General features: G+C 38.5%; 1 protein-coding gene across 2 annotated transcripts; it reads right to left on the bottom strand.

The window, feature by feature from the left end:
• Positions 1-10,232: 10,232 nt before the first annotated feature.
• Positions 10,233-53,812, bottom strand: nup210 (nucleoporin 210). 2 transcript variants are annotated; one of them, XM_047372557.1, is made up of 40 exons: positions 53,205-53,812; positions 50,609-50,748; positions 49,669-49,800; positions 48,941-49,037; positions 48,588-48,738; positions 47,732-47,864; positions 47,346-47,504; positions 47,043-47,111; positions 46,852-46,958; positions 46,612-46,752; positions 46,353-46,487; positions 46,004-46,159; positions 44,664-44,862; positions 43,874-44,019; positions 42,065-42,283; positions 41,768-41,941; positions 41,146-41,338; positions 40,930-41,036; positions 39,091-39,195; positions 37,562-37,663; positions 37,237-37,365; positions 36,887-37,014; positions 36,682-36,817; positions 36,535-36,597; positions 36,037-36,216; positions 35,878-35,958; positions 35,585-35,716; positions 32,905-33,063; positions 32,466-32,557; positions 32,173-32,347; positions 31,112-31,287; positions 23,169-23,389; positions 22,766-22,902; positions 21,586-21,700; positions 21,159-21,305; positions 18,686-18,936; positions 18,399-18,600; positions 15,857-15,976; positions 14,555-14,632; positions 10,233-11,368 (listed from the first exon to the last, which is right to left on the bottom strand). In XM_047372557.1, exons 1-40 carry the CDS (start codon positions 53,354-53,356, stop codon positions 11,265-11,267), a joined length of 5,643 nt encoding a protein of 1,880 aa, XP_047228513.1. In that variant the 5' UTR covers positions 53,357-53,812; the 3' UTR covers positions 10,233-11,264. The 2 variants fall into 2 exon arrangements, with proteins under 2 accessions (XP_047228513.1, XP_047228504.1); XM_047372548.1 differs by having other exon boundaries at positions 15,857-15,979; positions 53,205-53,811.
• Between the last annotated feature and the right edge of the window lie 535 nt (positions 53,813-54,347).

The following is a 54,347-nucleotide window of genomic DNA, read 5'->3' as shown; positions in this document are numbered from 1 at the left end:
AGTGCAACTCACAGGATGTATTATGGGATCTTTAAAATTTGCAACCCCCTGATTTATGCCATAGTTATGGTATTACTGAGTAAATAAAAAATAAAAATAAATACAAGGTGTTTTGTCCCATTTTTGTTTGCTGGACTTACAAAATCAAACTAACCTTTTCTCTTTCTCTTCTACTGCCTCCTCCTAACACTGAGGTTTCCAAACATAAGTTTATCATAATCCTAATTTTCATTTAACTTAGTTGTTATCCAAAGTGAATTCACACAGAAAAACTGCAATATATACTCTTGTCATATACTAAACTGTAAACTGTTGACACTATTTGCATTAATTACCAGTCTAGATTCATGGTAAAAAGAGAGTGGACCTACTTTTAAATCTAGGGTTTTACACATCAGGACATTAAGAGATTTTTTAAAAATCTCACCTCAAGTGAACAAAAGTACACGGCAGACTCCACATTGCCATTATTTATGAAACAAAGATCAAGCCAAAATGAAAAGATCAAGCCAAAAAAAAAAAGCATGACTACGAGTTTGTAATCGTCTTGTACAATATGTTTTTGAAGTATAACAGTCTGTATTATTTCAGTATCACATCTCAAATCTTCCTCTTCATTTCCATCTGTCTTAACTTTTCTTGCTCCTCCTCTTCCCTTTTTATCTACCCAGTTTTGCTTTGAAAAACAAAGACGCAATCACAAAGCAACAGAAGTTTAAGTAGATTTCTTCTGTTTTTAGTCTGACAATTAGGTTTAAAACTGATGCTATAAGTTTATTTTATATGGAATCAGACTTAACCAAATAGGTCATTTAAACACAAATTTGATGTAATTATGCTCCTTTATTTAGTTGTTTTCTGTTTTTGCTTCTTCCATGCTCACTGTGTGTTCATAACTAGTTTAAGTATTTTTTATTACTGTAATCTGAGCTATTGTTATGTTTTCAGTTTCTTTTTATTTGCTCTAACCTGAGAAATCCGCAGTCTGAGATGACTGGGGAAGATTTCTCACTGCCAAATCTAAGAAAAACAAAATGTATCTTACATAGTTACCAATGTTTCTAAAGGTGTGTCTTAGAAAGTGATTTTTATAAATATTGTGTCTTGCTGAGTCAGTGACTCTCTGATTCAACTTCTCAGGAACCTGAGATTACAGACGATGAAGTAGGATTTAGTAACAGATGCGCAGCTATTTCTGCAACTCCTCTGGCCTCACCATATCAACCCGGAAAAAAAGATAACAAATTAGAATATATCATCATCACCACTGCATATCTGTGAAAGCCAAAAATGATTTGCCAGGTGGCTTTTTTTTTTCTTTATCATACAGTATACAGCTGTTGTCAAATATTCACATACATTCACCATGGGCAAGAATTTTATCTGATTTTAAGTTTTTTAATAATTAATTTGCCAAAATGTTTTTGGGTGGAATGATTATAAAACAAACAACTTCAATTATAAAAAAGCTTGGTTCACTAGTTTGAATTTATTTTGGCTCAAAGATACACATACAAGCTAAAATATTTAAATATGACATCATTAATAGTTGGTTAAATATCCCTTAGCAAGTTGGATGCTGAGCACAAGCTTTTTTTTTAACCATCAACAAGCTTTTAATATTAGCCTGCTCTGGCTGGATTTTTGACCATTTTCTTGGGAAAACTGGTAGAGTTTCTTTGAATCGATTGGTTTTCTGGCACAGGCTATAATCCTTTAAGCCTATTTACAAATTTTGAAAGGGGTTCCTCAAGTGTTTATTCTCAGGTCAAGTGTTATTCAACAAACATAGCTCAGAGAAATGGAGTATTACAACACCTCTTATCATAAGCAGATGACACAAAACTTTCTATTTCTGTGATTCCACATGAACCTTGCACCTTACAGTCCACAAGCGTGTGTATCCGAAATCTCAGCTAGTGAATCGAAAAAAAGGTATTGTTTTTGGGCCAGTAAAAGAAAGGTTAGAGTTCAGTGCTCAACTAGACTGTATGAAGCTAAAAACCTCAAAGCATGCAAGAAGTCTTCATCATGGAATCAGATCTAAATTTTACAATTCACATAAAGTGTATTACCAAATCAGTTGACTGTCATCTTAAACATGTTGTCAGAAGACAGCGTTTCATGGATCAACATCACACCAGTCCTTAAATCACTCACCAACACCCTGTTTGTAAAAGTACACATGTCAAAACCTTGCTATTGGTCTGTAAAGCACGGAACATTTCAGATAAGGGATGTATCCTCAGGTCATCAGAGACCTGTTACTGAGAGTTTCCAGAACCAGAACAAAGGGATGCAGTAAGAGCTTCCTGTGGTGCATGCAGAGTGAAGCACATAGCTTAAAACAAATAATAAAAATAAAAAAACTACCTGCCTGAGTTTTTGATCCAACATTTCTTTGAGTGTTTCATGCATGAATTAGGCAGTGTTCACGGCTGCAGCCTCAGATGCTCAGGGTTAATGATGCTTGCACTGTAGCATGTGCCCAAACCTCCCATCACTGGGCTTATTTTATCAAAGCAACATAGACCCGCTCCTAAGAGTAGTAATAAAAAACTTTGCTGCTCCAGTTCTCTCTGCTCTCATTTTCTTTTGATTCATTTTTCAAGGCCCGTTTGAAATGCTGCAGTTCCTGCATTGGGCTGAAGTGAAAGTGGGAACGATGAGTGCTTTGTCCGTGAAACTAGATTCTTTGTCTTCAAGCTGTTCCACCTGAAGGCCATTTTTATATGATCTGAGAAGACTGAGCTTTATTGTAAAGGGAGAGGAGCAGCAACAAAATTGGAACATAGCATGCAGATGAAGTAGGGAAAGCTATTAACAGCCAATATGAAGTGGTCCTGGTGGTAAAAATGCCAGCAAAAATTGAAAAATGGAATCAAATTTTTAGGATATGGAGAGCAAAATGTGGATTTTCATGCACAACACCAGAAATGATTCATTACATTAGTCATAAAAAGAAGAAGTAAAAAAACATATTTAAATGTACAAAACTGAATCACAAACTGTTGTTTTACAAAATAGCAATGCAGTTTTTTACGGATGGATGGATAAAAACAGAAAAAAGGATCAAAGGAACACCAATAAAATCACATATAAAAATAATCTTGACATATTTTTGATCTATGATCACTAGACCACATCTTTTACCATCACCTCTGTGCTAAACCAGTCAAACAGCCATTTTTAAGTTTTGGTACAGATTCTTAATTGGATTTAGGTCTGGAATTTTGCTGGACCTTTCAAAAACATGAATATGCTTTGATCTAAACCCATCTGTTGTAGATCTAACATTCACTGAAGAAGAAAAGCACACCCACAGCATGATGCTGCCACTACCATGTTTCAGAGAGTGGATGGTGTCCTCAGAGTAACTGCACTGCTAGCTTTCCACAACAGAGTATTTGGCATGTAGGCTACAAAGTGCAAAGCAAACAGACATATACTGGCTTTCTTTCACCAATGGCTTTCTTCATGCCACTCTTCCATAAAGGCCAGATTTGTGAACTGCATGACTAATTGTTGTCCTGTCAACAGAGTCTCCCTCCAAAGCTGTGGATCTCCACAGCTCCTCCAGAGTTTTAATGGTAATTTTGTCTGCTTTTCTGCCTGCCTGGCCTATTAGTTTAGGTGGGTAGTCATGTCTTGGTAGATTTGCAGTTGTGCGATAATCGTCCCCGTTTCGGATGATAGAACAATGCTCCAAAGGTTGTTCATAACTTGATATTTTATAACCTAACCCCGCTTTAATCTTCTCCACGCTCACCCTGACCTGTCTGGTGTGTGTTTTCGGTCTTTCGGCAGCAATTTGCTCCCCACTGTTTACTTTTAAAAGTGGTGGAGCTTGATTCATTTGCGAGGAATGCTAGCACCTACTAAACATAAATCACGTTAAAACAATTATTCATTATTAATATGCTTCTGGGCATGCCCCTTTCCTCTTTTGGCTTACTGCTGATTCGCCCAAGTGAGAGCAGGTTTTAGTCGGTGAAAACTTTCACCAACGCCTGTAAGCTAACCAGATGTAAATGTGCTTCTGTGTGTTGGATCTGCATCACCAAAAAATGTTCAGCAGTGTACTCTGTTTCCTTTTATTTCATTAAATCCATAATGCTGTCCAGTTTCCTCTGTTGTGTCACAGGTGTATTTCTGAACAGCAATAATTCATTCATGAAACTTGATTAAGTTTAAATTGTCAGTCAGTCAGTCATTTTCTACCGCTTAGTCCATAGTGGGTCGCGGGGGAGCTGGTGCCTATCTCCAGCAATCTATGGGCGAGAGGCAGGGTACACCCTGGATAGGTCGCCAGTCCGTCACAGGTTTAAATTGATTTGTGTAAAATGTATGTGAAAAGTTTCGCTTCATTCATTCATTTTTCTCCTCAACCTGGCACCCCTTTTTACTCTGGGAAAACATTTTCCCATTTAAATCTGATTCCAAACTTTTTGCGGTGCTGTGAAAAAGTACTTGCCGCATTACAGATTTATTCTGTTTTGATGTTTTAGTGACACCAACACTTTTTACATCATCAGACAATTTTTATATTACAGAAAAATAAAATAATTAAATACAAAATGCTAATTTCAAACGATTTCATTCATTAAGTGAAAAAGCTATCTATACCAACCTGTGTGAAAAAGTAATCACTCCCTTGGCAAATCATGTGTGAGTAACCACAAGGTAAGCCGAGATAAAAAATGACTACCCACAACTAGCCCTCATAACTAAATCAGGAATAAAGAAATCATTTATATAGAACATGTATGACAGGATGAAGTAGGCTAAATTATCTCAAAAAAGCAACCCCTTATCCCCAATTTAACGACATTTTTTGGGACTCAAGCTCTTGTGGTTAACAAGAGCCATTTTCCACATATGGAGAAAACATGCAACGGTGGTGAACCGAGTGGCCAGCTAGCAAAATTACTCCAAGAGCACACTGACGGGCCCATCCATCATGTCACAAAAAACCCACAACATCTGAAACACTGCATGACTCACTTGTCTCAGTTAAGGTCAGTGTTCATGATTCAATTTTAGCAACGAGGAAGGGCAAAAATAGTATCCATGGGAGAGTTCCAACACCGAAACCATTTTGATGGTCTCAAAGACTTTTGGGAAAATATTCTGTGGACTGATCAAACACAACCTTTCAGTAAAAGCAAATAATACAACAATCAAACGTGGTGGAAGTATCATGGATTAAGGCTACTTCCCTCCTTCAGGAATTGCCGTAGTTGATGTAAATGTGAATTCTGCTCTCTAACTCAAGCGCACTTGGATTATACGGCAGAACAATGATCCAAAGCACACCTGAAATTCCACTTCTGAAAAGCAGAAAAGGTTTTGTCGTGGTTTAGTCAAAGTCTGATGCTATAGTATGATCTTAACAGGCAGCCAAGGCTCCACAAATCCAATAGGCTGAATTAAAGCTATTCTGCAAAGAAGAGTGGAGAAAATTCCCTCAGGGATTCTGCAGGAAAGTGAAAGACTCATTGCCAGTGATTGATGGCAGTTGTTGCCACCAGAGGTTGGACAATCAGTAAATAGGTTTAGGGGAGAATAACTTTAACATAGGGTCAGGTTAATTATTATTATATCTGATTGCTGATCTGAAGTATTCAGGTGTGATTAAAAAAAAGCAATTACAGAAGAAATCTGTAAAGGCAGCAAATAGTTTTTCAGAGCACTTTAAGCTAAGAGAAGTAACCAATGTCTTCCTTTAAAAGGATACTGTTTGGAAGGCAGACCTGTAGTTCAGCAGAAGCAGCCTAACTATTTTGGTCAGGTTCACTCAGTTAGTCCCTCATTGATCACCTCCACTGACAGCACAGTAAGCCATGTGGAACAGCTTCCCTTCACTCAGGACACTGTAGGATCAGCTCGACACGCTGACATCAGGGACTGGAGCGGTCTGCATGCTTTAATGGGAAGAATAAATTGAGTGCCATTTAAGCCCCAGTAACTGCTTTAATTATTTATAAAGTGCAGTCACACTGAAAACCTACATGCCACTATCTATTGATGGGGAAGAAAAAAAAGAATAATCATCAGTTTCACTTTTGCATTTCATCCCATTTTAACTGAATCAGACATTTAATTAAAACGGGTTTGCAACAAATGTCCGCGATAACCATCTTCTGAATTAGCCTGCCAGCCAGTGAGCTGGTTGGTTTGCTCCTTTGCACAAATAAAGTTTACATGCTTTCTTTCTTCATGGCCAACTGATATCTACAGCAAATCCACAGTGTGAGCTACACAGAGGCCCTCTGGAGCTTTATGAACCTATAAACAGTTTTCAGGCATGAATTGGGGATCTGTCTGCCTTACACTCCTTCTATGAATAAAAGATCCTGTGGGAGTAAATGCAAACGCTATATTCCAGGCTGTGTATGTCCAACTTTGGATTAGTTTAAGGTGGTAGTATTGTCTGTGTTTTTTAACCACATGCCATGTGATACAGTTAAAGCTTTAAGTAATAAATTGAATTAGACAAATAAATATAAAACATCAAGTGAGGATATATACACTCACCGGCCACTTTATTAGGTACACATGTCCAACTGCTTGTTAACGCAAATTTCTAATCAGCCAATCACATGGCAGCAACTCAATGCATTTAGGCATGTAGACATGGTCAAGACGATCTGCTGCAGGTCAAACCGAGCATCAGAATGGGTAAGAAAGGTGATTTAAGTGACTTTGAACGTGGCATGGTTGTTGGTGCCAGACGGGCTGGTCTGAGTATTTCAGAAACTGCTGATCTACTGGGAGCGGAAGTTCTGTGGGCGCAAATGCCTTGTTGATGCCAGAGATCAGAGGAGAATGGCCAGACTGGTTTGAGCTGATAGAAAGGCAACAGTAACTCAAATAACCACTCATTACAACCAAGGCATGCAGAAGAGCATCTCTGAATGCACAACACGTCGAACCTTGAGGCGGATGGACTACAGCAGCAGAAGACCACACCAGGTGCCACTCCTGTCAGCTAAGAACAGGAAACTGAGGCTACAATTCACACAGGCTCACCAAAATTGGACAATAGAAGTTTGGAAAAACGTTTCCTGGTCTGATGAGTCTCAATTTCGGTTGTGATATTCGGATGGTAAGGTCAGAATTTGGCGTCAACAACATGAAAGCATGGATCCATCCTGCCTTGTATCAACAGTTCAGGCTGCTGGTGGTGGTGTAATAGTGTGGGGATATTTTCTTGGCACACATTGGGCCCCTTAGTACCAACTGAGCATCGTGTCAAGGCCAAAGTCTACCTGAGTATTGTTGCTGACCATGTCCATCCATTTATGACCACAGTGTACCCATTTTCTGATGGTTACTTCCAGCAGGATAACGCGCCATGTCATAATGCACGAATCATCTCAGACTGGTTTCTTGAACATGACAATGAGTTCACTGGACTCAAATGACCTCCTCAGTCACCAGATCTCAATCCAATAGAGCACCTTTGGGATGTGGTGGAACGGAAGATTCACATCATGGATGCAGCTGACAAATCTGCAGCATCTGTGTGATGCTGTCATGTCAATATGGACCAAACTCTCTGAGGAATGTTTCCAGTACCTTGTTGAATCTATGCCACGAAGGAATAAGGCGGTTCTGAAGGCAAAAGGGGGTCCAACCCGGTACTAGCAAGATGTACTTAATAAAGTGGCCGGTGAGTGTAGACAGTATAAAGCTTTGGCAGTAAAACCGCTTCGCATTTTTATATATTTCTTTGATATATTAAGGATTAATGACCTTTTATAAAAATAAAAAAAAAATTACATCAAACTTTTCCGAGCCAGTATATACTGTGCTGACCTACTTGCTTCATATCAGCTTCTGGGACAAATCCTGATGGATATTGATCCAGTCTCATCCTATTAGTGCCCGGAGTTGATCAATTTCCTTCTCTTCTGTTTATGCTCCTAAATTTTCAGAACTGGCCACAGGTTCCTAATGGGTTTAAGATCTGTGGAGCATTCTGGCCATGTGTCAATTTCCACATTCTGATCTTGAGTCCCTTTTGCAATCACTTCTGCCTTGTGACACATTGTTCCATAATGGTGGAAAATACAGATTACCATCAGATTATTTTTTTAACTAAATATAAGAAGTGACTCAAAGGAAATTTTGATCCCATTAAGGTATATTGGAGCAAAATTGTACGTGTGCCCACTGTCTTGAATAAGCACAAATGGTTTGTTTCACAATGCTTCTATTTGTTCCTCCCCAGACATGTTCCAGATGCGTTATGCAATTAGAAGGAATGATTAAATATAATAAAACTAGACCAGCTTTCTGTTGTCCCTTCTTGTACTTCCTGCAGAATTTCAGTCTGTCCTTAATATTTTCTTAGGACAGATGTTCACAAACCCACCTGCCGTTGAGGTTGAGCAAGCTCTGCACTGGTGGAAACAATTATATACAGCACTTTTCAACAGGAAACTCAACTGGCATTTGGTCGACACTGAAGCATTTATGCACCACAACAGAACCTCTTAACTTGATGATCAGGAAAAGTGTCATTTGTGGCACTCTATTCTAAGCAGCAGTTTAATTAGTCTAATGTAAAGCCTTTTTCATGCAAAGCCAACTGCATTCTTTATCTTTAAATGTTATAATTTCAAACACAAGAAAATTAATATTTAACTTCTGTCCCATTTTGGCAATCAGTTTGCAAATTTATTTGATAGAGCAATTTCAGCTTCAAGTCTGCTTGTAACTGTACTAAAATAGGCTTTTCTGAGTACACAGGGTGGTGCTGATAAAATTATCAGGAAATAGGAAAAGGGTTCAAATATTTTTTATAAAACATTTTTCTCACAATAACTCATCCAGCCAAATATCAACAAGTCATCCTTCTGATACATTTTGTTTTATTTAGACGTCTTTGAGCATTCAGCTGAAATTCAAACCCATTCAGCTCCTCAAGCAACTAAAATGTATAAAATGTGTAAATATGCATGAAGGAAAAGATCAAAATAAGCCACTTTGACGGCTGCACAGCTTAAGTGAACCCAATTTGATGTTATGCTGCCTTCTATATCATCTCGTAGTGTACGGTGTGCTCCCCTACATGAGATTGTGAGGCAGTTTTTGACATTGGCTGCTGCTGCGGGCATACAAATGAGCTCGGTGACTAACAACACCTCAGCAGCTCAGGGGAAAGTCACAGAAAAACCGGAGACAGACTGGATCAGTGGTCGAAGGGTTTCACAGAACCTGGGCGATCTAGTGCCTTCCTCTTCTTGATGTTTGCAAGTTATTATTTTAAAAGCGTGCTAGCAACAAATGTCATCTCAAGACACTTTTCAAAACAAACTGATTTAGTTTATATACAGTAATAGTATGTAGGTAATTCAACTCAGTCATATAGATGGATCCAAACTCGCTTATATTCATTTCAACTCAGAAAATTATGCTGTCAACTTCAGTGTATTATGCCAGTTGGTCAAACGTTTTCTATGTAAGGAAATGGAGCTGATTACATCAAATTACTGAATTTGCAGCAATCCCTCCTGAAGGTCCTGAATGAACATGCGGCAACAGAGGAGTTGATTGCCACAACTGAAGAGAAGTTTGAGAAGCCAGAGCAGACACACAAAAACAAACACAGAAGCACCGGTGCCGTTAATGGCAGCAACAGCTCCTTTAGGAAAGAAACAGCTAAACAAGACTTGACCCAGTGAAAGAGTACATACAGTTAGATGCAGCAATAGTTCCTTAAATTGCAAGAGACAGGGTTAAACAGAAAACATCTTCAGAAAGAAAACATGAAGGTATAATTTAAGTTCTGTTTACCTCAACTAAATTTCTTTACTTTTTCCTAAAGCTAGATAGGACTAAAGAGGAAACTGTAAACAAACTGAGCAAATACATATGCATTGCATTGAATCTGTAACTCTCCACACTTCCTCCAGACTCTGGGACCTTGATTTGTAAACATTTCCTTTAATTTGAAAAGGACTTTTTTCCCTTCACTCAACTCTCTTAATATGCTGGGATACAACAATCTACAGCCAGCTTATTTAGCAAGAACCTTTGGAGGATGTCAGTGATCAGCTGCTGGATAACTGTCAAGTCAGAACCTTCCTAATATTGTTTATACCAGAACATAACATTGCTCAACTCAACATCCTTTTTATCGGCATAACGTAATACTAGAACTTTGCATTTTCATTAAATGTGAGCTATAATCATAAAAGAATAAGCACATAGATGAGACAAACTCAACATAAACAGTAAAATCTGTAATTAGCAAATACAAGCATCTTCTCACACAAGCAAATAAACTTCTCTCAATCATGTGCCGAAATTTGTTCAGAGTTGAATGAAAGCATAACTGCCAATCATAGACATTAGATAAGCAACATAAAGACACTCCTGTCAATAAGCATCCAATACCAGAATTTCACTTAAAACCAAGTCACACTTTGATGAATCTGCATTTCAACACTGCTATAAGTTATCTTTCTAGAAATGCCGAGAAACAGTCAGTCACATTTTTCAAAATGAGCCCAAGTCACATTTGAGTGCGTTTGTAAAGACAGATACAATCTGAATGATGGTTCACATTTGAAACTGTTTCACATTAACAAACCAAACAAGAGCTGCATACAATGTGGCTCAAACATCAGAACGTTTAAATAATAATTAAAAAATGCCCGAGACGGAAATTAGACCAACTTAGTTGGAGTTTGACACATTTGGAGGGTTCAGCGTCTTTTAAGGACGGATTCAGTGAACGACAGTTATAGCTACGACCAACTGAGGTCAAAAAATTAAATCAACTTAGCTTGTTGCTTGACAATGGATATGGTTTTTCCTGAGTTACAGACCTTCACATGTCAAATATAAGCGGCACACAAGTTAATATCAAACACCAAGTAGAACTTTTCAAGCTCAAGCAAATGATTTGGTTTTCAAACACTTTGTAAATATTTCAGTCATTAATGGGGCAGCAAAACAGAACAAAACAGCAGAGTTTGTATAGTTCCACACACGTCATATTCTTCATATTCAAACAGCACATCACACTTAAACATAAAACACAAAGAAAAAAACAAGGCAAAGAGCCCTGCAATTATTCTGCATCAATTTTAACTGATATATTCAATTTTTGTTATATTTTACATTTCTGTACCAACATCTGAAAGCAGATGACCTGCGACATCACACAGCTTTCCTCCTGCGACTCAGAGGCACATTATTCATATATTAATGGCCTGAGTTGTTGACATGTCGAAGAACAGAGGGCCCAATCAGGACTTGTAGTCTGGAGAATAGAGCTGCGACCTATAAGAGCTGTTTGGACTAAATCTTGGTGTGATGCGGTTGAAAGAATTCGATACGGGCGAGTCCTGACCTGAAAGAGTTGGATAAAAAAAAAAAAACTGTTAATAAAGAACACAAAACACAATGGAGCATTGTTGGTTTGCGAAATCTGATCAGCTACCAGTGCTGCCAGATCTCACGAGAGAAACAAGCCACCAGCTCTATGGAAATAGGCCCAAAAAAGGCTTTTTGAGCAACCCAGCGCATTGTGTAAAACAGAGGCCACTTGTAAACAGTGTAATAGTATAGATTTATTGTGGTATTATGCATAAGAAACAGCAACATTATGCTAATCACTTTCACCAAACAAATTTTGAATAACTTAACTTTTTGAATACTTTTAACCTCTGATCAAAAGAAAAGTAAATTGTTTTTGTTCGGCTGAAAATTGGAACAAATACAAAATCGCAAAAACATGGATGGAATGCACACAAAAGATTATAAGCATGATTAGAAAAAGTATCAGAAAAAGTATCAAAGCTCCTCAACCTATATCCAGAGCCATGAAAATTTTGGATAAAATAGATTTTTTACTGGGGCAGAACAATTCAGGGTTTCGAGTCTGGCAAAATAAGAATTTAATCTTTATTGATGACTTGTTTGAAGGGGAGATTCTGAAATCATTTGGTCAGATTCAAGAGAAATATGGGTTGATGTCAACATACTTTTATAGATTGTTGCAGTTGAGAAGTTACCTGATGTCCCATACAGAATGGTCTCTTCTTAAGTCGTGACCAACTGATTTAGAAATGTTCTTCATAAAAGGTCACAAAAGAAAACAAATGTGATAAAACAGTGTCAAATCTATAGAAATGTTTACAGTCATGTATGTCAGAATAAGGGAAAGGAGGGAACTAGTACTGATTGTTGTGACTGAGGATCAAGAATGGGAGCTAGTGTGTGAAAATGGACATAGACTGACTAACAGAACCAGCAACGTGCCAGTAAACAGATTTAAAAAGCTTTCTTTAAACACTGTTAAAAAGAAAAGGCACACATTTTATATTTTACTCATATTTTCCCCACATACTGCAACTCATTCCCACGCTGTCTCATCACTCATTTCTGTAACTCTGCGCTCTGGCGCAAGTGTGTTTGGGCTGTGCCGAGTCGACTCGTTTGGGCAGGATAACCAGGAAACGATGGCGTGGAAAGGACAAACTACCTACCACTCGTGTTTTGCTTCATTGTGGAGAGCTGGGAAATAATCAAGGGGTTTCACTTGGAAAGAAAGCCAAGACCAAACAAGCAACTTGACGTTCAAGAACAAGACCAAAGGCCCGCAATTCGTGACTCACGAGATTTGCAAGTGACTTTAGAGAAATACAAGCTCAAAGTTGCTTATAACAGACAACAGCAGTAAGAAGGGGAAGATGGACCGATCAAATACAGGCAGATCTCAGAGACTTAGAATTTTAAGAAGTGATTTGGGTATTTTTTATCAATTCAAATATTTATATTCATTCATTACACATGATCATTTATTTAAAGTGTTTATTTTTGATGATTATGGTTTACTGGGGATGCACCGATATCAAAATTCATGCCGATATTGATATTAATGTCAGTGTTATCGCAGATAACCGATATTTAATGATATTACATATCATTATTTGGTGTTGTAGTGAGATATGATATTATATATCATATCTCACTACAACACCCTAAAAAAATGACCACACTGCTGACATCGCTTCTCTGCTCCAGTTAAAACACCCTTCAGTCCTGCACTGCATCACTTTCATCATCACATGCCCAACAAAATACGGCAAATATGGCCAACCCTTCCCCCTCCAAAAAACACATAGAGCAACAAGATGGTAATAAATATAGGCCATTTATATCTGCCCAGTTTTACTTATTGGGCCGATACCAATGTCAATGCAGATATATCGTGCATCCCTATGATTTACAGCTAATGAAATCCAAAAATTATATTTCTCAGAAAACTAGATTAAACAAGACTAATAAAAAAATTATGCTTTAAACCGAAAGGTTATATTATGGCCTACACAACTACAGGGAAGACTGCTGACTTGATAGTTGTCCAGCAGACAGTCATTGACACCCTGGACAAGGATGGGAAGCCACCAAAGGTAATGGCTAAAGAAACACGGGTGGCTCCCACAGTGCTGTACTAAAGCATTTTAATGGAAAGTTGACTGGAAGAAACAACTGGGGTTCGATTTATTTTCAAAGAGTTGTTGAGGACCAAATACAGTAGGGTAGCCTGAAAGATAAAGAGCAAACCTTTTTTTCCACCTGAGGGATAGTCAACCACAGCAGCAGCCACATGTGTGTTTTGTGGGTTTTCAAGCCATCAGCCAGCAATTCAAAGTTTATCTGAAGGTCACAATAGCCAAAACACCTATTTGGAGCCGTAATATTCGGAGAATAAACCTGATAAAACTTTGTGCAGTGACTATTTTACACTTAGAAGGATTAAAACAGATTTAAATAGATACACCACCGCCTTCATCCTATTCCACAGCTAGAAAGAGAGCTTCATCACTGGCCATCAACTAACAGTTTCCATGATTCCACCACTAGGGCGTCAGTTTGGCTGAAAAAAACTCCTCTTATTTACCTTGTTACTGCAGAGCATCCGAACGAACGACTAAAGTACCAATCAATTGGTCAGTGATCAAAATTGGCCAATTTCCCCTTGATCGGCTATGCCTAGCGATCAGCAGGCCGAATAAAAGAGGAAAAAGAATTAGATTCTTGTTCCTGTTCGTTAAATGTATCAAATGGAAAATTTCCACTTTCATTTTAAACTGTAAACACACCGAGTCAGTTTGTTTTTGTTAAAAATTCAATAAAGGTTAGAGGGTTTATTCTTGATAAGGAAGCTACAGCTGATTTTCTTTTTTATGGCCAATGTTTGTTTACTTTAAATGCAGGATTAAAACAAAGTTTCCACAAATGAAGGATGGATGTCTTTTAGCTCTTCAGCTGCTTTCAGAGAAAATCCATTTTCACTGCTTTACTTCTCCGGATGAAAAGTGATTTCTTTCACGAATCTACTGACTGCCAGTGTTCTTGATGTCAAATCTCTTCTAATGAAAATGTGGGAGAGCTTCAAAGTAACATCATGCATTCAAATTTATCTTCACTGAATCGAGACAAATGAACTGCTGTTTCATGGCGTATTCATCAGAATCCATCAATCTTTAAGTACATTTGTGGACAAAGCTTGAACATATTTGTGTCCTACCATTGACGGGTGGAGGTGTCCTGTGGATGAAAGCTGGGTGATATGATTGTTCCTTTGGAGACAGCAAAGAGTGCAGGACTGCAGGGGAAAGAAATGCATCAATTTTGCCACTTTTTTCAAATACAGGAAAAAAAAAAAAGGTTTAAAGACCTGAGGCAGGTGTGTGGTCTAAGGGGTTCTTTAAGCAGAACCGTTCGCTCTCTCATCAATTATACTAACTTATCCTTACCTTTAATCTGCAGGTGCTGATGGGAAACTAGAGCTGCAAAATATATTGACTCACAGTTGTCATCGTATCAGTGTGTCCAAAACACTAAAAACTACGTGAATGCAGTATTTGGTTCAGGGACAGCTGGATGGACTTTAACTAGCTTTCTTGGTTACACCTGATAAAAATCTTAGTGACTGCAATGTTAAAGGAGATTATTAGGCTCATTGTGGTGAAGGAAGACAGAGACAAATATGAGTTCATTCTAACTACATCCTTAAACAGATGTACTGTGGAAGGATGTACATCCCTCCTCTTTACATGTGTAGTATAAAGAGGAGGGGTTCTGGAATATTTAACAAAAACATCTCAATTTCCTTACACAAATATTGCATAAAAAGTCTAAATCTAGCTCTCTGGACAACTTAAGCAAGTTTCTAATAAAATAATAGATTAAAGGACCCTGAGCAGCACCTCTTGGGTATCACTGAGGTACTTCTATTACAGCTATTGTTTTTGCATGTAGAACTGGTGCATTTTAATGATTCTCTGCCAACAAAGGAGCATGAATAAATGCTGGCTCATGGGGGAGCACCTTGTACCCACATTCAGATACATGCATCAACACTTTCACAGACATCTAATCCTTTAGAGGCAAAATGATCTGAAACATTGTGCGAAGCAGCCGCATTGCTTTTCAAGATGAAGAGGTGAGATGTCTCTGTCTGAATTAACAGTCCGTTATAGATCCAATGAATCAGCCAACCAGCTACTGAAGACCTGACTGATAGAGATATCCCACAGATAGCTGGCAGCATAAAAGGATTGTGCACACCTTTAACTTGATTTTCCCCAGAGGCAACCCTTTGAAGCAGCCATTTTCTTTTGATTTAAGTCGTTTCCAATGAAATTTAATTTTTTTTCCCTTTCCTGCAGCAAAGGTCTAGATTAGACACATTTAACACATCATCGTGTCTCTTTTTCTAGAATCCTTTGCCTGTAGAGTAAACCAAGAATAGAAAACTAAACTTTTTAACTCCTTCAAAAGTTCTTCTACCTACAAAATGAAAGCGTTGCAAATTGAGGTGACCCACCAATGATGACGATAGCTGTGCCCGCCAGCAGAGCGAACAACGTGCAGAACATCATCTGGTAGGAGTTTATGAAGCTGTGGAAGGAGTGGCCGTCCTCCATGAAGCCACCTAGAGGGGCCGCTGCTGAGAGGAAGCAGAGAACAAGAGAGCAGACTGTCAAAGCTTCTTAGAAGAGAGGAGAACGTAGCACACAAACATTTACTTATTCTAGGAAATCACACTGAAGTTTGTTAAATCCCAAAGTCCTGCACGTTTTCTCACTGACCTGCTTTTCTACAGGTTACGTCCATATGTGCTTGTTTAATCGTAGGTCTATTCAAAACAACTTCCTAACCCCAAGAGTGGCCGATCTCCAAAATATATCTCCAAGAAGCATATGACCTTGCTAGGTTGTTAAGGTCAACTTCTGTATTAGCCGAAACTTTAAATAGGGATTGTTAGTGTGTCTGTTTTTATTCCATGGAATGAATGCATGAATAATTAATACAATACGCATAAAAATTGGTGAAATGTGAAAGCAGTTGTGAGACAGGTTACGGAAAGAAGTTTGATTTTTAAATCGGGGTTTAAGTTTCAGACAGTTAGATTCAAGACTTTCTAAGATAATGCCATTTAAATTTCAGACCAAAACAGGCCAAACATAGACCACCTTGAATTATGATTAACTTACCTAAAAGTAAAATAAATAAAACTTTTTGAGGCATTTTTGAGCTCTGGTATGAGACTTTAGCATTTTTACACTTTGGTTAACCAACCTCAACTTCTTCTTTCAGAATACAGTAAAGATTCATAACAGTTATTGACAATAGGTCTCAGCCAGCTATTTAAATCTCTGTTTTAAAGCAAAGTCTGGTTTTAATATATACTCTTCCAGGATGAAAGAGTTGGCAGTGGATATCCCAACATAAAAGTTTGGATCTGGATTGCCCACACAAACAATAATCCAGTTTAGGACAAAGAAAGGAAAGGCTGAATGTGTGATAATAGTTTCTGTGGACAGGGCTTATTGCTTCCCTCCATCATGGAGTTTGTAGATGTAATAAATAATATTTGATAAGAATCTGATGGAAGACAAAATAAATGAACAAATGCACTAATTTAAAACGTAACAAAATGATGTAATTTAACACCTGCAGTTAGGAGAAAGTTGAAGAAAAGCTGTTTTAAACAAACAGTTGAATGCATTCATAATGGGCTGCATACCAAGACTTCGTACGGTCTCTCTCAGGTTAGCCCATGTCTGCTTTTGGTTGATTGGTCGATCAGTCTCTGGTGAGACCGGAAGCATTTGCTGTGAGAGAGCAGAGCTGAGCTCAAGGTCTCAGACCAAATCTTAGAATCCACCAAGAAAGTTTTACCTGGACTGATCAATCTTTTGAGATCTGGTTGCATTAAATATCTTTTGGTTTGCAACGTACACAACAGTTTGTCTATTTTTGTGCAAAGTTGTGCATCACCCAATGTTTTCTTTCATACACCCAGGACATGCACTCAGTCACTTAATAATCTTAATTTGTATCTGCATTTTGATTCTGTAAGATATCCAAAGATGAAGAAAAAAAAAACCTCTGCCCGACCAGCACAGTACCGTTTGCCGATCTCAGACGGAACTTAGATCAATAGAAACGGAGGCAAGAACCACATGAAAAGAGATGTGCCCATGTCTGACCCGCTAAGATACTCTTCAGTTCTATGGTGGCAGTTTTGGTGCTGAAAGCCGGTAGACGTGGTTTTTACGTTCCCCTGCCTGGTCTCCTATGATTAAAGTAAGTAATAAAACTTAAAACCTTTCAGTGGTCATCTGGGAGAAACTCTAGATAAACTCTTGAATTTTTATCAGTTTAATTAGCATTTTGAATGTTCATTATCTTTTTCCATAAAACGTACCTTTTTAACTGTAATTGAATTAGTTAAGTAGAATTAGCGTGTTTGTTAGATTTAATATTCATTTGTTATTAGTGAGCAGATTAATATCAGCTCTTGATTCTAGTAGTGATTCACACCAATTGATTCTAATAGCTTTAGATGAAGTGTAATTGTCTTTGATTTTGAAAAAAAATATTTAATGTGGAGAATTACAGAAATTTCCTGATTTTGCAAATGAGTTATAGGGTAATTTATTTGATAGTTTATGAGACTGGTTATGGGTCATGCACATAAATACAGGGCAATGTGGCTTAATATCAATACTTTGTAACAATACAAGAAGTTGCTTTATACAATTGTTTTATATAATTATATGAATAATTTTTTATATATAATATCTATCTAGCCATCTATAGAACAGAAAAACAGTGCAATAAGTGAGTGTAGCTGCCCCCTTTCCCAAGACTTCAACTTCAGTATATGGCAATTATTTAGTATAATTACATATTAATAACAACCTACAGCAAATTAAATAGCTACACTAGGTCATGGTGTGATAATTGCTTTTATACAGCTTCAAATTAGCTGGAAAAAAATTGAGTTTTGGAAAGATGTTGGCTCTGCTACATTTCCTGAGATCTGAGGCAAAAAAGAAAACACAGAAACAGGGTCTGACCTTGTTTGGCAGCGTTGGGATCAGCAACATGAATGAAACTGACTGGGATGACCAAACTCTGGCCAGAAGAGCTGCTTAAGGAGACAGAAGCTGAAACTGCTGAATGAAGGTCCACAGCGTTAACAGTGTACTTTGTATAGCTGGGGAATCCTTGATGGACCTCTTTCTCATGGACGGTAACACTGGGAGAAGTAGAGACCACCTACAGACAAAAAGTGTGTTCACAACCCCTACCCATTTCCTTAGAAACATATTTTGTGTTACATATTTCCCAAACAATTCTTCACCTCCATGTTGGACAGAACAGTGGGAGGCCCATAAACTGTGAACTCAGCAGATGGGTGCAGGTTGGAGAGCAGCAGCTCCGTCTGGTCCGAGTAAAGGCCCGGCTCTATGGGCAGCCGGGTGCCAACTTGTTCTCCAGTGAAAACGGTGCCAACCAGGTCTGCTTTCACCAGCAGGTTGGTCATGGACACGCTAAGCACACGGGTCTGTTGTTCAGTCATGGGCTGCAAGGTGATAGAACATGTATAGAGACCTGGAGCAAACACAGAGATTTCAGAAGGGGTGGTCATGTCAGTCATGGGCTCTCTAATATCAGTTTAATATCAGAGAAGCTTAAAGATACAGCGCCCTGCAAAAAGTGTTTGCACGAGATGAAATGTTTCGCATTTTGTCACATTACAACCATAAACTTCAGTTTACTTTACAGGGATTTTATGTGACAGACCGACAGAGTACCACATCGTTGTAAAGTAGAAGGACAATTTTTTACAAGTTGACGCCAACTTTAATTTGAGACCCATAAATACAATCCAGAGCAACCTATGCTTTCAGACTTAGTAAACAAAGTCTACCTGTTTGCAATTTAATTTCAGTATATTTTAGCTGCTCAGCGAAGGCCTCAGAGGTTTGTTTCAGAACATTAGTATCCAAACAGCATCATGAAAACCAAGAAACACAGCAGACAGGTCAGGAAGACAGTAGAGTGGAAGTTAAAGCAATGTTCCCAAATCTGATGGAGTTCTGTTCAGTCAATCATCTGAATACATAGAGTATGGCACACCTGCAAACATAGCTGTCAACCTAAACTAACAGGGCAGGCACAAAAAGCATTAATCGGAAGAGCAGCCAAGAGGCTAAAACGTAACACTGGGAGGGCTGCAGATGTCCATAGCTCAGGTGGGAGAATCTAATAACAGGACAACTATTGGTCATGTTCTCCACAAATCTGATCTCTATGGAAAAGTGGCAAAATGAAGTCCGTTGCCAAAAGAAAGCCGTGAGAAGTCCTGTTTGAAGTTATAAACCAGGCAGGGCATGCAACGATCACGTGGAAGAAGGCGTTCTTGTTAAATGAGGCCAATATTAAACACTGCAAATCCCCCTGAAAACACAACCTTCCTGGTATAGTATGGTGGAGGCACCATCATGCTGTGGGAATATTGTTCTTTAGAGTCAGGCAAGATGGTTAGAGTTTATAAGAGAAACAGAGCTACATATAGGGCAGCTTGGAAGAATTAAAAGTGCTAGTGGGTGCAAAAGACTTGAGAATGAGGTGGAGGTTCACCTTCCAGCACGACAAAGACCACACGCTTAGACGTATAATGGAATGGTTCAGCTTAAAGAATGATTATGTGTTAAAATGGCCCAGTCAAAGACCCAATCTAATTGAGAATATGTGGAAAGGCTTAAAAATTGATGTTCACAGACACTCTCCATTCAGTTAGACAGAGCTTTGCTGCAAAGAAAAATGGGAATAAATGTAGTCTCTGGGCAGCAAAAGGTGTTTTTAAACAGCACTGATCCAGTGGGGTCAGTGGGGGTCAACATGAAACTACATGAAAGTTTAAGGTTGTGAGGTTAAAAACATTCACTGTAATGTAGACTGTATTTTGCTCTACAGTTTTAACCTCTGACCTAAGTTTCACAATCAAATGGTGCAATTAGAAAGTCCATAAGAAGCCGTGGAAGCGTGTGATGGTAAACAACCAGTGGATCCCAAATGTGATAAACAAGCAAGTAGGGCGAGTCCAAAACCCCAAACACAATTACATCAGTGCTTTCAAGCAACATGGACTCTCCACAGTTCAATGCATCACTTGGACACCTTTTATGGCCTCTATTAAATTTATTCCTTGGGCAATGCAGGTATTGATTAGGCCCTTGTAAACGGTATTTTCCTGCTCTCATGAAGAGCACAGACATAAACACCATTTCTAAGTTAGATTTAAACATACCATTTCTATTTTTTTTTAGAACAGAACACTAAAAAACACAGGAAAGAATGTAAACTGCCCACAAGAGACAATCAGCAGAGGAAAACTAAAGCTGCATGAGTCATAATTTAAGCAATGTTATGGTCTTATGAACAGTATTTCTCCATCCTTTGCAAAACTGAGTGATGAGGTTAGATTTGAAGATAGTTTCTAAAAACAAGGAAATGCTGTAAACGCCAAATAATGGACAAACACAGGGGCATCAACATTTAAAAGCAATCTTGAGCTACAGCTTGAAACCACAGAAAAACAAATGCTTCACCAACATTCAAACCATAGATCTGGGCCTTCTGTGACTTTATCCAACAAAGACTATTAACCTTGAAACAAGTAACAATGGCTTCATACATAAAATGTGTTCAACACATCAGAACATTTGATTTTTGTTCAATAATTCAATAGAGTAAAATGCTCCCAATGTGTTTACAAGCTTTTCTGGTATTGAACCGACTTTCTGACTGGAATTCAGATGAAGTCTTACCAATGCTGGAGTCAAAGCCTGTGTGTGTTTTGAAGACATCGTTGGCAGAGAAGTCAATAGTGTCGCTGTTAAAGCTGAGATGGCAACTTACAGATTTCTCTGGCTGAAGCTTTGCAACAGCTTCTATCTGGGTAGGTGAACAAGCTCCTGGAGAGTAAAGCACAATACAAAGCTGAAAGATCATTTTTATCCAAATACATAAAAATTTAAAAGGCTTTAAACTAGCTTTTTTCATTTATTACTTGTTTATTACTTAAGAGGTGATTCTAATTTGGCCATCATATTTTAACTTTGTTGCTCTTCACACTGCTTACCTTTTATCTAAACCCCTAGATTTACTTGCAGCTAAACAGACAAGTTACAACCAGAAATATTTCAGTAGCAAACCGCTCATTATAAAGCAGATGTTTGTTTGAAAGATCCTCACCGATGAGGTTGGTTCCTCTCTCTCTGGTCGTAAGTAGGACTTTTGTCTCCTTTCCAGACCTGACAGGGGAAGATTGGGCCATAGCTGCTGTTCTAGAAGGCGCTTCCACAATCACCTACAGAGTAACAATCAAACACATGTAATACAGTCGATAAGCTGGAAGTATTTCAATGTGTGCGTTTGAAAGGGACCTGGTCATTTCACGCCGTTCCCATGTCACACCTCTGCAGCTTTGATTGTTTCGTACCTTAAACTTCCAGACGAGAAAAGGCACCGTGCAACAGGGGACCATATATCTGCCTTGGGGAAGGTTTGTACCCTCTTTAAGTGGCCACCTGGCTGGTAATTTTAAATTTTCTCTAATCTGCTGTGTTAAAATTTGATTACCCAACTCCTACAATTATATTTTGGTCAAGGGGTCATTGTCATGTCGCCTAGCGAAATAAACGGGGTTCTGAATGAGCATCAGCGGACATAAAGGGGGCAAAATAAAGTCTTCCAACAAATTATCTAAAATTAAATTATAAGCAGGATTTTCAGAAAAGAAACAAACAAGAATTGACATTTCATATCTCCAGCACTGAAAAAACTGCAATAATGGCCAGAGAATGAACAAAAAAGGCAAGAAGAGAAACAAATTCTCAGCAGAAATATTTAAGACATTATTTACAAAACAGTCAGTTAATTGAGGTTTTATTCATTTCTTTATTTGAAGTGTGTCAATTCTCAATCCATGTTTTAACCTATCTGTTTGACCAAGCAAACTGTGATGAAAGACGCTCACAAAGCCAAATTCATCGGTAAGTAAGTTAGTTTGTTTCATTGTGAACACGCTCTCACCCTCTTCAGTCTCTCTCTCCACTGCTCAAAGGTGGGTTTAGCCATAACAGTAAGGGTCATTTTTCTAACGTAACGTAACGTAAGCATTTTTGTTCTTGATCAATGATAATGCATGTACTACAGCTCTTAAAAAATGTTTCCTTTTTTAATTATATTGCTGAAAGTAAACAAAAAAAAGCCAGGAAGTTTTGCAGTTTGGAGAATTACAAAAAAAAAAAAAAAAGAAGTCTTTTGCATGTCATTTATCATGCTGGTAAATACAATATAAACGAGACATAAGAGTGCATTAAATCTGCTTTATCAAAGCGTGGTAATAAAAGAGAATAAACACATAACTAACCTCTCTGTACGTTTTCAGAACACCAGGTATTTCATAGTACACAGTAATTGTCCCAGAGTCTCTGGCTACAGCTGCCCCGCTTTTAGGGTCCACCTGGAGAACGCCACTTTCAGAGGAACTCCATGTTCCATAAGCACCTAAAAAGAAGGCAGGAAAATTACCTGTGGTACAAATATTGGGTAGTAAATAAAAATTCTTTATAGCAAGCATCAGGGGAAAAAGTTACCAAGCTAGAAACAAACTGATTTTGTAGGGGAAAACTGCAAGAGTTAAACTGGAAAAAGGATTTTGCCACATACAGAAGCAAATAATAGTAATATACTGACAGAAATATCTAAACTTTCTAAATGTTATCTTGGTACTATTTGCACAAATGTTTTTGTGTAATTTGTGCACCACTCACCATCTGGGTTTGTTAACTTTGCTTGGAAGCAGACCACATCACCCACAACCAGTTTGTTGGCTTCATCCATATCAATAGCATGCTCAACAGGAAGTGGAACATAGTCTGCCACACCCATGTTTTCATTATCCCACACAGCAAGAAGTGTGAGACCTACGTTGACAGTTCTCACTGTCAGTGAGTGGTTAGTGGGGCCGACTCCCACCTGTACCAGATCATCTCTGGGAGAAAGCAAAGAGCCACAGGTCAATGGCAGCAAAGACAGTAGGTGATACAGTCGGTTCACAGTAAAATGAAAATGAGTAAACTATAAGAGCATGCAATTGTGTTTGTAGTTCAAGCTACTTGTTAAAAAACAGACTATAACATTTGTTTTGTTTAACATGTGGGGATGCTCTGAAAATATTAAATGAAATTTGTCCATCAGGATCATACTGTAAAGTGTATGTTTTAAAGAGTGTTGGGACTAAGTAAACAGGCTTTTGTTCAGTAAATATCTGATGTACAGCAAACACTGTATAGATATGTATTTAATACATTTTTTAGGACCCCATTCCGTTTGCCCTCCACTTAAATATGCATCTATGATTTGTTCTCTCTCTTTTCTCTTCCTAGAAGCAACACCTGGCCTGGCTCTGTGTCTACCTATGACACCTTTCTGGAGAGGGGAATCGTCCGAACTTCTGCTGGCAACAACTTAATGCTCACCTTCTACAGATGATCCACATGGCCCTGTCTTTTAGTGTTGAACCCTTTCTCTGTCCTAGATATAGCTACTGACTGAGCTTTTACTGTAACTAACTCTATGTGCTCTTTTTCAGACTCTAACCTTGAAAACTGGCTCAGAGTTTATCTGTTCTTTCTTTCTAGGTGAAACGACTAAAGAAGCTACATCCATTAACATTTAATTTTCCTTCCCATAGAAAGTACTCCTGGATCAGTGGTTCTGTGTTCTTTTTGTGTCTCTGCTCTGTTCTCTCAAACCCCGAGTCGGTCGTGGCAGATGGCCGCTCACACTGAGCCTGGTTCTGCTGGAGGTTTCTTCCTGTTAAAAGGGAGTTTTTCCTCTCCGCTGTCGCTACATGCATGCTCAGTATGAGGGATTGCTGCAAAGTCAACACCAGTGACTGTCCACTGTCTCTACATGTTCATCCAGGAGGAGTGAATGCTGCAAGTCACTGACTGGATGCAATCTGCTGGGTTTCCTTAGACAGAAAAACGTTTTATCCAATTTGAATAAATAACTAACTCTGACTGCACTGTTCAATGGTTAGGATTAACTGGAAGGTATGTAGCTGACTTTTGTGAAGTGCCTTGAGACAACATGTGTTGGGAATTGGCGCTATATAAATAAACTGAATTGAAATTGAATTGGTCACAAAGTCTCATTTCTCAAAAAGGCAGAACTCCTTCAACCTGAGACACTGAACCCAATTGGTCCCTTCGAGGCTCTGTTTGATTTAATCAAAGGTCAGTATTCACAGTTCCCACAACATCAGCACTTTACAACTAAGTTTGCTACTTTTGCTTTTAAATTATCCCAGGAGCTGTGAAACAATACAACAGAATCAATTAATTGAGAGAATGATGAGGGAATTCACCTCCCTGAAAGAGCAGCAACCCTCCTCTGTGCCCTGCATTTCTATTAATTTAGGTCACTCAGTCAGTCTGAGCTGAGATTACTGAGCGAGTTTGGAAAATGAACGCTGCTAACTCCTCACGGAGGCAGCTGAAACACACTCCCGTGACCTTAACAGCTATGATCAGACTGAACACATACTGATGAGACTAGAAAGTGCAGTGGCATCACTAAGTAATATAAAAACTTATTAGAAGTGTCAATGATGGGCACATTTTTTTGCTAAGTTGCCTATTCTTCAGTGCAGACCAACTCAGCTCCACAACAGATTGAAAGATGATATTTTTCACATAAATAACTGATTACTAGAGATGTACTGAGAAATCTGCAGGGGATCAGATTCTGACTATTTTCAGCTTGATAGCTGACCAATCAGCAGGAAACTCAAAAAAACAATGCTTTTCTCATTAGTGAATGCACCACGCTACTCCCCACCAGGTTGCAGTGACAATCTTTGGTGTAAACACTGATACTGAGTGAAAAAGACGCAAATTATCCATTTCAGTGTCAAAGCAAATTAACAGGAACCTGCTTTACCCAACATGTAGAGACATGTCTGTAGTTCTGTCAGTGTGGGAGAGGGCCAGAACTACAGTAGATAATAAGAATGTTATCCAAAGCTATTTTATTTTAACCTTTTCCTTTGTGCAAAATACTGGATTTAGAAATGTTAATTTAAAGTAAGGATCTGTAGTCTGTAGGACAGAGGTCCCCCAAATTTATTTCCTCCACAGACAAAAAAAGCTGTGTCCTGTCTGACTTGCATACTGAGTGAGAGAATACCTCAACCATATCATCCGAGCTCATCACAACTTGTTCTGTAACAATCCCAAACTTTTTCCCCTTAATCTATACGGAATGGTTTCCCCTCACTTTCAATCGGTTTCAGTTCACGGTTCATGTTTTGAATCTTCATCGGTAGGTTCTGTATAAACATTAGCGAAATTAGACTAAATTTCCTAACAAATATAGTCCCCAAATCATGATGCAAATCGGACTGACCAGAGTGTTCTCCACCTCTAACTCATTTACCTAGATAGACAGACACAAGTAGCTCTCTAGCACCTCCTTACGATGGCCGACAGGTGCAAACGCGCAGCAAACAGTTAAATGAGCTGCAAACACAAAACGTGCAGCGCGTTCAACCGTTTGCTGCGTATTTGCGCCCGTCGACCACCTTACCTCCTAGATTAGGAATCAGTGCTCTAGGATACACACATCAAGCGTGCTGTTGTTGTAATGCTAACCTTGCTAATCGCTAATACAAGATGTTAAAGACAATTTAACCCTTAAGGCACCTTTCAACATTTAACTACACTTTTCAGTCTTCCCAAAAATGTCCCTGGCATTAAAGTATGATAAAAATGTAAAAACAAACTTTATTTTTTTCCCTTTTTATATTTGCATAGCAGAATATTTGGGATGAGGTTACTGTAACCTCGACATGGCCAACAGTTAATAACACTGTTTTTGTGCAATGAAAGTTGGGTAAAGAAAGTTTATTCAAAAGGGTAACACATGTTACTTCAGTTCAAAACGGTCCCTCCCAAAAGTGAGATTAAAAATGTTCATTATTTCATTAGTTTCATTATTTTTCCCCCCCTTAACATATCAATTCTTTCTAGCTACCGAAGAGCTAAACATAAATAGAACATTTTGTATTATTTATTTGTATTTTTAAGCCCATTTTTGTCACGAGATATTTTGTGTTTAGTCTGTGTTCACCTTTGATGACTCACACTTCACACACACACACACACACACACACACACACACACACACACACACACACACACACACACACACACACACACACACACACACACACCACTCCGATATCAGTCTGAACAAACAAAAACTGTTTTTGTGGTGTTCAGCTTTTCTTGCCATCAAGTAGGACAACAAGGCCTTCCCTGAAATATTACATGAAGCTGAGCTGCCCCAGGTAATCCTGGGTATTTATTAATCACAACTAAAACCTGCTGTGTCTTTATTTTGAAGGCAGAGGCATCATAACAGTGTGACACTGAAGTCATCTCAAAGACAAAGTGTATAAACATGTATGAACATTTATTTCATTTTGAAATAATAAGCAAATCCTGGCAGTTTTAGAAACTTAGCATTGAAACTGGCCAACTGAACAGATAACTCGAGGGTTAAAGAGTTAAGTCGGTCATTTTGTATTTGTTTTAAAATAACATTTAACCCTATTTAACCGTGACATTTTTATTTTTTTTTACACCACGCCATAATCCGGCAACTGCCTCTCTTACAAATAATGACCGCTCAAAGCAGGACTAGAAAGAGATTTTTAAAGCTGTTCTAATATTAACAGAGAATTAAGAAATGGCTAAAATCAGTAATGGCTGGACAAAGCTGCCATTTGTTACAAGATTACAAAATAAACTAGTGGTTACGGACCCTCTTCAGTCATTTTAGAAACCTTCGGTATCTTAGTGGATTTTTCTTTTTGATTTTGGAATTGCTTTGAAAGCCAAACTTGATGTAAAAACTACAACTTCTAGTATGCACAAACATCTTTAAACTTTCAACCGTTTATTTTATTTTTAAACACTAAAATGTAAATTATAGATCTCTTCCATACTGCTGGGTGTTCCAACACAATGCTGTAAAAAAAAAAAAAAAACATACTTATTCTATTGGGAGATGGTCTGTTTTTTCTAGTTTTTCTCCACCTTACTAAATTTCCATTAACAGCAACCATTTTTTCAAACTGTTCTGCAAATAAAGAATTAATACAGGAATTTTGAACTTGAACATCTTAAGGCGTTAAGAAGAAAGGCTGCTCTGCTGTGCTGGCTCTCTAACCATTAATTGCATTCAGGAGGAAAGAAATCATCAGAACAAACTGCCAGCGTGGTTTCTGCACCTTCCACAGTGACAATATGCAAATGTGTCCTGATGTGAACATAGTTTTTCACTGATGAGCCACATACTGCAGATCTTAAGCGCTTGTGACTTATGTAAAATCTGATAAAATGACAAAAAAATAAAATAAAAACAGTTCAGTTCCAGTTAGAGGCCGGTCTTTCTGTACGTCTACCCAAGATGACTCGTTCCAACTATGGTGTCTTGCTAAAGTATTCATACCCTTTCTCACACCACAAAAAACTTCAATGTATTTTAATAGCAAATATGTTCTGGTCCAACACAATGTAGTGCTATAATTGTAATTTGGAAGGAAGGTGTTATATAGTTTTCACATCGTTTTACAAACAAAAATATTTAGACTGTTTTTATTCAGTCCCCTGCCAATACTTTGTAGAAAACCCTTTCCAAGACTTTTGGGACATGTCTCCATCAGCTTAGAGACTGAAGTTTTTGCCCATCAATCTTCCAATCAGTTCTGATCAGGATCCCTGTCCCCATCTAAGAAAAGCATCCCCACAACAGGATGCTTCCACCGCCATATTACATCACAAAGATTGTGTGTTTAGGGTAACATGCAATCTTAGTTTTCCACCACCATAGAATTTGGCATGCAGGCCAAAATGTGTAGACCAGACCAACTCAATGGACTTCTTCTTGAAACTCTTCTATAAAGGCCAGATTTGTGGAATACACAACTAATAGTTGTCCTGCCAACAGATTAACCACCTAAGCAGTGGATCTCGACAGCTCCCCCAGAGTTACCATGGATCTATTGGCTGCTTCTCTGATTAATGCTCTCTTTCATGTTATACAGAGATTAAATTGCACACACAGATGGACAATTTACTAATAAGGGGATATCGGATGGCAGTTTCATTTATAGATGTCTTATTAAAAGGAGCTGAATATGCATGCAACAGTATTTAGATGTCTGTGTGAAAAACATTGCAGCCATCTTTGCCCTTCTGTCTTCACAATACCGCCCGACAATGTGTTGGTCTATAACAAAAAAGCTCAATAAAATAAAATAAAGTTTGTTATTGTAACGTGACAAAATAATACAGGGATAAGAGGTACAAGTACTCTTGCAAGGCACTCTAAAGAACTTCCTAAGCCTTGGCAACACCACATTAAAACATTGTATTAGCACATACACTCACCGGCCACTTTATTAAGTGCATCTTGCTAGTACAGGGTTGGACCCCCTTTTGCCTTCAGAACCGCCTTATTCCTTCGTGGCATAGATTCAACAAGGTACTGGAAACATTCCTCAGAGAGTTTGGTCCATATTGACATGACAGCATCACACAGATGCTGCAGATTTGTCAGCTGCATCCATGATGTGAATCTTCCGTTCCACCACATCCCAAAGGTGCTCTATTGGATTGAGATCTGGTGACTGAGGAGGTCATTTGAGTCCAGTGAACTCATTGTCATGTTCAAGAAACCAGTCTGAGATGATTCGTGCATTATGACATGGCGCGTTATCCTGCTGGAAGTAACCATCAGAAAATGGGTACACTGTGGTCATAAAGGTATGGACATGGTCAGCAACAACATTCAGGTAGACTTTGGCGTTGACACGATGCTCAATTGGTACTAAGGGGGACAAAGTGTGCCAAGAAAATATCCCCCACACTATTACACCACCACCACCAGCCTGAACTGTTGATACAAGGCTGGATGGATCCATGCTTTCATGTTGTTGACGCCAAATTCTGACCCTACCATCCGAATATCACAACAGAAATTGAGACTCATCAGACCAGGAAACGTTTTTCCAATCTTCTATTTTCCAATTTTGGTGAGCCTGTGTGAATTGTAGCCTCAGTTTCCTGTTCTTAGCTGACAGGAGTGGCACCTGGTGTGGTCTTCTGCTGCTGTAGCCCATCCGCCTCAAGGTTCGACATGTTGTGCATTCAGAGATGCTCTTCTGCATGCCTTGATTGTAACGAGTGGTTATTTGAGTTACTGTTGCCTTTCTATCAGCTCAAACCAGTCTGGCCATTCTCCTCTGATCTCTGGCATCAACAAGGCATTTGCGCCCACAGAACAGCTGCTCACTGGATATTTTCTCTTTTTCGGACCATTCTCTGTAAACCCTAGAGATAGTAGTGCGTGAAAATCCCAGTAGATCAGCAGTTTCTGAAATACTCAGACCAGCCCGTCTGGCACCAACAACCATGCCACGTCCAAAGTCACTTAAATCACCTTTCTTACCCATTCTGACGCTCGGTTTGACCTGCAGCAGATCGTCTTGACCATGTCTACATGCCTAAATGCACCAGTTGCTGCCATGTGATTGGCTGATTAGAAATTTGCGTTAACGAGCAGTTGGACAGGTGTACCTAATGAAGTGACCAGTGAGTATAGTCAGGTGTACTTTTTAAAGGGCACACAAGTTAAGAACTGCTGCTCTTTGTTAAAAAAAATGAATAAAGAAGAAGACAAACAAATAATTGCTGTTCCATGTTTTCAAACAGAGAAAAAAGATAAGGCATGAGGCATTAGTGCAAACATGACAAACTAACAGGGAGGGTGCGCTGCCCTCTACAATGAGACCCAAGTTATTAAAGGACTACCCTGTAACCTTTAACAGGAAAAGGATAACAAATGAAGGAATGACACCTTACCATAAAGGCTGCAGAACTATTTTAGGTTTAATCTGGGTGAGAAATTTGGTTTGCTAAAAATGCAATACATTAAAAAATGTAGGGCTCTGCAATTGATCAAATCTATATTATAGTAGCAGCTTTAAACACTCACAAAAAGTAGGTTTTTATTTTGTTCATTGTAATAAATGAAATGTCTCCAAACGTAATAAATAATCATGTTAGGAATATATTATGGCTCAAAATGATTGTGATTAGGGCTCCCCCTCCGCCAATTATCAAGCAGCTCTAACAGAACAAAGCAAAAACAAACTAAGAGCTCCCTAAATAACTCATGTAACGTATATGTTAGAGCAGCATAGCATAACTGTTTTAATTTTACTGTAAAGGCTCAACCCCTGCTGTGCTGCAGCAATGAGGGCTAAATTACAAAGAATCAATTTCAGTGGGAGGAAACCCTGTAGTATGCTTTCCCTACACACTAAAAGTAATACTGCTCCCTCCTGTGTTCTGTTGTGGTTATAGACCTGCTCTGTGGCCTTGAGTCTTAAAACACTGAATGTTCAGGATGTAAAATGGAGCTTTAAAAGAGAAAGGCAGCATAATGTCCATAAATGAGTGTACAATGAAAATATGTCTAAAAATAACAATGATTTGTTGAAGTAGGAAAGGCACAGCTCGTCAACCCTTGAAATATCTGCAGTCATAATTTGACGTTTGGATACTTTTTCTCTTGCTTTAAGACTCAAACTCACCCTAAACCTTTTTAATTTGAGATGTCAATATATAAGTTGACCGACCTGTTTGTAGAAAATGTAAGTTGGGAGTTTGAGCTGTGCAGGGCCTCTCCGGTGCTAGCGTGAAAGTGGACAATGAAAGTGAGCAGTACTCCCAGAGGAAAGGCGTTCAGGCCGTCTCTTGTGAGCGTGTAGAGCACTGGACTGGTGCTGAAACGGACATAGGACACAGGAACCACCTGGGGAATCAAGAAAAGAGTTGGTGTTGCAATCAGTAAGAGATGTAGGCCAAAGTCATTTCAAAAGCTTGGGAACAAAAAGAGAAGCCACACAGAGGCTCAGGGGTATTTCTCAGCAGGATGAATATTTCAGTTGTCTTTATTCCTGATAAAAGGTCATTTTTTTCTGCACCTTTTTACCACTATAAAAACACACGATTGTGCAGAACACCCCAGAGCTGACTTTTCACTTTATCTGCTGTCCTCCAAGGCCCTTTAAACTGTCTTCAGGTTGGCTTTTAAATTTAGCCAAAACAACCTTTTATCTTCAAGCATTTGCATCTTGGTTCTCCTATGCATATGAATGCTATGACAAGGAAGAATTACCTTCACAAGAAATAAATAAATATTTTAATCCACGATCAATTACCCTTCAGGCAGCAAATAAGAGAAACTATTTTTATCAAAAACATGATTATAAGTTGGAAACCTTAAATTGCATTCTTGGCCTCTTATTATTTACAGAAAGTGATGGATAAAAAAAAAAAAAAAAAAAAAAAAAAGATTTTATTCAATCTTTCTTATCGGCTGACGAGCACAAAGTGGACACGTTTCCCCAAGTGTGCATCTGATTGGTTGATCAGCCCCTCATAAAGACTCCTTTCCAGGAAGCTGTCGGCTCCTGGAGGAGCTCTTTTCTGACACACACAGAAAAAGAACTCAAAACCAGCAAGAATGTTTCGCTTAACTGACTCAGAAACAAGCGGGATCAACTCTCAAGATTCCAGTGATTCAAATGTTTTTAGTTGCATTGAATGCTTTGCTATGTTCATCTAATTTTTGGGTTGACTGCAGGTTATGAAAACAAAAATCCTAAACACATCTCATGCAACAAACTGGGCTGACCTTCACAGTAAGGATGAGAGTTTGATTGACACCAAAAATCTCCTCCGAGGTGATTAGCAGAGAAGATATCCCAGTGAGAGAACCAGATGAGAGGAAGCCCTTATTGTCAACTTGAGCAACAACAAGCTGGTCAGGGCAATCTAGCATCCGGTAGGAGAGTACACCCATCCCATCCCTGTTAGATAAAAAACAAAAATAATGTTTCAGTGATTTATAAACTATTCGTTGTGTGTGTTTTGTTTTTTTTAAATAATGCAATAAAACAAATTGTGCAACTAGAACAGACAACTCACCTGTTAGTTTGGAGTTTGAGGGCCGAGTTTGGAGCCAACAGTATCTCCTCAGCTTCTACTTGAGGATTAATCACGTGCAGCTTGTCATAGACCTTGATTAAAAGCAAAGCGTTGACACTTAAATTATTAGAGGACCTTCGGCAGCCTTTGATGTTTCTGCGCCAGTGACATGTCAGAGTTTATTAAAGCCTGAAGCCAGATGCATTCAGCTTCAACTAATCTGCAGTGTTATCTCTTCAAAGACCCTCCAAACCTCTGCATTTTCAATATTCTGCTGTCACAGAAGCACGCTTTCAACATTATAAAAGACGCAGGGAACACGGTGACGACGAGCAGTGAAATGCATAAAACAGATTTAAATTATTTATAATACTGGTGCTGAGATGAAAGATGAACAATTCTTACACAGGATTACCCCCAGCGTGTGGAGTCACTGTACCTGGATCTGGATCTCATCTCTAAGCTCCTGCACATTTCCCTCTAGCTGCTGTCCATCTGGGTCAGAAACTCTGAGAACCACCTTCAGCCCAGTTCGGCCTCTAGTTCTTCCTGTCACAGTCATGCCAAACTTGTGTTCTGGCTGAAGTTCAACATTAGCCTGAAGAAGACATAGATCATTATAATAATGGCAAAAATAGCAGCAAATCTAATAAAAAGGCAACAGCAATGAGAAAAGCGGGACAAGGCAGAGGCTATTAATGAGGAAGCGGCTGAGCAGGACGGGGTTCTAGAAACTACAACAGAACAGAGAGACAACATTATCTTAATTTAATCTGAAAAAAGGATCAAAGGGAAGCCAGAGCCTAAAATAGATATGGTCCAACAACAGAAAAAGCATGTAAAAAAGCACTTAGGGCTGGTACATTTCCTCAGTTTATAATGGGATAAAAGCTACAAAGTATATTTAGTAATCAGAATGTAATATTAAAATAAATAGTTAAAGATTCGGTAATGTAATGTTACTGATACTTAACAGTAGGGGTGCACAGATTGCAGTTTTCTGGCCGATCTCCGATCTTTAAAAAGCCTGACCTGCCGATACCGATTTTCTTTATAACTGACACCGTCAGGTGTCATGAGGTCACAACACACCTTCAAATGTTTCCAATGTTATGTTGTCAACAGTTGTGAACCGAGCACGTGCAGACGTGACCTATTGGGCAGGTCTGTCTTTCAGCCGTCTCTCACGAAGGAGCAAAAAGGAAAGTGGGTGATTTTCAGACCTTTGTGGAGGTACATGAGATTGGTCTATAAGATCGGTTTCACATGTTGGTATCAGCCGATCACCGATCGCCCAGAATTAAGGAAATTGGGGCAGATCGATCGGCCGGCTGACCAATCAATGCACCCCTACTTACCAGTAAAGGTATCAAATAAGGGTCAGAAGTGTCTACAATTGTCACTAGTTTTGGGCTTTTAATGATGCATTTGAACCGTTCTTTTTCAAGGTGGAATGGAAGTCTGAATGTAGGGATTTAAGCTAATCTGTAAAAAGGTTCAAAGTTACACATATAGGCTTAAATAGATACATATAACATGTGTTTGGATAAATGTCCCTTAGGAAACTGAAGAAGCACACTTTATGTAGCCAAAAAGCTTCTTCCATAATTCTGGGTGCATACTTCACCTTTTTTCTTTTGCTTTGTACGTTGTGCTTTTACCAGAAATATTTAGGCTCAACAAAACTGGTTGGTTTCCTGCTAAAGACAGGCATGTAAAAATGGTCCATAAAGAGTTAAGAGGGTTGAGGTCATTCCAGAAGCTTAATGTTACATTGTTTTATCCAGTCCAAAGCCAGTTTTGATACGCGTTTAAGAAAATATGATGTAGCTTCAAATATAGAACTTAATTATTTCACTTTGTGCGATGCATGAACAGTAATCTCAGCATTATGCTACTCTCACCACCATGCATGATGCTCTCACTCCCACCAAGACATTTGTATTGTCACTGTCTTTGTCTTATTGGACTATAAAACTTTTCTAAAGGGGTCATTTAGCTAGTCCATGTGGCTGGCTGGAGAATTTAGTTGAGCCTGAAGGGACTTCTTTCATTTGTCAGCACCCTCTCAGTTAGGGGTGTAACAGTACACAAAAATCATTGTTTGGTTGCCATTTTAAAGTTACAGTTCAGTATTTTTTCGGTACGCCTCAATCAAAAGTAAAACATTTTTTATTTTTCTAACTTGGTAAACGATCTTTCAAAATTTCTGAAATTAATTTGATTTTATTATGTTTTCTTCAACTTTTAAAAAAGTATTTACCTGGAGATTTTTGTTAGGTTTTTGTTTCAGTGAATAAAGTAGTATAAACAGGCATAACCAATGTCTGGATATATAGATTAAACAACAATAAAACCACTTGAAAGTGGTCATTGTTAAATTCTTTTTGCCCATATTGACAATAAAATATGTTTAAATCACTTTGGAGCTGTTGAGATATTTTGAGAACCTAGTGTCCCTGAATGCAGCATGTGCAGTTGGGAAAAGGCCCTCTAATCAACAGAGATTTCTCCAACGTGCATTTATTCCATGTAGCAAGCTTGGGCTCATTGGACGCTACAGGTAACCAATAGGACGTCAGCTGATTTTTCTCCCGTATCTGTGAACATTCAGCTTCATGTGGTTTCAGGTGAGTAATTCAGTTAAGTGCAGAGCGAGCTACATACATTATTGCTGTAGAAAGATCCGTATGCTTTTATATTTTATTGCAGCACTAGTGCCTTCAAGGCAAGACATGCAGCATTGGTCTCCGCGGTCGGGACCCTGGATGGCTGCATTGAGGACTGAGGCCTCCGTATATGGGTCCAGCGTCTACTGCTACGCCATGTGTAAACAGTGCAGAAAAGCTGGATCTATGGCAGGTAAACATAGAGTTTAAATGGGCTACATTATTTCTAAAGAGTGAAGAGTAACTATTCTTTTTTTTGAAAGAATCACTCAAGTTGTATGTTGTGTAATTTCACCCTGGCAAAAGAACAGTTCAAATGTATCATTTAATGCCCCAAATTAATATGACATTCATGTTTATTATCCATAATAAAAATAAACTTTTTTATACAAATAATTTGATTGAATTTAAACTAGATCTAAACCAGCACATTTAATAATGATATCATACCTCAGTGTGCCTGGAGTGGATATCCAGAATGTCTCTCTTGGTGGTGGACCAATAAAATGTGAGACTAGGTAAAACACTGCCAAAGGAGAAGGGTGTCTGACTATTGGTTAGCCCCATCACATAAACTGGCATCTAACACAAGGAAGAAGAACAATTGAGGTGATTATTGAAGAAGAATTAACAGAATATCCATAATTACATGACACTGGAATGTCACTACACATTCAGATAACCACAGAAAACTGTACGGAGTATTTACTAAAGGAAACAAACATATAACAAAATAATCAAACCTGTGCTCCTGTCTTTATTCTTGTAACTGGCGCTCTGATTCGAATGGCTGTCAGAACAACAACCTCGACTTCTACTTGATCCTATGACCAAAGGAAAATTAGATTGCAAGGTAAAGGTAAGAAAGGAATACACAGATCAATCTTCTGATATACATTTACCTGAGATATGACCACAAGCTTCCCAGTCTCAGCATCAACAGCTTGGACTAATCCCGTTACAGTCACATTCCCAACAGAGGCTCCTCTGACGTGGCCCATGGCATTAACAGCAGCTATTTCCTCATCAGAAATGGAAAACAGGATGTTGGATTGAGGTTGAGGGCCACCCTCGGATGTGATCTGTGATGAACAGTTCAATAGAAGTCACAAGGTATGGGGCGGTTGAAAGCTAAACCTTTAAAATTGCAGCTTTAGCGATGCAAAACATCATTTGATGCATAAATAAGGTTTTCAGCGACTAGGAAGCAACTTCGATGTAAACATGTTTTAAGTGGACAGCGTAATGAAGTGAAAGAAGGCTTGGCTAGACACTTAAACCAGGAGCTATTAGTGACGTTAAGGTAAAGACGAGTAATTCTGGCGGATAAATTAACAACGCTTTGCGAGATGAACCGGTGCCAGCCATTTTCAGACTGGACTGAGTTGTACGACACCTACCTGCATCATTGCACCAATTAACAGAGTCATTCTCCTGGGAATAAGCTTGAAAGGCGGAAACACCTAAAAAAAGGAAAAAAAATGTTACTTCTTCTCCAACAAATACCAGAGCAAAAAATTTGCTTACTTACTCTTTCAAAATTATACCTCAATTTGCTGTGGTGCAGAGGCGATTCTTCTCCCATTTTTATCCACAACAACAGCTGCCAGAGTGGTCTGGCCGATGGAGAGTCCTTTCACCAGGAACACTGCAGTATGGCTTTCTGTCAGCTCTGCTAAAGGACTGCAGCAAAAGTTTTAGAAATGTAGGCATTGCTTATTATTTCACATTAACATATTTTTGATTACTTACCTTAGAGAAACTATCACAGAAGCTGCCTTGAGTTTGAGATTCATGGACTGGAAATAGCTGGCTGAGAAAGGCTTCCTATTATCATCCAACACTCTGACAAAAGCTCTAACAGATTTGCCAATCTCCACCTGTAACCGAGATTAATTACATTCGTGAGCAGGAAAATAAATCTGGTTCGAAGGATAGGTATGTAGTTCAAGCCAAGGTGACTTGTCCTGAAGATGATTGGGGGCCTTGGACACCATGAAACCACATCAGTCGGTTATTTCTGGTAATTTGTGATACTGATAATAAACATAATGTGGTGTAGCAGGGCTTTGAAGCTAAATAGATAAAAGAGTCAAACTCACCTTGTCAACTACTCTCACATTAACCTCCAGGATGTCAGAAACATGAACTGTGGATTTGGCAGGTGCTGGAAAAGCCAGACAAAGATCATGAACCATCACAGTAACTGTGCCTGGACGGACTGGAGAAACCTGGACGGAGAAAAGAAAATAGATTATGTAGAAGAATATAAATTATAGAAAGGAACTAATACATTGTAGGCACAGGTGCAGTTACATTTCACATTATATGCAGAAAAGTAACAGTTATTAACACTAGTTTTGTATTGCCCAACTGCAGGTAATTTCTTGTGAACACAGTGAACACAGTTCGGATGTCGTTTCGTACCTGGGCCTCTGCTTGGTCCTCTTGGAGTACCACATCTACAATCCCCTTCACGCTGGTGTTCACAAAAAAGTGCCCAGAACCTTCTTGCATGGTTAGATCCAACTACAAAGCAAAATGCAATCAAAGAATTGGAAACATAGTTCTACAACACAGAAAGTCTTCATGCGGATAGACGGATCAACCTACAAGTGACATCAGAGAGGATCCCTGCAGAGACTCACTTGTTATAATTCCTTTTCCACGGGTCCCTGACCATGACTTATCCCACACACCTACGTAACAACGCTCTCAAATACGAGGGCTTTAGTTTCTTTTAAGCAGAGAGGACGAGTTTCCACTTTGTCATCTATGATAATTACATTTAAATTTGGTCTAAACAGGACAGATTGAATGGATTTCTGTCTGTGCAATCTGAAAAAAAAACAAAATATTCTTGAAGATACATTTTTTAATTTATCAAAATATGTATCTTTGCTACAGGGATAATCTGATAAAGGTTTTCTTCTCATCGAAACCAAATCAATTACAGTAAATGGAAAACAACAGCTACATAAAATGCAACTACATGATACGTTTAAAGAAATCTCTGATAACAGTAAAAACCATCATAAACAATACAAAATGCAGATTAAATTTCAGTCATAACATTTTGTGCTTTTAATTTTTACATAAAGACTGCATTTCCTTTGTTACAATTAGAATACCCTGAAATAAGCCTATAATAGAAAACTGCAACTGCAATGACATGTAACTACATTTCTGGCCAGCATAATCTCAACACCACCTTCTTTTAACATTAACTCCATGTACTCGGTGTTTCCTTCTCACAGAAAGAGCTCCTGGACCAGCGTTTTGTGCCTTTTCATTTTTTGCTTTCTGTCTTAAAACCCTGAGTCGGTCACGGACGGAGGCCGTTCACACCGAGCTGGGTTCCTCCATTAAAAGGGAGATGTTCCCTTCTACTGTCGCAACATGCTTGCTCAGTATCACAAACTGCTGCGTTGATCTAATTAGCAGGGCTTCCTTGCATATATACATTTGAACCTGTTGGTATTACACTGAATTAGATGGTCTTGTATTATTTTTAGGATCAGATTGGACGGTTACTGAATTTGATCTGTCGCTCTGATTGAATTGTACAGGCGTGAATTTGATTCACTGTATATTTCTGTATTATTTGAATTAAATTAAAGCAGTACTGGTTTGTTTGACAGATGCAAAGAAAACAATGTTTGAATATTATGACTGAACATAAATATAACTACAGTAACTAAGATTTTGGTAATGAATCTGGATCAATTTGCTAAATAGCTTTAGGCTAATAACTTCATAGTGAACACAGCAGTCACTGTTGAAATGAGCACAACCTAAAGTTTCAAATCAATGTAATGAGTACCCCAGATACATCCCTACCTTTCAAATGAACACATCATAAAAGCTAGTGATTCTGCCTGTGCTTAGTGCAGAGAAAGTACCGATAACAGTGGAATGCAATGCAAGTCAGCAGCAGTGATAATTATGTCTCTTACCCGCACATCTGGGTGATTATATATGGTCACGGTGTCAGGAAACACCTTTACATCTTCAACCAACAGAAGCTCCAGTGTGGCAGAGACAGGTGTCAAAGGTTCATACTGTCCAGGAAAGCAAAGCGCATTCATCCGGTTAGTGTCTGACTTTCTTCCATACAAAACCATAACATTATTGTCAGTCATTGTTGTACCAACAATGAATAGTGGAGGAAAGGACTTACAAGGTCTAGAGGAAACAAACTGAGAAAACATAACATCCAAATCAACATGGTCACAATTTGACACAGCCGTGTTCAACCGAACAAAGACCACATGAATGCAGAAAACTAATGCAAAACCAGCTGCAATAAAAAGGCCTGAGAGTCAACAATCTATGCACAACAAACGTCTTAGCAATAAGTGCTTGGTTAAACTGTTGTTTTCATATACCAGCAAACATGTTTGCTGGTATATGAAAAAAACTTTGTTTAAAACTTTGTTTAAAACGCCACGGTTTCACCATATCAAGGTATTAGCACATAAAATCCAAACAATAATGATGTAATTGCTTTAATTGAAAACAGAAAAGCAGAAATTACTACAGTGCCCGAGCTAGAATATATTGATTATGATGGTTATAATAATGTTGTCTATGACCATTTATTGTTAACTTGATTTTAATGCACAGCCACACAGAACACTGGTGAGACATGACTGTTTGTTTAAATCTCAGTCATGTACTCATGACAAATCAATTATTATTTTTTTAACAGCTAAAGCAAATTGTTTTAAGATTATTTCTTTAACAATATGTACAGTAATGGAAGGGATAAGCCTACTGAATTTAGTAGTAGCCTTCATCCTTTTATGCCTTAAGGGCATAAAGTTACAAATACTTGCATATACTTGTACGTGTGGACGTGCTCCGGACATGTCTGCGCAAAGCTCAATTTTTACCACCACGTACGCGGTGCCACACAATGAACTGCTTGGTGGGAAAAACTCTCCACATCGAACTGTTTAATATGTGACACACTGCTCCGAGCAGCTGGTCGCGAGAACGTGCAGCCTCGCCGCCACACTGCCTCGCACTGAGAGGTGTATTCCTCTTCTTTGTCCTTAGTGTGGTTTAATGGCCTTTAACACCGTCTGTTTTCTTTTTGTTATTGCAAAGTTACACGGCAAATAAGTTCTTCCTCCCTGTCCGATCAAACCATGGCAGAAAGTGTGTGAAATGTAGGAATTTGTCACCAGAAATATAGGGAATTATTAAGCTCGACTATGAAGCAGCATACAGTGCGAGCGGAGTCCACGCTGCTCATAGTACGCCTGACTATGTTCTGCCCTTTTGAAGTATGTGTGCTGCTTCCATTTTACTCCCATCCTGAATAGTGCACATACATTATTTTCCTATGAAACTGTCTTCCTACACCACTGAAACGAAAGGCAGATAAAAAACAATCAGTAAAATCAAATTCCCGTGAGACAGCCTAAACTAGAAAATACATCAAGAGCTTTAAATAAATACAATTTTGCACCCATTTGCTATGCTGCAGCCAATCACTACTTTGTCTTACTAAAAACCCTGGTATTCTATTCAGAACCTGTTGAATACCAGGTTTTTTAGTCAACAGGGCTAGACTGCTAGATGGGGGAAGACAAGGCAGAAATTCACTGCGGCCTCAAATGTTCCCAACAGCAAAGCAGCTGTAGGTCTGACCCTAACTGGTTTAAATGTAAAAGAGATCTAGTCATGTTTCATTCAAAATTACACTGATTATAGCAACATGTTAACCAAATTATTTTCAACTGCTGCTGCTTTCTTGTACAGACAACTTGAAAGTTGTTTTTACTAACTGGACTGGGAACTTTGGCAGCTGCTAGATGTGGAACCTGGTATCCAAGAGCGGTCACAGTAATAGTAGCGATTCCTGTCTCTTGATGGACGAGAACTGTCTGTCGTCCTAACCAGAAAACATAAAAAAAAGTTTAAAAACTGTCACTCAAATTAATCTTACAATGAACTAGATGTGTTGAAAGCATTTCCAACCCTCTCTTAACAAAACATGTTACCATGAAGTTTCATCTGTTTTTTGCTATCCTCAAACAGCTGAAGATCCATAGGCATAGTGGGCTCAATGCTAGCTAGTGAACCCTTTGATGATTCCCACAACATGCTTAAAGAGCTAAAGTTGTCAAACTTCCTTCCTTGCTGATCAAAAGCTGCCAAGTCCAACACAGGGTTACGATAATTTGAAACGGGTACCTAAGAAAGGGAAAGGGGAAAAAAATTATTAGGACAAGTTTTGCTAATTTCATTTTGAAAATGTAACATAAGTCATTAGTATTTTAATCCAGCACGGGTTTGTTACTATAATCTCATTATATTTATATAGTTCTGCAGTAGCTGTGTCACTTTCTTCAGTAAGACAACAGGAATTTAAAATCTTATTCCGGTACTTGAACAGCTTTGGTCAACAAAAAGCAGAATTATATAGATAAATGTCAGACATTCACAAGCAGTTTTACTTAAAACAAAAAATAAAAAGAACATTGGTTTGATTTTTTTCCCCCACCAAATTTAATTTTTCATCTAAAAAAAAAATAATAATAATAATAAAAAAATAGCAATGCAAATATTTAAAACAAACTAGAAAATAGTTGGCATGCAAACCCATTTTTAAAAATCACGCACCACTTGTTTATTCTGCTGCAGCAGAGGGCAGGTCAGGTCCAGCTGTGGACTGGTATAAACTGGAACCAGAGTGAGCCGTGATGGAGGTATACAAACAAACTTGACCACCGCCGGCTCCACAGCTGGAAATGGATTTGTAACAGTGGGCTTGTTCCCCACCGTAACCTCCAGCACCTTAAGAAAGAGACAGTGACAGGTGAGACAATTACACCTAGATTGAGTTTTTGGGCCATTTTAGTTTTTCAAGAAAAAAAAAAGAAAAGAATCTAAGACCAAACCGATTTTGATCACCATTACCTGTTCTCCTAGCAGTCTACAGGTTGCTCTAAGCCAATGATGATTATAGTTGTGAGATGAAGGACTAATCAGACTGAGGCTCACGCTGGTCTCATCCTCGGCTCTTGAAGAACAGAAAAACTTTGAGGGCTCTAAAACCCAAGGACGGGGTCCTCCCTCAAACAACATGTCTTTGGAGGATCCAAGCGTGACTACAGCCACAGACACAGGGTCAACCGCCTGAAAATGACAACATTTCCTCCATAGGGTCAGAAATTTCAAGAAACAAAAGCCTAAAATAATGTCAGATTATTGGGGTGAGAAAATGAGCACAATCTCAAGATAACAGTGAAAATGTCACAAAAAGATGTTAAATAAAGTGTATAATGTATATCGCAGGTCATTTTACTGTTGAAAGGAACTGGCACTGATCGTCAGAGGAAGAAAATGGGTCAATCTTTAGTTGCCAGGGTGAAAACAAATGAAGCAACTCTGCAAAATTATCTGAAATATCCTAAGAATAACTATTCGCTGATAAACTAAACTGTAGAGCCCAAAACTGATTTAGACATGTTACCACTTATAACTGGAGTGATGCACACCCGAAAACCAAAGATAATACCGTATTTTCCGCACTATAAGGCGCACTTAAAAACCATTAATTTTCTCAAAAAAATGACAGTGCGCCTTGTAATCCGGAGCGCCTTATATATGGATCAATTGGTTAATTGGTTGATCCATACTGGTTGTACACGGCGCTCTGTCAAAATGTTTCAGTACGACTGGTAAACTACAAAGCCGCACCGCTTGCAGCATTACAGCTACCGTAGTCAGGGGTGTCGCCGAAGTAATAGCGGTAAACACCTGTACTGTGCTTACTCCTAGTCCAACACCACTTGTGTGTGTATAACAACCCCAAAATTGCACCTTTCAAGAGACACGCTTACGATGCTGAGTTCAAACTCAAGGCTGTCAGCTACACAGTCGAACATGGGAATAGAGCAGCAGCGAGAGAATTCAACAGTTAACGCTACTGTATTGTGAATGTACTAACGTTTGATTTAGTGCATCAAACTGTTTCTTTTACGTGTTTACTGAATCAGGGAAAAGTTCCCTTTCACGTTTTAACTAACGTTTGATTTCAACTTCAACTTCATAGACTCCAATGCATTCCTAACGTGTGGTTGGCTCTATTCAATAGAATTCAATGTAGAGGAGACCTTACCATGAGAGTGAATGGAGTTATCAGAACGCTGGTTTGTAGTGTATTAATAAAGTTTGACTGACTGACTTATCTGACTGTTTTGTTGACATTCTCTTTAGCACAGCTCCATCTAGTGGATGCATAACGCAACCCCAGTCAAACGTTTGACTGCAGTAGCTTCTATTCTATGCGCCTTATAATCCGGTGTGCCTTATAGTGCGGAAAATACGGTATATCTGTTTATTAGGGCTGAGAAAATGTTTATTCCCACTTCCTCATACAATATTCAGTTCTTAAAATATTAAACACTCAGTTCATTCCTTTGATTGACTTGAGACTATATGAACAGCTGATCATTTTATTTCTGCCTTGACATGAAAGAAGAGTTCTCATTTCTGAAGAAGACACGTCTCACTAAAGTAAGTCAGCAAAGCTGTGATATTATTCAGTTTTTATTTAAAATAAATGTGATACAAATACAGTATTTCGCATGTACCTTCGTTTTTTTCCACGAAGAACAAATTGTTCAGCGTCAAGAAATATCCAATATGTACCGACTGGTTAAAACTTCATAGTCAAAGTTCACAATTAACAAATTCCTGAAAGGATAAGATTTAAAGACTCACTCTGAGAGGAAGGTAGGCAGCAACAGTGATCTTGGCACTGAGATGCACATTGCCATGAGTGTAGCTGACAGTAAGCACCGTGTAGCCAGCAGTCAGGGCCTTGGCTCGCACTCCACTGCAGTGCTTCTGGCCAGGAGCCAGCCTCCCTGAGGAACAACCAACCAAAGAGTGAGACATAATTTAAAACAACAACTTCAAATTTAAGTTATTTTCTCATCTGAAACAAGACAGAAACATCTGCAGCTCCCTGTGCTGCTGGCAGCTTATAGGAATGTAGTTTTGCAACTTCAAAAACCAGATGTATGCCACTTAAAAGGCGACACATTTAGGTAGTATTTTTATAGAATTCAAGTGACGGTGAGAACGCTCTTGTGTGTTGCTGTTTTGTGGAAAATACAATGGTTTGTATTGCAAATGTTTCATTGTGAACAGTTAACAACTAAAATTCATTTCCGCCAACATAAAACCAATATCAGCTGGTCAAAGAAAATAAAAATAATCAGAAACTGCCAGTAAAACTGCAGTAACTCTTTACTTGTGACACTGCTTTGTAAATGTTGCCCCAGTACATGCATGCATAATCGGTTACAAAGATATCCAATCACGTCGGATTACCGTAATTAGTCTCTATGACTGAATGATGTACTTTACACCCAACTCTATGTATTCTAAAAGATACTTTAAAAGGTGCTTCATAGATACCCCGATAGTGCACTTGTTGCACTTTACATGCGGACCTGGCACAAACTCCTTCGTTACTGTCTGACCCAGTCAAATCACCAGGACTCACCATCTAACACTTCAAAGACTCCATGGTTCTCCTCCTCGACCAGCAGATCAAAGTGGGAGCAGTCACTCAACATCACTCGCTCCATCTCCAACTCCTCCAGCAACCCAAAGATCCTGAGGGGAAGATCCAGAACCTGGCCCAACCGGGCTTCTACCGGACATGGAGCAAAATCCATGGCAACAGGCTCAACCACATATACCTAAGGGGTGGAGTAGGGATAAATGAAAAGATTAAAAATGATTGAGGAATATTGATTATAATCACCGTATACATTGAATTTATTCATAACCCTCGAACGTCAAGTTATGATGACAAAGGTAAAAGTATTTTATTGTTATTTTGTGTTGTGGATCAACAAGTGGTATTGTGAGGTAGAAAGACAGGTTTATAGTTTGATCGTTTTCAAAATGTTTCACTTGTTTTAGTGTTTTAAAAAGTGTCACATGTGTTATGAACAGTCCTTCGCTATCAGCTGATCACACCTAGAAACTAATTTTCCCCTGCAAAACAACGGAGGCTCAGTCAGATTCAATGCAAAGAAAGAATCTGAACAGCAACTGCTGTGTTGCCATGCTCAATTGGATTTACATCTGGACTTTAACTGCGCCATTCTAACAGTGAATTTAATTGGTCAAAACCATTTCATTATAGCTGTATGCTTAGAGTCAATGTCCTATTAGATGGTAAAACTCCGCACCAGTTTTTCCTCCAGCATTGCCCTGTATTTAGCTCCATCTATCTTCCCATCAGCTCTGACCAGCTTCCCTGTCCCCTGTGAGGAAATGCATCTCCACAGCATGATGCTGCCACCACATTATGAGCAGTTAGATCTTCTAGCATCTTGCATGACGGCCAAAAAGTTCCAGTTTGATCTCATCTGACCAAATCACCTCCCTCCACCTGTTATTTCTGTTTTCTTTCCCTTACACTTCAGAACTATGCGTTAGTTTGTGTTGGTCTAAACTCTCAGTGGAATGCACTGGTGTTTCTGGTTGTAATGTGCAAAAATGTTTTTATTTTTTATTTGAATTAACACTTCTGCAAGGCACAACTAATGAATTTTCTATGTATATCATCAAATATATGTTACGTTCTCAATATGTAAACTGCTCATAAGAGAAATTTTATCATTTCTATGCTTAAACAAATTATGAAACTAAATCTAGGGCAAACCTGCAACATACCACAGTTTTGAGATTAAATAATTTGAATATCTGAATCATTTAGGCTAAATGATACAATGAAATTACTGTATGATCATTGGATTAAAGGTAATTAAAACCCTCATATTAGTAGACCTTTGTGTGACAATAATTTTGAAATGAACGTTATCGACCAACCTTCATTTGTCCAAAGTGCAGCGGGTTACGTAGATCATGAGCATGAATTACAGTGACACCGATGTCACTGACTGTGGTCATCACTCCTTTCACAGTCACTGTGGCTACAGCTGTATTTGATGAAGTCCAGCTGAAATTTCCACTTCCACCTGTCGCCTGCAGTGAGCAACAGAAAATAACTAATCACATGCAAACTCAAGACACTTTCCAATTTAATTTCACTCTCAGACACGGTGCTAGTCTGCCGAGAACAAAATAACAGAGATTTTATTTTTGAGTTTGAATAACTGTGTACCCTTTATTAAAATTCAAAGCCCTTTAAACAGCATGTTTGAAAAGGAATAATTACCTTTATTGTGTACTGATATGCTCCAACTTTTGGTTGCCATGGAAATGTGAGAATACCAGGAGTAAGGACTATGGGGTTATAAATTTCCACATCCTGTTCATTGTGTACTGGGTTGGTGAACGCGTGGACTCCATACTGAAACCAAACAGGGAACACAGGAAATGATTAGATTGTCCATCATGAGGTGAAACAAAGGTGAAGAGGGTTAAAACCATGACAACACTGAACTATTAAGGGCCAAAAGTGCAGAAGAACTCACTTCATCTTCAACAGCTTTCAGGGTAGCATCAATCAGAGTAAGGCCATCTTTGAGGGCTCTGATGTGATGATATGATCCATTCACGGAAGACTCCAGGACTTCAAAATACTCCTCAGGGAAAACCGTGCTTATACGGACATTCTGCCACATCACAATAAATGGTTAAACTTATAGAACTATGCTAATTTTTTTTCATCCAAGCATGGAAAAGTCATGAAATTTTAACCAATCTGCACTTACATCGGAAAGGTAGATTTTGTTCCCGGATTTATCAAACACTTCAATAAAAATATCGTACATTCTGCCCGTTTCAAGAACCCAGCTTTCTCCTGGATGAATTTTAAAACCTAAATATGGAGATAAAAAACCAAAAATGTCAGCCAAATCTTGTAACAAAGAAATGAAATTTGTGTGAAAGGAGGAAGACAGACCGAGGTAGCCTGGCTCAACAACGTAGAGCGTGCTGTTGGGTAGGCGAGACACTCCCTGCATTCGAAGGCCTTTATCGAAGCCATTAAGGTAATTATATTCATGAATGACAGTGACAGCTGTGAAATGTATAATTTTAAATAAATGATGCAATGGTAGAAAACTAGAGATGCAATGATCATGCTATTTTTGGCCAATTTTTTAAGATCCAACCTCTTGCGATTGATTGGTACATCTTGATAGAAAACCGTTCATTAAGCCACTGCAACAACTTAAACTGCAGGCGCATTTCATGAGAAGGATACTCTTGTGATCCAACACCACATTGATGTGCCCCAGCTGAACTCCGGTAACTTTGGATGTACTTTGATGAAGAGAAGCCACACTGACATCTGGGTTTCCATTGGGACCAACCACACTGTTCTGAAGGTGTAGTTCATACTGATCACACGGCATAGAGAGCTCTGGATAAACAAAAAGAAAGACATATCAGTCTGTAGAGTCTCTGCACAAAAAAGGGATTTCAAGCAAAAAAAAAGAAAAATAACAGCCACTCCCACTCATCTGTGACAGCATTACATTTGGTTTTCACTTTCAACTAGGCTTTAACAACATACCCTAAATAGGTACACCAAAAACCAAAAACTGTACAGCATTATCAGATGAAAGATAAAAGCCTAAAGATTCACACCTGTGATGGTGCCTTGTCTTATCTTGAGGACTCTGTATCTGATGGACGTTCCTGCCAGTAAGTAGACATCATGTGCAGGGCTCAACAGGATGTTCTCTAAAATCAGTAGTCGCACTTCAGCAGCACCCACATCCTGTGGCATGAATACCATGGTTACACAACAACAAAGCTTTAGCAACCCGCCTCAATAAACCAAATGAAACGGTTGCAGGTTTCAAAGGTGTGCAAAAATTAAAATAAAATTATCTAAATATATATGACAATCAAATTACATTCAACAATCAGTTTTAAACACTTTCTCGTGGAAGGGTAGAAATGAACTTCACCTCTTTCTTTTTTCAGTTTCTTTAATGTTTTAAAGCTAAGCCAACTGAAGCAACAAAAAGTCAGCTACAAATGATCTGACAAGCAGGGAGTACAGGTTTACAGGAGTACATTTTACTATTTTTAAGAGTGCATCTGAGTCTATCACACAGAGGGACCAGTTCTAACAGAACAGCACCGATCAGGCTCTTCCTGGCTCATACCGATTTCCATTTTTTCTTTTGCTGACCTGCTGATTTTGACAAATTCTTATTTCCTTTTTTTTTTTTGATGATAAACATTAAAAAAGTTGTACAGCTTGTCTGGTAGAGGTACAGTTCTGTTTACATTAGAAAATAAAAATTACAAAATCATCTCTTATGCCCATATTACAAAGCATACAAACTGAACTTGAGCATTTGATCTGCCAATCACCAATCAGAGACAATCAAGGAAAACATGGGCTTTGATTGGTGCATGTCTACTAAAAAAATCCCGATCCTAATACCTAGTAAAACAATTTATGTGCCAAAGTATTAATAATACCGATTACCTTATAAAGAGACTCTTGTATTTTTGCCTTTAACTTAGCATGTCCCGTTTTCAGTCCTGACACTAGAATAATGTCGCCTTGTTTCCCCACACGCTCCATTTCAGATATGTATCCAGGAGGAGTGTACGTGGACTCTGAGAATTTAAGCACCCTTAAAGTAAGAGAGAATAAAATAAAGTAACAAAGCCTTTTGCATTTGATTTTAAAAATAGCTCATTTGTACAATTAAAATGCAAAATGTTACAACAGAAACATGATGGTCATTGTATAAATTGCCTATGGGCACATTTGGTGGTCTGTACAGCAGATTATTTACAGGGAATGAGTTGAGAATTAATAAAAAAAGAGATTACCGTAATGAATTGTAAGAATCTGTGAATCCGTTCACATCTACATCTTTCACCAAGGTCCAGTCAAACACCAGACCTGCAAGGGTGGAGAAAGTGTTTCCTGCAAAAAGAAAAAAATAACTTTGTATTGGAACCTGTTTTTTTAAAGCAACTGTAAACAGAGATAGGCAAGACTTGATTAAGAACTGGGAATATTTACAAAACAGCTTTTAAATTGCACTGCTGGCCCAGGGGTCCCTACGCTTGCGTTTATAATAAATTAAAAATCATTTTGTCCGAAGGCGACCAGCAGTCAGATTAGTTAAAACAAAACCAGGAGGGATTTCATTAAACAGTGCATTGCAATCTTTAGCAATCTACTCTGTTTGAAGGGTCTGGAATGGTACGCCAAAGCAAACAGAGCACCACACCCTAGAGCCATCATCAGAAAGTATCAGGCTGTAGCTACAGCTCATTAAACTAAGTGTGGCTGTCCAAAATGGAACAAGTCACACAGAACAAACAGCTACCTCACTGTGGGAAGAAAGAGCTGCCTAGAGCCAGCTCACTCTAAAGAGCTCTCAAAGCAACAAATAAACAGCATGGCGCTAGATCCTTGTTATTGGACAGCTGAGTTATTCCATCATTTTTTTAGATTACCCCTTACTCGCTCCAGAAGGGGTGTTTACTTATTTATAACCCATTAGCCTTTAATTAGAAGGTTGATATACTGCACTAAGTAAGCTTATCACCTTCAGAATCCAGTGCATGAATTTGGAGCGCCAGCGGAGAGTCCTCGAGATGCAACTCTCTCGTGGTAGAGACTATCTGGATCTCACTGATGATGTCAACGATAGCGTCACAGCGAAGTACCTGTCCACTGACTGCAAACAGATGGGTGAAAAAAGGTGTGATCAATGAAGCGGACTTTATCACAGATATGTGCAAAGGACTAGTAGGAAGTTATGGCTTTAGAGCTTCCTGTAGTCATTGGCGGAACCCTATTTGCTTATCACCGTATTCAAACGTTGCGGCTATTCTGGTCAGCTACATGGGTTTTGTGGGACAGATAACATTGGAAAATATGATACAGCTGGGTAACATTCAGTTAGTTACTTTGATTTGTTTCACAGAGTTGCTGAAGGAGTGCGTGGCAGCACATGGCATTACAGCAGCAAAAGATGAATTTAAAAAAACAAACCTACATTTTTATAAAGAAAGTATATTAGATGTTCTGCCCTGCTTTCTATATTAAAACAAATATTTCTAACAGTGGTGTTTTAACCCCACTACGACCTAAAGCAACAAAGTCCTATTTAGCTCTGACTGGGTTAAAGCTCTTTATTTAATTTAACACCAGCCTGGGTGCTATGGCAAATACTACATTCATTGGGCTTTTAAATTATAACTTCATTTGACTTTTTGATAAACTATCTTGAGAGAAAAGTTTACTTAAACACCAAACTAACTCAGCTGCAGAGAAATTGAAAAAAAAAAAAGGCCACCAGAGTAAGAACATTTTCTTAAAATTGAATCAATATTAAAGAACTGGGCTAAAACACTCCATTTGTTTTATAGAATATATGGAACAACATGATAGAGTAAATCCAATCCAAAAAAATAATAGCAAAAGGAATCTAAACCCTGCTTACATTGATACACTGTGAATTAAAATGGCATTGTTGTATTTACCAACATCTTCAGCTAAAATGATGCTGGTCAGCCTGGAGGGCTGGGTGGACAGAGCCTGCAGGACAGCCTTCCGAGAGCAGTCTCTGCCCGAATCTTCTTCCACAGGCTGGATGCTTGCGACCTCGGGTCTGGTGGAAGACCTGGAAAACAAAGACCATCAAAATGTTCTGTCTTTATATGACGCTTTTATGTGATTTTAGTGCTTTTATCTGGGTTTTAAATGTGTTTGTGTAATTATGGGGGGATGCTTGTGTCAAAGTGTTGTCTTTGGTGTGTGTGTGGAATAACAATTAAGTTTATTTTAGTAAATACAAACTGTACTTGTTTTGTTTAGGAATTTTGTATCTCTGTGACTTTTGTTTTAACATCTCTGAATAAATTCCAATAATAACAGTAAACACAGTGATATTACCGATTAATATTGAGATGACAATGTGAATTGAGATCCCACAGTTACCACACCAAACTCTGTCTTTACAGTCATTATGACAGCTTTAGCATTTCAGTCAATAAGCTCTACATCAGGTAAGGCATAAGGGACGGTAAAAGTCCATCCAGCTGGCTAAATACACTGAACAAAGAGATAAACGCAACATTTTTCTCATTGCTCCCATTTTTCAGTAGCTGAACCTAAAGATCTAAGACTGTTATTTTGTACACAAAAGGTCTATTTCTCTCAAATATTGTTCCCAAATCTGTCTAAATCTGTGTTGGTGAGCCCTTCTCCTCTGCCAAGATAATCCATTAACCTCACAGGTGTGTCTTATCAAGATGCAAATTAGACAGCATGATTATTACACAGTGTGCCTTTGGCCGGCCACAATAATGGATTATCTCAGCGAAGGGGAAGTGATCACCAACGCAGATTTAGACAGATTTTTTTAAAAATATTTAAGAGAAAAAGGCCTTTTGTTTACATAGAAAAAAGTCTTAGATCTTTGGGTTCAGTTAATGCAAAATGGGAGCAACAACAAAAGTGTTGTGTTTATACTTTGGTTCAGTGTATTTCATTAGCAGAGTTCAAATGCATGCAACATGAAATATAATGGCTTACCAACCCTAGCATCCAAGTAATAACATGCAAAGACGATTGTGACTCGTTAAACTGTGCACCCCTTATTTTCACTGTCCATAAAATGTTTGTTATTATCTCATTTCATAACATTCTCAAAATCAGTGACGAACTTTACCTAAGTGGAAAACAAAACTAGCATAATGCTTTTGCATTATTTATGATTACCCAGATGAGGCAGGCCTGAACGGACAGATCAATTTCTGCCCTTTTCAGTGATGCCACTCATTTAGGTATTACTGTATTTTCTTGCCAAATACCTGCGTGAAAATTGCATTAAAATTAGAGATGCACATGTAAAAACAGCCAATCCGCTCAAATCAGTAATATACAGGTCAGAAACTAAAACAATAATTAGATAAATACCACCATATTCAGTCTTACAAACAAACCAACCAACTTCATGCACTTCTTTTAAGTTCAATAAAAACCAGACAAAGGTTAGGGACATATGATGCATAAATGTGGGTACTCTTGTAACCCCTTTATTTTATGAGGAATTCAAAACTACTGCCTTGCTTAAATACACTGCAGCAATTTCACTGCTACGTTAATCTGAAATGATTGAAAGAAAATTTAAATTTAGGGTATCTGCATGTTTCAGTGAGTAAAAGACTATTAAGACCTTTTAAGAACCTCATGATTAAAACTTAGACCTACACGAATAACAATAAAATAGATTAGGCAAGTTAATAATTTAATAATTATGTGTAATATTGGATATCATAGCAAAATCCTTAGATTTTAATTCAGTTTTTTAACATGTATGCTTTTTAAATCATATTTTAATGATTCAGAGTGTAACTGGCACTTTGTTTTATCTGTTGGCCTTACTCAGCAAATTCTCCATCTCAGTTATAGATGAGGTGATTGGCTGTAGTACAAGCAACATGAAGTTATCAAATACAAAGTAAAATAACTGTTTATGACTTTAACATGAATGAATACAGGGTTTCATTTGATTTACATATTTATTTATTCAAATGTATATTGACATTTATAAATATGTATAGATTTATAAATTACTACATGTAATTTGGGAACTACGATGAAAATTTGGATGCAATAAAATCTTTTGAATGTAATGTTTAATGACTTTTTGAGACGCTGCAAAAAACTTTAAAATTGGCATCGGCTCAGAAAAGCGTGATCGGTCCATCCCTGGTCAATATCTCATTAACAACAACAACAACTACCCTGCTAACATGCATAGATTGTGTTTGTAGACGAGAGAGCAGCCACTCAAAAATCACAACATACATTTAAACATACATTTAAATTGAAAACTTGACAGAACGGTACTCCATTCTGGAAAAAAAAAAAAAAAAAAACTGCAACATTACTTAAAGAAAAAATAAACAGAAGGTCTAAGTGTCAATAATGCGTTCCCTGTAATCTTGTAGCAAACTACTGGACTGTACAGTATAACAGAGACCATGTGGCTTCCTTCACCGGCTCTGAGGTAATACGACACCTTCAAGCCCCACAAGGCGGGCCCCCCGTCCAGCCTTCAGTTTTACTCACCATCTGTAGCAGCCTTCAGTCGTCTCCAGTGTGAAGTTAATTCTTGTGCTCCTCGCAAGTGGAAGCAACACTTTGGGAATATTTAGCTTCGACGAACCGTAAACCCGGGTGACGGTTATAAAAAATAACAATAATAATTTTACCACACTCATTTCCGACTCCGGAGATTTGTTAAGAGCCCAAGCAAGGGTCGAATGAATGGGACACTACGTCTATTTACCAGCTTAACTTTCTTTGTCTCATTAAGTTCAATATTGCATAAACCGGAGCAGTAAAACAGACGTTTCTGTGAGTTAGCATAGCCAGCAGTTAAGCTAATGCTCCACTCAAATGCACGCCGTCTTCCTGTCCACTTTCACTTTTGACATATTAGTTAACACACTGCCGCCACATGATCATGTTAAAAATAAGAGTTTCAACTCCTCCGGCACCGTTATCCCGCTCCTTCGTTGTTTTTATACTCGAAAAATAAATCGGAACTTGAGCGATTATAATTTGAAATACGCTACTACAGAATAACACAACCGGATGGCAAACAATAGCGTAAAACTTGCGTGTTTCGTACAATACCCGCCATTAGCAACAATTGGACTTCCAGTGAGCATGCCGGGAGTGAGGTGACGTCACATGGCAGGGGGCGGGCACAGTTTTTCTTAAAGATACAGTAAGAACAAAATTATACCACTACAGACCAAACGTTTGGACACACCTTCTCATTCAAAGAGTTGTCTTTATTTTCATGACTATGAATATTGTAGCTTCACACTGAAGGCATCAAAACTATGAATTAACACATGTGGAATTATATACTGAACAAAAAAGTGTGAAACAGCTGAAAATATGTCTTATATTCTAGGTTCTTCAAAGTAGCCACCTTTTGCTTTGATTACTGCTCCGCACACTCTTGGCATTCTGTTGATGAGCTTCAAGAGGTAGTCACCTGAAATGGTTTTCACTTAACAGGTGTGCCCTGTCAGGTTTAATAAGTTGGATTTCAAGCCTTATCAATGGGGTTGGGACCATCAGTTGTGTTGTGCAGGAGGTGGATACAGTATACAGCTGATAGTCCTACTGAATAGACTGTTAGAATTTGTATTATGGCAAGAAAAAAGCAGCTAAGTAAAGAAAAACGAGTGGCCATCA

Source organism: Girardinichthys multiradiatus, chromosome 1, assembly GCF_021462225.1.
Source record: "Girardinichthys multiradiatus isolate DD_20200921_A chromosome 1, DD_fGirMul_XY1, whole genome shotgun sequence".
Taxonomy (NCBI): Eukaryota; Metazoa; Chordata; class Actinopteri; order Cyprinodontiformes; family Goodeidae; genus Girardinichthys; species Girardinichthys multiradiatus.
The sequence above is the reverse complement of the archived record's forward strand: the minus strand, read 5'-3'. Positions and strand labels throughout refer to the sequence as shown.

Bases quoted from the DNA above. Each gene is read 5' to 3' on its own strand.
- nup210 (XM_047372548.1), bottom strand. From the start codon at position 53,356: ATGAGTGTGGTAAAATTATTATTGTTATTTTTTATAACCGTCACCCGG. The intron at 44,020-44,663 runs GTGAGTCCTGGT...GTTGTTCCTCAG, and splicing joins AGTCTTTGAAGTGTTAGATG to GGAGGCTGGCTCCTGGCCAG. The intron at 42,284-43,873 runs GTGAGTCTTTAA...TGTCATTTTCAG, and splicing joins CTGCCTACCTTCCTCTCAGA to GCGGTTGACCCTGTGTCTGT.